Below are 72,089 nucleotides of genomic sequence, written 5' to 3'. Positions count from 1 at the left end.
CCACACGTCAATGCCTGAGGCAAGTGGGAGACCTGGCTCTGAACTCATAAGAGCAGGAGAACCATTCCTGACCCCTACCAGCTGCTACACTTGGGCGAGCAGGCCCCCAGCCTTACTAGGGCAACCCAAGAGAGCCAAGCCTCTTAACGGAGGTGTGGGAGGTTAGCCAGCTCTGAAGTTTTAAGTGTGAGAGAGCTGTACCCACTACTCGACTGTCATGCAGCAGTGTGGGTGAGGGAGAGATGCTCCCCTTTTCCTTCCCCTACTCCTTACTGCCTGCAGCAGACTAGCAAGATGACTCTTACCAACTCAGGAAAGCAGGATTTGCTCCTACTTAGGCAGAACAACAAAGCTGGCCCTGTTCACTGAGGTGTATGCAACCCAGGCCCAATGTTGCAAGCAAGGCAGAAATGTCCCCATTACTCATCTGACATGTGCCAGCATGTGTGTCATCCCCCAACCCTGTTCATCATTGCCCTAGGCAGGCGAAGAAGCTGGCTCTGCCCCCTCAGCAGCTGCAGCACTCAGAAGAGTGGCCCCTGCGTCTCTCCTGGGCAACACGGTAGAATTGGCCCTTACAGCATAGGTGGGAGAGAGGTGACCCTGAGGGAAGGAAAGCAGGAGAACTGATTCCACCCCTTGATCATTGCTAACAGGGTAAATTAGCTGGGGCAGTGCAGAGAGCTCATCCTGGTGGCAGCGAGGACAGGGGAGAAATGGCAGGCAGACCAACCCTGCAGCTGCCCAGGGTCAGAACCAGGGTTGTGAATTGGCCCGCACCAACAACCACCCCATCTATAACCTGCTGCAGCATGTGAAAGGACCTGATCCATAGACACAAAAGTGCAGGATTTCTAAAACACAGAACAACAACAAGGTGTCCAAGACAAGTGCCAATGAGGGCCCAGCAGAAAACAGAGGCCTCAAACTGGACCAGAGAATCTTTACAATGAACACTTACTAGTAAAGACTTACAGACAAAGGGATTTGTGGCATGACTGTGTTGCAGGGCAACTTTTATTATTTTTTTCTTAATTTTTTTATTGGGGGGAGAGGGTTACAGGGATAGAGGGTGGGTATAAAGGGACAGGGAGATGAATGGGATCGAGATGCATGATCTGAAAGACACACTGAGTAAATGAAAAGGAAGAAAAGACAGAGATGGGAAAAAAGAAAAGGAAAACACAAACAAATAGTTTAAGGAAATATATAAAACTGTTAAAGACATGAAACTGGAAATAGAATCAATAACAACAAACGCTAAACTGAGGGAATTCTGGAAATGGAAATTTTAGAAATTTGAATAGGAACTACAGAGGCAAACTTCACCAACAGAATGATGTTGATGAAAGAGAGGATCCCAAGCACTGAAGATACAGTAGAAGAAATAGATTCATAAATCAAAGAAAATGCTAAACCTAAAAACTCCTGATACAAAAACATCCAGGAAATCTGGAACACTAAAAAATACAAACCTTAAGAATTATAGGTATGAGGAAGGAGAAAAAAAAACAGCTCAAATGCCCAGATCATGTTTTAAACAAAAGACCCAAAGACCCAAAACTGCAGCGTTGCCACAACACAGAGCAACAATAAGATATCCAAGAAGAATCCTGATGAGGGACCAGCATTGACAGTGTAATAGAAACCAGAGGCCTTGAACCAAACCGATGGCTCTTTGAAATGAACACTTGCAAGTAAAGATATATAAAGAGAGATGCTCCCCTTTTCCTTCCCCTACTCCTTACTGCCTGCAGCAGACTAGCAAGATGACTCTTACCAACTCAGGAAAGCAGGATTTGCTCCTACTTAGGCAGAACAACAAAGCTGGCCCTGTTCACTGAGGTGTATGCAACCCAGGCCCAATGTTGCAAGCAAGGCAGAAATGGACAAAGCCATTTACTGAATGACTCATTGTGTCACACTGCACCTTTCATGACAAGATTTTAGAAATTTTCCGTTTTCCCCTTTATTAAGTTTTGTTTTATTTGGGGGGGTGGACAGGAACAGAGGGTAGATAGGAAGGAATGGGGAAATGTATGGGATCAAGATATATGACTAAAAGACACATAGAATAAAAAAAGAATTTGTTTCCAAAAATACAATGTATTTTAATAAACTACAGCAGAAAAAAGTGCTCCTAGAGATTTATAGATTACAGTAGGTTATTATTAAGACAGTTCTTAAATAATATATTGTTTATGTATATATTTGCTAGAAAATAATATACACATGATGTTTCCATAAGGAATTCATAGTGGAATATTTTGGTAATCAATCAAATGATTCATAGCATTAAATTAAAAGAATGAAGTGATTCCAGCAACATATAGTAAAAAACATGAATACAGATATCACCATTAAAAACATAAAAATCTAGAAAAAGTAACCTTCAGTAACTACCACAATACAAAAGCCAGAGAGATATGTCAAAACAGCTGATATGGCCTATAATTTTCAGTAATCTTACTAGCACACTTAGGTGAAGTCAAAGTCACCGTTTTGAAGTAGCTGAGGTACATTTTTTAATGACGTCCTTCAGGGCTTCTTTGACTTGTTTGTTTCTTAAGGTATATATGAAAGGATTCAGTAATGGTGCAAGAGAAATTGTGAGTATGGCAATCCCCTTATTTAAAGCTACCCTCTCTTCTGCAGAAGGTTTGATATACATAAAAATGCAGCTGCCATAAGAGATGGAGACAACAATCATGTGGGAGGAACAGGTAGAGAAGGCCTTCTTCTTCTGCTGGGCAGAGGGGAACCTCAGAATTGTACTAATGATTTTCCCATAAGAGAACATTACTAGGGCCAAGGTAAGAAGGAGAATAATGATTGCAAAAATGAAATTGGTCAGTTGCATGAACCTTGTATCACTGCAGGAAAGTTTCAAGATGGGAGAGTAGTCACAGAAAAAGTGTTCAATAATAGTATCACAGAATTCTAAATCCAGACTTACAATGACTCCAGGGCAGATCGCCAACAAAGCAATTAAACAGCAAGTGCCAAACAGCGAAGTGCAGACTCTGGTGCTCATGATGGTTGTATAATGAAGGGGTTTACAAATGGCCACATAGCGGTCATAGGACATGACAGCCAGCAAGAAAAACTGTGCTATTCCGAAGAAAAAGGCAGCAAATAATTGTGTGAAGCAAGCCTTGATGGAAATAGTTTTATCCATGGTGACTATGCTGACCAGGTATCTAGGGACGCAGGTAGATGTCAGTGAGATTTCTAAGAAGGAAAACTTCTGGAGGAAGAAATACATGGGTGTCTTGAGGTGGGGATCCAGCAAGGTCAGAAGGATAATGGTAAGATTTCCCGTGATGCTCAGCAGATACATTATCAATAGGAAAAGGAAGGCTACAATTTGCAACTTTGGGTCGTCTGTCAATCCTAGAAGGATGAATGTTGTCACAAGTGTGTGATTTTTCATGTCTAAGTGTCTTCTAAATCCTTCCAGCCTGGAGAAAAGTAATAAATGTGAATTGATCTCATCTGAAAAGATTTAAAGGTGGCACGAAGAATCCAGCAAGGCAATGAGAAGGCAGTTTCCCATCTTCTGTGTCTCCACATTTATTCAGTGGTTAGAACTACAAGCCTAGCAGCTTACCCAGTCCCACCTCCCACATACTCATTTCTGATTCTTTTCAGCTGTTTTTTTTGTAGTTGGAAAAAAATCCTGTATTATTTTTGTGGCATCTACATATTTCTTCTTCCCCCCCCCATTTTGAAAATACAACTCTCACTCCTACTGTTTCCCAAGTAATATTTTAGACTAGTTTGAGTAAAAGACATTCTATTGAAACATCCTTCTTTGTTTTCACAAGGAAAGCATTTTTGTATGTTAGGATTATAATATATTTTGATCATGTTTCTCCTCCCCTCGTTCCCCGAAATCCTCTCTATCCACCCAACTTTATGCGCTCTCTCTCTCTCTCTCTCTCTCTCTCTCTCTCTCTCTCTCGCTCTCTCTCTCTCTCTCTCAAAAAAAAACTCCACAGAAAAATAAAATCAAAACAAACAAAACAAACGAAATAAAAATGTAACAAATCAAAACAAAATGAAACAAAAAGCTCTCCAAAAAGCCATAAAGTTTGTTTCTTGTTTGCCAACTACTTTTGGGTATCAGGCCTGTCCTGGAGTGTGGTTGATATATTCAAGAGACTCCATTATAGAGAATTGATTTTCACTTTGTCAGTTGGTATCAGCTGGAAATGGTTTCTTGGTTAGGAATGAGACCACATGTTCACCTTTCCTGTCTTCCACCTTTCCTGATTCAGTGGAGGTCTTGTGCTTGTTGCCAACAGTCTTATTGAGTTCATATGTGTGTCAGCCACATATATCTGGAAAAAACTGTTTTTTGGGAACATCCATCCTCTCTGACTCTTAGACTCCTTCAGTCTCCCTTTCTGCATGAGCCTTGAGGGGAGGAATTTGAGTTTTGAGATTGGGTTTCACTATGTATCCCAGGCTAGCCAGAAACTCACTATCCAAGGTGGTAATCCAAGGTGGTCTTTAAAAAAACACAACACAACAAACAAACAAACAAAAACATACATCTTTAATTGTGACTACACAAAAAAGATTAATATTATTTTTCCCTTGGAATTAGACCAGGTAAAATATTATCAGAAAAAATTAAAAAGTCTAATTATAAAAGTATTTAGGAAACATAAAAAGTGAGATAAATGTTTAGTTACTTTGGGTCTTGTCAGTAGAGTTGAACATCAGTATCATGCGGAATTTCTAAAGTCCACATGGATGTTCTCTTTGATAAATTTGGCATATGTTTGATGTGAAAAAGTTTATTATCTTAAGTTATAGTTTAGGTTAAAGTTATCCTGTATAGTCAAAGGTGATCTTACACTTACAGAGGTTCCTCTGCCTCCTGAGTGCTGGAATTTAAGGCATGCATCACTACATCCAGATAAGGAGCAAAATTAATGAAAATTAAATTTGAAATAAATAATTTAAAATGATTATTTTTTTAGTGGTATCTGTTAATTTCAGAGGTTTTTTGGTACTGCTAAATAGAATTAGTTTGGTTAGAAAAATAATTTTATGAATTTTCGATTTAAACTTACTTCAATTTAAAAAATAAGCATTTTACATTAAATTTAAAACATTTCTCCTCAATTGTTTTCCAGTTAAACTTGAGTGCCTTTGTTTAAGAAATAATTTTCATCCAGTACTTCCTCCAAAGTTAGCTATTATATTTCCTAATTTTTAAAGTTTGAATAAAAGTCACTGTGAGTTCCTATGGGCAAAGCTTTTCTAATAAACAAGAGTAACCAGTTTTCATATAGAGAAAGCTTAGCGAGAAAGCTTAGCTATGAGTTATGAGCTCTGAATTTCTCTAGTGCTGGATTTAGATGGAATAATCTATGTTGAAGACAGAACTATCCATAATACAACCTCTTCAGATACAGAATGATAAACACCAAAAATACTTACCTTCCTTGAGTTCAACAGAGGTTTTGTTTATAGATACACTGCGGAATTTTATTGTTGTATAAACATCCAATATGAATAATTCTTCCAAAATGAGCATTTTCCCTAACCCATACTTATCAGTTTTAATGGATAACATGTTCAGATTAAAATTCAGCTCATTTTAAAAGTAATTATATTTCTCACTCTTTAATCAGAATTCATTATGTTACATCCTTTAGTCCATTGTTTTGTTTCCCATACAAGGGGAATAATTAATGTCTTCCAAAACAGTAGTGTGCTCCTGTTTTGTTGTAACTGAGGAATTATAGCCACTGCCTCATCCCTTCAATAAGCATGACTTTGTCTCCAGACCACTGGAAGCTGTCATGTTCTTTAATAAAAAATTATGTTTTCACTCAGACTTGGTATAAAACCTTGGGGATTTTTGTGGAAAGTACACTAATTGACTATTTTCATCATTAAGTCTATAAGCAAAATAACCAAGTTAATAAAGAGTCTTAGTATCTATAGGGAATCTTGTAATGCTGATATTAAATGGCATCTAAGACCTATAGTAAAATTTCAATTTTCTTCAAAATGTGTTAAAATTCTTAAAACTTCTGAGCATGGGGGGCTCCTTAATTATCTTTTTAAAATATGTGAGAAGGGAATAGCTGTTATATCTACCTGTGACAATGTTAGCATAACCTGACAAGAAATACGTCTTCTGTAGGAGTCCACCTTATTTTATTCTTACAGTCTCAAAAAAAAGAAAAAGAAAAAACAAAACAAAACAAAACAAATGAACAACATCACATTGATATCTATTTACTAATAGCCTGGCTAGTAAACAAGACCTAACTAAATTTTCAGAAAGTAACCGAATGCAAATAAGTAGATAAAATCTCACAAGAAAACAATCTGAAACTCAATTAACATATAATCTAGACTAAAGGGAAAATTCATTCTGAAGTTACATGTAAGAACAAATTGCAGAAAATCAGAATATAAAATATTTTTATTAAGAAATCTATTATCAAAAGGAGTCCAAACTGATGGAAGATTAAGTAGTTTGTTACAGATGATGCCAAAGAGCGTTTCATAGATGCTGACATCATTAACTGACTGAGAAAACTACAGCATGGTCAAAAAAAAATTTCTGAGGAAGAAATAACACTTTGGGAAATCTCTAAAATTTAATTCTACCCTGAAAATAAAAAAAGACTCACTTTTTATGTAGTAAATGTTTTGTTGGCTTTGATGCAGTATGGAAATATGAAATAATTAAAAGAGTTGATAAGATAACGAATCTATGATGATTGATGTGACATAAAATAATTTTTAGATAACTAAGAATACTGAACTGAAGAAAGCAAAAATGAAATAGTATTTATTCTTTCTGTGTGGAGCTAAGGGAAGTTTATGATACACATATGATTAGGTGTGCCAGAAGAGGAGAAGTAGACCATAGAGCAGAAATGACATTCAAAGCAGCACCTACAGAATATTTTAGAATGTGCTGAAAGCTGTCATCTCAGTGGCTGAGGAGCCCTGTGACCGTCAAGTGAAAACGGCATTCCCTGGCCTGTTGATTGAGGACAGGAATGCACAGGAGCTAAATCCTATGACTTTAAAAAGCATAGTGGGATGGGTTTTGGGTTGTTGGCTGTTTTATGAAGACCATTTTTTCTTTTTTACTGAAAAAATTCATATAAGATATTTTTAATGCTTTAACTAAATTTTCATCATATATTTTGATCTTATTTCCCCAATATCTCCCATAATCTCCCAACCTCCAATTTTATGTTTTTTCTTTTTCTTTCTTACCAATAAGAAAAAAATGCACAAAGAAAAATGAGGCAAAAAGTTTACAGAAATAACACTGAGTCTGTTTTGTTTTCTTTAACTCTTCCTGTGCATGGGGCCTGCCTGAGATGTACTTAATATACTTAACAGCACTCCACTGGGGAAAACTTGTTCTATCTTGTAAGTGGATGTGAGTTGGAGATAGCGTCTTGGCTCTGGAAGGAACCCAAGTCTATTTTCCACTCTTACTGCTAGGTCCCCATCTGTCTTGAGCCTGTACAGGGACTCTCTGTGCTGCCACAACCTCTGTCAACCCTGATGCATCTAGAAGACATTATTTTCTCTTCTTACTAGATCCTTGAACCATGAGGGGAGGGCATTGATGAATGAACATGATCATGCACCTTCCACTTTTTAAAGTAGTTAAAAATATTGGATTTTATTATAACGTTTCACAGTCAACTTCTTGTTAATATATTTCATTAATTCTTTGATTTTTATACATGATTATAAAGCATTTTGATTGTGTTCACTTCCACTCCTCTTAATTTCTCTCCATTCCCCCATCAAACTTAACTTTGTTTCTCCTTTTTAAAATAATCCCAATTGTTCAATTTGTGATGTCCACATATTCATAAGTCATCCAATAAAGTGTGGTCAACCTACTAAGTGCCACAACTTCAAGGAAAATTGACTATCCTTTGATTATAAGCTATCAATGGTCAATAATGCCACAACAAAAGGCAGTCTTCTGAACCCTTGCCCCACCTCTCTGTAATGGGGATAGTCTTGAGTGTGTGCAGGTTGTGGACAGACACCCACAGCTGCCGTGAGTTCACAGATGCAGCAGTGCTGTCTTGTCCTAAATGCATCATTTTTTTAGTCCTTCCTGATCCATGGCCATTACAATCTTTCTGCCCCTCTTCCATGATGGTCCCCGAGCTTAAGGTGGATGGGGAATTGTATTGATGTCCTATTTGTGGTTGACACTTCAGTAATACTTACTTGCTAAAGTCTAGTCAGTTTTGAGTTTCTGTATTAAAACCATGCATCACATAAAGAAATATCTTTGATCGGATCCCCACACTCCTATGGAGCTCTCTCCCGATCCACTCCTCCTGCTCTGTTCAGAAAGAGACAGGCCTACAATGGACTGGAACAAAGCATGGCTCTTCAAGGTGAGGTTGGACTGAGCTCCTCCCGTAATAAAGGCTGGGAAACATAATGCAGCACGGAGAAAGAATTTCCAAAAAGCCTGCTAAGTGCCAGAGACAGATCCTGATCTCACTACTAGGAGCCTTAAAACAGACCAACCTACAAAACTGTCACACACATGCAAGTGCCAAGGTTGGTACCATGCAGGCTCCCTAACTGTTGGTCCAGAGTCCATGTGCTCCCAGGAACTCAGGTCAGCTGTCTCTTTGGATTCCCCCATCATGACCCCACTGGTTTGTATAATACTCCTCTTTCTTCAGCAGAACAGGACTCTTGGAGCTTGGCCTAGTGCTTGGATGTGGATCTCTGTGTCTACTTCCATCACTTACTGGATAAAGGCTCTCTGATGACCATTATGGTAATCACCAATCTGCTTATAGTAGATGGCCAGTTCAGGTATCCTCTCCACTATTGCTAGGAGTTTTATCTGGGGTCATCCTAGTGGATTCCTGGAAGTTTTTCTGGCACCAGGTATCTTCCTAAAACCCAAATGCAGCTCCCCATAAAGATGTCTCTTTCATAACTCTACACCTCTCTCCTGTCCCCAACCCACCTCTCATACCCAGCTTACCCAACCTGCTCCCTGAAATTGCTCTTCCTCCATTCTCTCCTCCACTTAGTTTACTGGGCATATCTATCCTATTTCCCCTTCCCAGAGAAATCCATGTATCTCTCTTTGGGCCCTCTTTGTTATCTAGCCTCTCTGGGGCTGTGGATTACAGGTCGGGTTTCTATACTTTACTCTTATTATTCACTTATGAGTGAGTACAAACCATGTTTGTCTTTCTGGGTCTGGGTTACCTCACTCAGAATGATTTTTTCCTATTTCCATCTATTTGCCTGTAAATTTCACGAGGTCATTGTTTTGTAGTTGATTAATATTTCATGTGCAAATGTACCACATTTTTCTTATTCATTCTTCAGTTGAAGGGCATCTAGGCTGTTTTCCAAGTTCTGGTTATTATGAATAATGCTGCTGTGAACATAACTGAGCAAGTGTTCTTGTGGTATGATTGAGCATACTTTCAGAATATGCCCAGATTGATAGAGCTAGGTCTTGGGGTAGACTGATTCCCATTTTTCTGAGAAATCACCATATTGATTTTCAAAGTAGCTGTACCAGTTTGCATTCCCACTAGCAGTGGAGGAGTTCCTCTTACTCCATATCCTCTTCAACATAAGCCAACATCTGTGTTTTTGAGCTTAATTATTCTGACAGGTATAAGATAGTATCTCAACATCATTTTGATTCACATTTCTCTGATGATTAAAGATGTTGAACAGTTCTTTAAGAGTATTTTTACCACTTGAGATTTTTCTGATGAAAATATTTTTTAGATCTGTATCCCATTTTTTAATTTGTTATTTTTTAAATATGAATTATTTGGTAATTTGATGTCTAGTTCTTCGAGTTTTTATCATATTTTGGAGATCAGCCCTCTGTCAGATGTGGGGTTGGTAAAGATCTTTTCCCATTTTCTAGGATGCCATTTTTCTTTATTAACAATGTCCTTGGCCTTACAGAAACTTTTCAATTTCAGGAGGTTTCATTTATTAATTGTCAATCTCAATGTCTGCGCTATTGGTGTTATATTCAAGAAGTAGTCTCCTGTGTCAATGCATTCAAGACTATCTTCTACTTTCTCTTCTATTAGGTTCGGTGTAAGTGGATTTATGATGAGGTCTTTGATCCACTTGGATTTGAGTTTCATGCAGGGCAATGGATATGGCTCTATTTGCATTCTTTAACATACCACCGTCCTTATGCCAGCATTATTTGTTAAAGATTGTTCCTTTCTCTTTCTTGACAAAATACCATGACCAAAACCAGAAAAAATAGTTTCTTTCAGCTCATGATTCCAGAGGGAAAGAGTTCACTGTTGCAGGGAAGGAATGGAATGATGGCTGGAGCATAAATTTGCCTTATCACATTTAAAACATAAACAGATATCAAAAGAAAGCAGGAAATGGAATGAGGTCATAAACCTTCAAAACTTTTATTCAGAAAGGAACTTCTCCAATGGATTCTCTCCTTAGGCTCTATAATCCCCCCTCCCAAACAGCACCACAAGTATTTAAATAAGAAGCCAATAGAGGACATTTCTCTTTCAAACTGCACAAATTCAGAGTTCTTGATCAGATTTATACAAAGACAAATATTTTTTGATGGATTCATTTATTTGATATTGGGACTTAACTTTTTTTTCATATTATATCCTTACAAAAAATGGTTTGTTAATAGATCCAAGAATGAGGCACTTTTAGAAATGATACAGTCTCTACAGACTAATAATGAACAGCTAGATGACAAGATTTATATCATCAAAATTCAAAAGTTAGTTGAAAAAATTGATATAATTGAAAAGAAAAATATTAACTTGACAGACAAAACTCAATCCATGTCAAAGGGTGCTGAAAAATGATCTGAAAGAATTCATATTGTTGAAATTGACAGTCAAAATCTGCTAAAAATTTATGATAAGTTAGTAGATAGAATATTTCTCCAGGAAAGCATTCTACACACCATCCAAATAATATCCAAGGATGATAAATTATCATTAATGGAAACGTTTCATACCTTGAAATTATATGTACAGAATGAGTAGATGAGATCATTAGAAATATTTATAGGTCAAGAGATTCAGGTTTTACAAAAGACAGTGGTAAAAAGATTGGAAATGATTGAGGAAATTATAAGAATTGATAAACAGAGGATAGAGATACAAGAACAGAATTTAGCCATTCCAGTATGTATCAGAGTCAGAGATGGCTTACCAAGGGTTCATGTAAGTTAGTCTTGTTCTTGTAAGGGACCCTGTAGCTAGTCTTCTCTGACAAACTATCTAGTACTAAATACCCAAAAGGTTTCAGAGAATGTAAAAGACAAACTATAGCTATGAACAATCTAACAAAAAAATTAAGTAAGCAGTAGTATCTTATGGCTTCTTTTACCATTTGTTAGGCAGATGGTGACAATGTGAGCTATAAGCAACAAGACTATGTCACATGAGTGGCTTGAATTAGTTTCAGAAGTCCTGGAAGAAAGGCCACAACTACTGTGGAAATGATACTAGTGAGAAAACACAAAAATTTTGGAACAACAAGATTTGAGCCTTTCCAAGATCAAATTCTTGGCAAGGGTACTCAAGTTCTTTATAATGAATACATCTTGTCCTAATGTCATACAACAGCCTTAAATCATTGGGACAGGATTCAAGAACTAAGAAAAATAATTGAATCATATACTAGGGTTAAACAAGGCAAAAGAGAATTCTTTAAGTGACTTTTTACAAAGATTAACAAAAGCTATACAAATAGGAGTAACAAACCCAAAAGCTAGATGAGTTTTATTGAATCTCTGGCTTTTGAAAATGCCAACTTAGAATGCGAAAAGATACTTGACCATTAAAGGTTAGATAAGTACCAATGGATGAATGGATCCTACTTCCAAAGAAAGTTGAGACATTTTGCAATAATACTGAGGCTTGGGTAGGAGAAGCAATTTCCAAAAGTATGAGGAGACATGAAAATGTCAAATGTTTTAATTGTGGTATAATAGGATATCTGATAATAAAATGTCAACAAGGAATTCTTAGAAATAATGTCTTCTTCTCTGGGAATGGCAAATATAGAAGATATTAATCTTCTGGGTTATGTAGAAGATGTGGCAAAAGCCAAATTTGGGCCAATGAAAGTAGATCAACAAAAGACAAACAAGGCAACCTGATACCATTTGGAAACTCCTTGTTGAGCCTCATAGGACCCGAAGTTAAACGTGGTCCAGTCATTCTCAGTCAATGTGGAGAACATGTCTGACCAGGAAAATTTTAAAAACCCATTGCCTGCTGTAAAAAACTATACTGTTCTGGGTGATGGAATAAATATGGAGGATGAATCACAAATTCCAGTAGAAAATGGGAAAAGTATGTTTGGCAGACTTCTAAAAATGATAAAAGACCAAAGCTAAGAGTGCATATATATGACATTGTAATTGAGGGATAACTGGACATAGGTGCTAATGTGACTATCATTTTACTCCAGAATCTTGCCATCTGAATTGGCCTCTTCAAGAGGCATATATTCAATTCTTAGGAATTGGAAGCTTATCTCAAATGAAACAAAGTATGATATGGGTTGAATGCATAGGATTAAGAAGGGCATGGAGAAAGACTGAGACCACATGTGGCTTTTATTGCAGCAAATTTATTGGGTTGTGACTTCTTGTAGTAATGAATACCCAGATTAATATTACTGCTGTCCCAGAAGCCTATTCTAAGGTACTATAAACAAAGGTCACCAGCCATTCAAACTGTAAAAGAAAACAAAGAAACTAGCAAACTTTTAGAGGTACCAATGGCCTTACCTTTAATGTGGTTATCTGAGAAACAAATGTGGGTTAAACAATGGTCTTTAACAGAAGAGAAATAGCTGGTACAGGAGCAGCTAGATGCTCAATCTATTGAAGTACCAACCAGCCCTTGTAATACTTTTAGATTTATTGTTAAAAAGAAATCTGGAAAATGAAGAATGGTGACAGATCTAAGAGCTGTCAACAAAGTAATTCAACTTATGGGCCCTCTAAAATCTGAAATTCCTTTGCCTTCCCTATTACCTAAATTATGGCCTCTTATAGTTATTGATTTAAAAGATTTTTTCACTATACCTTTACTAGAAAAGGACAAAGAAAATTTACCTTCGCAGTACTGTACCTGCTTCTAATAATTATCAACCTACTAGGAAATATCAATGGACCATCCACCTACAGGGAATGCTCAATAGCCCCATCCTGTGCCAATACTTGGTAAATCAGTCATAGAAAGTAATTCATAAATAATTTCCCAAATCTATAATTTATCATTATATTGATCACCTTTTGCTATCTGATTCAAACATAAAAAGTTTAGAAAGAATGTTTGAAGAAGTAAAGAAAGATTTTCCTAAATGGGGATTACAATTTGCTCCTGAGAAAAATACAAAGAGTAGATTCTGTCATTTACCTAGGTTATAAAATAGGTTTACAGAAAATTAGAACATAAAAGATGCAAATTAGGAGAGACCAATTCTGGACTCCTAATGACTTTTAAAGATTGTTAGGAGACATTTCCAGTCTATAACCAGCTGTTGAGGTAAATCCGGGTCTAATAACTCATTTAAACAAAACCTTAGATCATGACAAAGACTTAAATAGTCCCAGGGAATTGGCAGCTGAAGCTGAGAAAGAATTAAGTGTGCTTGAAGAGAAATCACAGGAGACACATGTGGATAGGGTGGATCCAAATCTTAATTGCATTCTAGTCCTGTTGCCTTCCAGAATTTCCCACCCAGCAATTTCAATGCAAAGGGAAGATATTATCTTAGAATAGATCTAGGCAAGTAGCCTTCCCAGATACCAGGCATTAGTTTTGGTTCACTGGAACTGACTGAAGCTGAGGAGGCAGTTCTTTTCAAAACCACAACTCAGGTGCAAGCAACTTGCAGGCACCCCACAGCCTTCTGCTAGCTCAACAGACAACCATATCCTCCTACTAGCTAAAGATAACTTTCCCTACCCTGCTGCTAGAAATCCCCTAACCACTAGAGACTCCCACCAATCAGCACCCAGACTAAACCCTCCTCCCTGAAATTCCCCTAACCTGGCTTAAAAATGAGGTATGTGAGCCTCTCTGGCCATTGCCATTTACCACATTACCAAATGGTTAGAACCCATTATGTTGGCCATATTAATAATGCTTTTGCTGATTACATACATGACTTGTGATCTTTCATGGAACTTCTTGTGGAGTCTAACATTTGCCAATATTTTATTGCATATTTTTGCAATAAGTCTCATGAGGGAAATAGGTCTGTAATTCTCTTTTTTTGCATCTTTGTGTGATTTGGGTATCTGTATAACTGTCACCTCAAAAAAAATTATCAATTTTCTGTTTCTATTGTGTGGAACAATTTGAGAAGTATTGGTATTAACTTTTTTGTTAAATTGTGTTAGAATTCTGCACTGAAACATCTGACCCTGAGCTTTTTTGATTAGGAAATTTTAAAGACTGTTTCTTTTTTTTAAAAAAAATTTATTTATTTATTTTGTATATAATATTCTGCCTGTGTGTATGCCTGAAGGCCAGAAGAGGGCACCAGACCTCATTATACATGGTTGTGAGCCACCATGTGGTTGCTGGGAATTGAACTCAGGACCTTTGGAAGAGTTGGAAATGCTCTTAACCTTTGAGCCATCTCTCCAGCCCCTTAAAGACCATTTCTACTTCTTTAAGGGTTATAAGTACATTTAAAGTGTTTATTTGGTCTTGAGTTAATTTTCATATATGGTACCTACCCAGAAAAAATGTCCCTTCTATTAGATTTCTCAGTTTTGTGACATGCAGGTTTTTTGAAGTATGACCTAATGATTCTCTGGATTTCCTCAGTGTCTGTTGTATATCTTCTTTTTCATTTCTGCTTTTGTTAATTCAGATATTCTTGCTGCCTTTGGTTAGTTTGGATAAAGGTTTGATTTTCTACAAGAACCAACTCTTTGTTTTATTGATTTTTTGCTCTATTTTTTCAGTTTTATTCATTTCAGTCCTCAGTTACTTTATTTCCTGTTATCTGCACATCCTGGGTGAGTTTGCTTATTTTTGTTCTAGAGCTTTTGGTTGTTTTGTTAAGGTGCTAGTGTGAGATTCTTTCATATTCTTTATGTAGGCTCTTAGTGCTATGAATTTTCCTCTTAACACTGCTTTTATAGTGTCACATAAGTTTAGGCATGTCAGACATTTATATTAAATTTTAGGATGTCTTTAATTCTTTATTTTTTCCTTGACTCAGTGGTAATTTAGTTGAGAGTTGTTTAGTTTCCATGAGTTTGCAGTCTTTCTTAGTTTGTGTTGTCTCTGAATTCTAACTTTAACCCATAAGATACAGGGTATATTCCAATTTTTGTACCTGTTGAGATTCACTTTGTGATTGAATATGTTGTCAATTTTAGAGAAACTTCCAGGAGGTGCTGAGAAGAAGGTGTATTCTTTTGTGTTTGGGTAAAATGTTCTGTAGATATCTGTTAAGTCCATTTGAGTCATAACATCTGTTAGTTCCATTAATTCTCTGTTAATTTTCCGTCTGAAATACCTGTCCAGTAGTGAAAGTGGGGTGTTGAAGTCTCCAACTATTAGTGTGTGGGGTTTGATGTGTGGTTTAAGCTTTCTTAATGTTTCTTTTACAAATGTGGGTGCCCTTGCATTTGGGGCATAGATGTTCAGAAATAAGACTTCATCTTGCTGAACTTCTCCTGTGATAAATATGAAATGTCCTTCTCCATTTCTTCTGATAGATTTTTAGTCTGAAGTCTATTTTGTTAGATATTAGGATAGCTATACCAGCTTGCTTCTTAGGTCCATTTGATTGGAAAATCTTTCCCTAACCCTTTACTCTGAGGTAATGCCTATCTTTGAAGCTGACGATGTGTTTCTAATACTGAGCAGACAGATGGACCCCGTTTTCATATCCATTCTGTTAGCCCATGTCTTTCTATAGGTAAATTGAGTCCATTGATATTAAAGATATTAATGGCTAGTGATTGCTAATTGCTGTTACTTTTTGATTTTTGTGGTGTTGGTCATAGTGTATGCTTATTTCCTTTCTTTGGGTTTTGCTGGTATGAGATTATTTGTCTGTGTTTCTCTGGGTGTGACTAACTTCCTTGGATTGGAATTTTTCTTCTAGTACTTTCTGTATGGATGGATTTGTAGATAGGTATTGTTTAAGTCTGATTTTGTCATGGAATATCTTGTTTTCCCCATATACAGCAATTGAAAATTTTGTTGGGTATAGTAGTAGTCTGGAACTGCCTCTGTGGTCTCATAGTTTCTACATAATGCCTGTCCAGGACCTTCTGAATTTTATTGTTTCTATTGAGAAGTCAGGTGTTATTCTGATGGGTCTGCATTACTATGCTGCTTGGCCTTTTTCCTTTATAGATCTTAATATTCTTTCTTTATTCTGTATATTTAGTGGTTTAATTATTATATGGCAAGGGGTCTTTTTTTTTCTCTTGTCCAGTCTATTTGGTGTTTTATAACCTTCTTATACTTTTAGAGGCATGTCTTCTTTAGGTTGGGAAATTTTTCTTCTATAATTTTGTTGACTATATTCTCTGTGCCTTTGAGCTGGAATTCTTCTTCTTCTTCTTCTCCTCCTCCTCCTCCTCCTCCTCCTCCTCCTCCTCCTCCTTCTTCTATTCTTACTATTCTTACGTTTGGTCTTTTTAGGGTGTCATGAATTACCTGGATGCTTTATGTTAAGTATGGTTTAGATATAACATTTTCTTTGACTGATGAATCTATTTCCTTTATTGTACCTTCAACACCTGAGATTCTCTATTCTATCTCTTGTATTCTGCTGGAAATGCTTGCACCTTTAGTTTCTGTTTGCTTACCCAGATTTTCCATTTGCTGAATTCCCTTGATTTGTGCTTTCTTTATTGCATCTCTTTCAATTTTCAGGTCTTGAACTGTTTCTTTCACCTGTTTTTTTTTATTGGCATTCTTGGTTTTCTTTAAGGGACTTTTTGTTTTCTTCTAATTTTTTTGTTTGTCTTTTCCTCAGTTTCTTTAAGGGAACTGTCCATTTCATCTTTAAGGGCCTCTATCATATTCATAAAGTTGTTTTTAAGCTCATTTTCTTTTGCTTTATTGATTTGGAAGGTTCAGGTATTGCTTGTTGTTCAGGACCACAGGTTTATGGTTCTTCCATACTGCCCTTTATGTTTTTAAATATATTTTTACACTAGTGTTTACACATCTGTTCTTCCAAGTGGTGTAGGTGGTGTTTGAGCCTACAGGGGCTACTGATGTTGCAGGGAAAGTTTGCTAAGGGCAGGATGATGAGGTAGGTAGGGGTGGGTGTCTGAGTGGGTCTTTTGGAAACAGAGACCTGTGGGTGGCAACAGTGTTGGTACCTCCTGCCCACCTCCCTCTCAAAGTTCTTCAGAATTTGGAGTGTAGAAGGAGCTGCAGGCCACTTCCCACTGCCCAGTTCCTGGCCAGCTTTACCCAAAATAATACATGAAAACTGTATTCTTTTAAACACTGCTGGCCCATTAGCTCTAGCCTCTTACTGGCTAACTCCCACATCTTGATTAACCCATTTATATTAATGTATGTAGCACCACGAGGTGGTGGCTTACTGGGAAAGATCCTAACCTGCATCTGTCTCGGAGAGGAGAATCATGGTATCTAACTCATTGCCTTTTTCCCAGCATTCTGTTCTGTCTTCCCCGCCTACCTATGTTCTGACCTATCAGGCCAAGCAGTTTTCTTTATTAATTAACCAATGAAAGCAACAGATAGATAGAAGACCTGCCTACATCATTGGAGTGAGAAAAAACAAAAACAGCAACAAAAAAAACCTAAATTGGCAAGAATTTCTCAGGAATTTACCAAATAAATTTGAACCTCAAAAAATATTCATATCTTTCAAATGAGTCTCAAAGTTCTTTCCTTTACCAGTGAGGTACATTCATAAGCAGGTACGGCTACTCTTATAATGATATATGCTGTATTTGTAATAGCTGCCTGAAATTTTCAATATTCCAACCGTAAGGACAGTTCAGGTCTTTCTCCTAAGTCTCCTGTACCCATATCCAGAATCTCAGGCTCACGTCCATCTATTTACCCTAACACTGGACTTCTCTAACACTCATTAGAGAAAACAGTTAGTCTGGGCCAGAATTAGGGAGAGCAAGAAAAGGGTTCTAGTTTCTCTCCTTTCTTTTTTGTTCTTTCTTTCTATCTTTCTTTCTCTCTCTCTCTCTCTCCCTCCCCTCTCTTTCTTTCTTTCTTTCTTTCTTTCTTTCTTTCTTTCTTTCTTTCTTTCTTTCTTTCTTATTCTTTTCAATTTTCTAAGACAGAGTTTCTCTGTAGTTCTGGAGCTTGTCCTGAAATTAACTCTGTAGACTAGGCTAGCTGTGAACTCACTGAGATCTGCCTGCTTCTGCCTCCCAAGTGATTGGATTCAAGGTGTGCTCCACCATGGCTTGACCCATTCCTTTCTTATAAGAAAGGTCACAGTAAAACAGGTTACTTGTGGAATAAGTTATTAGAGTCCTGAGACTCTTTTTACTGGGAAATATCTGGTCTCAATTTAGAAATTCAGGCAGAAACGGTGATTTTTTAAGGCCTGTGTTGCACTGTTATAACATAATAGTCATCTGTTTCAAACATGCCAATCACTCAGAGACTGTGATATATACCTGTAAAATGGGTTTTGCTATTATCTCTAAAAGGTGTAACATGAGGGCCTGCTTGTTGGGGTTTCTGTCCTGCCCAATTCTCGCAGCAAGTAAGGCCCAAAGAAAATCACACAGAGGTCTACATAAGTTATAAACTGATTGGCCCATTAGCTCAGGTTTCTTATTAACTCTTGTAACTTATATTAACCCATTATTCTAGTATATGTTAGCCACATGGCTCAGTACCTTTATCAGGGGTCAGGTCACATCCTGCTTCTTCGGTGTCTGGACAGGACTGTGGAGAACTCTTCCTTCTTCCCAGAATACTCCTGTTCTCATTGCCCTGCCTCTACTTCCTGTCTGGTTGTCCTGCTCCACCTATACTTCCTGCCTGTCTACTGGCCAATCAGCACTTATTTAAAATGTAATTGACAGAATACAGAATTGTCCCCCACGGAGCCTAGTCTGTTTGGATGCTCACCTTCCTAGACCTGGATGGAGTGGCGAGGACTTTGGACTTCCCACAGGGCAGGGAATCCTGACTGCTCTTTGGACTGGAGAGAGAGGGGGAGAGGGATGGGGGGGAGGGGGAGGGAAATGGGAGGAGGTGGAAATTTTTTTAAAAGAATTGTCCCCCACCAAAAAGGGGCTAGAGAAATGGCTCAGTGGACAGAAAAGCCATTGTTGTCTTCTGGAGGACTCACATTTGATTCCCAGCACCCACAGTGGTGGTGGGGGACTAAAAACCTTCTGTATCTCTAGTTTTAGAGTATCCAATGTCCCTTCTGGCCCATATTAGAACTGCATTCACAGAATTAGGGCATATAAAACACTCATATAGATAAAATTAAAATAAATAAATCTAAAAGAACAAAAGATGCAACTGTAAGATCTATAAGACACATTCAAACAATTTTTGGAATCGAGTGATCCTAAAAATCTTCACAACAACATAATTACAAAGCTTTAAAAACTGTTATTTTAATAGATTTTATAAAGGTTTTTCAAGGAAAGAACATTTCACAGATATATCAGGGCAGAAGCACAGAGGCTATAGCAGCATACACAACACCCATCTCCAAAAACTCCAGCCAGACACAGTCTTAGACTTGAGTAGGGTAAGTGGCACAAAGTGTCATACCTACGTAAGAATTTATTCACAATTAGTAGCTACTGGAATAGTGTGTTTGTTAGGGTTTCCGTATGAAGAGACATCATGAACATGGAAACATTTATAAAGAAAAATATTTAATTGGCTTACAGATTCAGAGGTCCATTATCATCACGGTGAGACATGGCATTATGTAGGCAGACATGATGCTGGAGAAGGAGCTTAGAATTTTACATCTTGATCTACAGGCAACAAGAAGTGAAAATTTTACCACACTGAGTGTAGGTTAAACAAAGGAGACTTCAAAGTCCACTCCCTAGTGACACTCTTCTTCAACATGGCCACACCTATTCCAACAAAGCCACACCTCTTCCAAAAAAGCCACCTCCCAATAGTGCCACTTCCTTTGCGGGTTATTTTTTTTTTTTCCAGAAAACCACATTCCCAAAGACTTATAGTCCCTTTGTGAACTATTTTCTTTCACATCACCACAGAGAGGGGAAGTCAGTTTTCTTCAATAGAATGGCACTTACTCTTCTGGGCATTTGTTACCAACAGGATTTGTACTCTATTGTTCTTCTTATTGTGTGTGGTTTTGTTTTGTTTTTAAGAGATAAAAGTAAGATGGAATTGGTTGGGTAGAAAGAGGAATGGTCTGAGTTGGGGAAAACTAAAGAATATGAAATATATATATATATATATATATATATATATATATATATATATATATATATATATATCATCTGGTAGTCCCAATGTAGAAAAGAAAGCATAAAATAAAATTGGCTCAGTTTCTACATTATAAATATTATCTTTTCTTTAGAATGGGGTAGTCAGAATGTACATTAGGAAAAATAGCTTTAAATCACTGATTTTCTATGCAAATGGGACACTTTTTAAAGATCTGTTTTATTATGTGTCTGTGTGTGAGTGTATGCACATGTATGCAAGTGCCTGGGGCGTTCAGAGGCATCAGAACTGGAGTCACAAGCAGCTGTGAGCTGCATGTCATGGGTGCTGAGGACGTAACTCTGCTCTTATCTATGTATCCATGGTAAATAAAGAGATTGTAAGAGGTTGACACATCAAGTCGGGAGATTGCCTCTTGAAATAAAGCACACAGCAAACTTGCTAGGAATAATCTAGTGCCAATTATGTTTTTACATACAATTTCAGCATCAAGTAAATGAGAGATTGGGAAGAAGTAGTTCAGGAAGTCACTGAAAGCTAATTCAAGTTTCATGGAAATCCATTTAACAAAGGAGTAAATAACCAAGAATCCAGCTGCTGGTGCCTAGACAACCAGGTCAAACATACATTGTTCACTTTTCAGGTTTTCAAAAACGCTGGGACCCACTGACCAGTAAACATACCTGAGTCGAGTTAGTGAGCTCTGGCTTCAGAGAGAGGCACTGAGCACAAAAAAATGTCTTTACTACAACATAAAAGGCAGTGATGGCTCAACGTATAAAGACACTTTCCATTAAGCCTGACAATTTGAGTTCAATTCTCAGAAGTCTTATGTGGAGGAGAGAGCTGACTCCTAGAGTTGTGCTTGTTTTTCCACATTCTGAGAGTGTGCACAGTGGAGCACACTCACACTTATACACACTAAGAGAAAATAAAAAAAACTGCATAATAAAATTTTGTGTTTATGAGATAGGACCATATCAATGATAGTAATATATAAAAGTATAGAAAATTATTTTCAGGGCAGAGCAAATGGTCAATGAACAGATAATCATAATGTAACTGATAACCTGAGTATGTGTTTTAACTATGGAATAAAATGTTCAAATGGATTTCTCAGTACTTCTCAGTGTAGGCAGGTTATTTATAGGGTTTAAATGTGTGATTTTAAACATTAGATACATAATCCATTCACATATATGTAAATGGTTGCAAAAATGATTCACATAGCAATATTCTGCAGTCTCCATAAAATACACAGAGGTGCTTATTTAAAACACAACTCCATTATCTTGACTTAATAGTATAAAAAGGAAAGTAGTTCAAAATAAGAAACACAACGATACCTGATATTTGATTGGTGGGGAGCAACTTGGTGATAGAATGTATCATGGTCTCCTTTAAAAATATCAGATCAGAAAAATACTTAAAGGATTTCAAAATATATTATTTAGCACAAAACCTCAATTAAAAACAGAACTCACTCACTTCCAGTTAATACATATGTAACTATGACAAACTGTGTAAAGATACATTGAACAATGCATAGTGGTCCTGCCTGTGATCCTGCCCCTGGGTATTTGAGGGTAGATGTGGAGGCCCAAAAGTGTGAGCCTATTTTTATCCCTACAGTTGGTCATAATTTGCAAACGTATTTTTGTTCCTTCCTTTGTATTATGAGGTTACCTGAGTAGTAGCTGCTTCAGGATACTTGGTCTAGTGTGGCTTCACCGCCCAAACACCAGAATGCCAGAGACTTGATGCCTCAAAGTGCTAAGGCAATGAACTGTTGAGTTGTCTTTTGTATTGTGTTAAGGAAGTCTTTTGCTGCCTTTTGTACTGGGGTATAAAAGTGTACGGAAAATTAAACACAGACTATTTCAGTATTCACTGGAATGCCCTCCCGGTCCTGTTCTGTGGTTTCTGTTTTATTATTTTCACACACATCTTCATATTCGATACTACTATTTCCCTACCCTGATAAGAGGTATTTTTGTTGAGACTGGTCCCTGACAGGTTGGAAGACATGTTTAATCCTTGCTACACAGTAGGATGAAGGCCTACTGTGCTTTCTCAGTACAGCTTTACTTTCATGTTTTAAATTTATTTATCCTCATGTTGAGGATGACACATGTTTTGTGTCACTCTGCCACAATCATCCTCCACCCTCAGAATAAAGTTAAAAGACTGCTTATGAAATGGAGTCTCTCGGGGAAAGGCACAGCCTCAACTATTCCACTACTGCTTTATATAATATGGAGTAACTGAGTAGGATGAAGCCGCGTCTGAACACTGTCCTATGAAGATTATTGTAAGAAGATAACTAGTTTTGTTGTTAGATCTCAGCCTTTCCACAAATGCCTAGCTAACTCCTTGCAGGTAACTTCTGCAATCTCCTGGGATGTAGGTTACACTATCAACCAATTAAATATGATTGCTGGAAATAATCTTCTACTTATACACATCAGTGCCCTATTATTATGTATCCCACAAGTCATTATGCATTTCCACATTTTGTAGAATATTTTTGAAGTGATGTGTTGCAAAAATAGTATAAGTGATGCTTTTTCATGGAGAAACATTGGCAATATACCTGTGAGAAATATTGGAATGATCTGAATAATTTTATAGCAAAAAAATGCCCATCTGGAGATGTGTTGTTAAGATATTGTAAGGAATATGTCAGTATCCTATATGTTGGGTGATATTAGAAAACACATGAAAAAGATGTTTCACTACCTATTTTGAGAATTAAACATCAGGCATTCTGTGAGGAGACAGCTTTGTGAGAGGAGAACCACAAACAGTGATTTCTCTTTGTGCTACAGGACCAGCTATAGATTTTAGTTTAAGGGAACTAAGCATATTACTCTGTGTTTGATATTTCACCTTAACTATTGATACTTTAAGTTGATATTTTCAAGTATTTCTGTAAAATGTTTCAGCTTTATTTACTGTCTTCTCATGCAATTGTATTTATAGCTGTTTCATATGTATACATAACTAATATATACATACCAGTTAACTTTAAAATTTTACAACTTAAATATATTGAAAATAAAACATTTTAGCCGTTAAGTGTGGAGAACGTAGCACATTTCCTTCCTATTTGAGCATCTAACCATTATTTAGTCTGAACAAGTTCTTGTCACCGATATAGTTGCTTTAGATAATTCTAACCAGCATATTAAAATGTCTGCATATTTCAATGTTTTCAGATATGAATTATTAGTATATGACATAAAATATATTCTGTTCTTGCTGTTTGATGCTTAAGAAAATTTCAAAAAATATTTTTAGCAATTCAACTAAAAATGCTACATTACTTGAATTTAATAAGAAGAGTCTCTATATTTCTAAGATCAAGAATGAAGATTGAAAATTTAAGGCCTCCAATAATACAAAGAGACAAATTTGTGGTTTGGATTATTTTTAAAAAGAGGAATATTATTTAATTGTTCAAAATACAGAAATATAATGACACTGTTGATTTTTTTATTTTGTTGAGAAAATAGGTTAAAAATATTAACAGAAGTTATATTATTTACTTTTTTAGTTTGTTGCCTATACTATTTCTGTAGGTAATTGAGTAAGCTGATCACTGATTTCCACAATGGTCAGTAAGCATATGATGCTAATAATGAAATTAGTGTATTGTATAAAATAGGAAAAGTAATGGATGGTGGCAGAGTACAATCATAGAATAGGCTGGCTTTAAACATGGAAAATGGATCTTCAAAGATAAGATCAAAATTTAGACAGTATTACACAAATGCACAGAGAGATGGAGAGAGGGAGGGAGAGAGAGAAAGGGAGAGAGAGCGAGAGAGAGAGAGACAGAGAGAGAGAAAGATAGAGAGAGAGAGAGACAGAGAGAGAGACAGAGAGAGAGAGACAGACAGACAGACAGAGAGAGAGAGAGAGAGAGAGAGAGAGAGAGAGAGAGAGAGAGAGAACGCACTGTGCTTGTCTTGTGGCTTACGTTCTTGTTTCCTTGTTTTATTTGTTGATTTGATCAGATTTGTTGTAGACAAACTGTCAGGGATGAGGAACAGAACATCAGTGACATACTTCATCCTCCTGGGTCTGACAGACGATCCTGCGCTTCAGACTGTGATTTTCTTATTTCTGTTTCTCACGTATGTGCTCAGCATAATTGGAAATTTAACCATCATCACACTCACGCTGCTGGATTCCCACCTGAAGACCCCCATGTATTTCTTCCTCAGGAATTTCTCCTTCTTGGAAATTTCATTTACTTCTGTCTGTAACCCTAGGTTTTTGGTCAGCATCCTAACTGGAGACAAATCAATCTCCTATAATGCTTGCGCTGCCCAACTATTTTTCTTTATTTTCCTTGGTTCAACAGAGTTTTTCCTTCTGGCATCCATGTCCTATGATCGCTATGTGGCTATCTGCAAGCCCCTCCACTATACAACCATCATCAGCAATAAGATCTGTCATCAGCTCATCATCAGCTCCTGGCTGGCTGGTTTCTTGATAATTTTTCCACCACTGGCCATGGGCTTAGAGCTAGATTTCTGTGACTCCAACATTATTGACCACTTCACATGTGACTCCGCTCCTTTGCTCCAAATCTCCTGCACAGACACAAGTACCCTAGAACTTATGAGCTTTATATTGGCTTTGATCACACTTATGACTACGCTTATGCTGATAATTCTCTCTTACATCTATATCCTCAGAACTATTCTGAAATTTCCCTCAACCCAACAAAGGAAAAAAGCCTTCTCAACCTGCTCCTCACACATGATTGTTGTCTCCATTTCCTATGGAAGCTGCATCTTCATGTATGTGAAAACATCTGCCAAGGCTGGAGTTACCTTGACAAAGGGGGTGGCTATGCTCAACACCTCTGTTGCCCCCATGCTGAATCCTTTTATCTACACTTTAAGGAACCAGCAGGTGAAACAAGCATTTAAGGATCTAGTGAGAAAGGTACTTGCTTCAAAAACATTTATCTGATAGAGATGACAAATGAAACATGGGACAATTTCAACTAATTGAATTCAGCTAATGAACATATCTTTATTTTGGTTCATCTGAGAAACGCTACCCTTAATGCATTTGCTATATTCATGTTACAGTTCACTTAATCAATTCATAAGCAAGATCATTATGGGATGGTTGCTAACATTATATGATAATTATAAATGAAGTAATTTTGAATTATAGCTTATGTATTTCAAGTAATACATGTATCTATTACATCATGCATATTTTTGGAAATATGCTATAATAAATATTCATATAATAAATAAGACAGGGGACTTTGTTAATTCATGTATGTGTTATGCAAATATATACACAAATATTCTTGCATGTATGTTTATGTGACTATATTTGTGTGTATACACACACACACACACACATATATACATATATATGCATACCTGACTTTTTACTTTGGTGGCGTTAGATAATAAATATATTGTATTTTTTATAGTTGTTATCATTTCTTAAATGATCATAGAGGAAATTTAATGATATGATATCATTTATCAATTTATAAGCCATTGATTGAAAGTATGAAGTTCTCAAAATAGGAAAAAAGTGAAAATTAAAAACAAAATAAAATGCTAAAAGGAAAATGGAGACATTCATTTTTATACCAAACATAAAACTTAATTTGCAACTTAATGTTTGAAAATGGGATTCTATTTCTGGTAATCATGGTGAATCATCAGAAAAAAATGTATTTTTTCAGGTTATTGTTTGTAGATTATTTTTACATTTGTTGTGTTTCTCATTATTATAGTGGTAAAAAAACAAAAAGTAAAGTATAGCTTTAAGAATAATTTAACTGATTATTATTCTCACAGCGAGGAAAGAGAGGAGTGACATTGATATGATTGTACTTTATTTAAATATATTTTAAAATTTTCCTGCTTTTCAAATTTTTACAATTATAGTTGTTACCCTAATAAATGGGCTTTTCTGATGTCTTCCTATTTATCTACATTGCTTGATTGTTGATTCTGTGAACCCTTATGAACTCAGGTTAGTTGATTCTGAGGGTTTTCTTGTGGTGCCCTTGACCCCTATGTCTCCTACAATATTTCCTCTTCATCTTCTGCAGGATTCCTGGAGGTTTGCTTAAAGCTTGTCTGTGGGTCTCTGCATCTGTTTCCAACAGTTGCTGCGTGAAGGTCTCTAATAATTAGGCTAGGCACAATCAATGAGTATAACAGAATACTATTTAGAATAATTTCTCATGTAGTCTTTCTTAACAGTAAATCGAAACATCTCATACAGATTGTGGCAACATCTTATGGGGCGAAAAAGTCATTTTTCTAGCTGCTTCTGGGTTTCTACTATTTTCTCACTTCTTTGGTGAGCACAAACGAGACCATGTAGCTACAGTGTTCTTGAAAACTCTGCTTTGTTTGCAGTTCAGAACCCGACCCCCTCATTGTCCTTCTCAAAAAAAAAAAAAAAAAATTAAACCCTGAAGCTCACAGGGACAGATTTATTTGGGCTTAGACCATCACGATCACCATTCCTCATTGAACTAGAGCACTATTTCTCTTCTAGTGATTGCACAGAGTGTTGTGGTTATCAGTCTTTGGCTCAGTCCAGCATAGCATTAGCCTTGGCGGCCAGGAGACTATGCAACCTCTCCTCTAGCCTTGGACAGCACAGCAATTTTCGTGTCAGTGAGGAAAACCTTACCCTCTAGAGCTGCCCGCACCACACTGAGACAAGGTGTGGCAAGCAGCTATACCAGTCTGAATCATGACCAGCTGTATCAGGAGCCTGAACAGATTCTGAGACTGTTGATCATCATGATTGTGAGATTCATGAGATTCATTTGTAAACCAGGTTAACATCCATCTTCATTGCCAAAGGACTGCTTTCCACAATGATACCAAACCTAAAAGAGACCATGTGAGTCAATTCTCTATCTTCTAAATAATATTTTATTTTCTATGCAAATTTAAACTTTATATAATACAAATAATAAAATACTAAATAATAAAATACTACATGATTCAGTTAACAGGAAATAGTGCTTTTTGTTTAAAAACATCACCTCATCAACTAACCCATAAAATGATTTTTAAGGAATAGGCTTTCTTAGATCAATTTTAGCATGTACAATAATTATAAAATTACAATTATCAAAGGCTTTTATAGGATGAAACTGTTAAGTGAGATAAAGTCCATTTATTTAAGTAACAGTCATTTAATTATTTGTGTTTATTGAATTATAAATCAAAGCAATTTTGGATTTTATACTTTTAGCATAAAAAGACTTTCATAGTTCATAAAAGAGAACTACAGTAAAAAGGCACATAATGGATTAATTTCTAACCTTGGACAAGTTAAAACTGCACAAATAATTACGTTCTAGGTATTAATTATTAAAATAAAAACAAATTTGTTTTCTGCTTCAAGTTCCTTTTCTGCTTTAGGTTAATCATTTAATTAAATGTTATTACTTTCCTGAAGCAGAAAATATTCTTCTAAGTACTGCTGCAAAGGCTTGTTTAACTTGCTTATTCCTCAGAGTATAGATGAATGGGTTCAACAAAGGGGCAACTGAAGTGTTGAGTACAGCTATTCCTTTGCTCAAAGCAACTCTTTCATTTGCGGATGGCTTTATGTAGATAAATATGCAGCTCCCATAAGTGAGGGAAACAACAAGCATGTGAGAAGAACAAGTGGAAAAAGCCTTTTTCTTTTGCTGAGCTGAAGGGAATTTGATAATCGTCTTGACAATGTGAGCATAAGAAAGGATTACTACTGCTAGTGTGACAATGAGCGTCATGAGAGCTAAGATGAAGGAAGTTAGTTCTAGAACATGTGTGTCTGAGCAAGAAAGTTGTAGGACAGGAGAAACATCACAAAGGAAATGGTCAATGACATTTGATGCACAAAAATCCAAGTCAAGGCCAATAATCAGGGGTGGGAAAATCACTAAGAATCCAGTTATCCAGGAACCCAGGACAAACTGATGGCAAACTTTGCTGCTCATGATGGATGTATAGTGCAAAGGCTTGCAGATGGCAATATAGCGGTCATAGGACATGGTGGCCAAGAGGAAGAACTCTGTGGCCCCCAAGAATATGTAAAAGAACAACTGACATATACAACCATTATAGGAAATTGTCTTTTCCTTGGTTATAATGGCGATTAAGAATCTGGGAATGCAGGTAGTTGTGAAGAAAACTTCCAATAAAGAAAAATTACGGAGGAAAAAATACATTGGTGTCTTGAGGTGGGGATCTATCAGAGTGAGGGCAATGATAGTTAAGTTTCCTAGCATACTCAGTAAATAATTTAGCAAAAGACACAAAAAAATTACAATCTGTAACTGAGAATTATTTGTTAGTCCAAGAAGGGTAAACTCTGTCTGTCTTGTATGGTTCTTCATTTTTCTTTGTGATCTCACTCAAGTTCTAGAAAAAAAAAGATATAAAATCCATGTGAAAAGGTATGTATCCAATAAACAATAAATTGCAGGATCTATATTTCTGAACACAGCCCTTTCAAATGTAATATTCCTGGATATTGGAGATATGACAGTAACTACATGCCAATGATTCTCCTGTAAGTGTTTAAAGGAAATAGAGATTTCAACTCACTAATTGAAATTAATCTGAGCAATGTATAAATGCTTAATTTCTCTACTCTTTCAATATAAACTTTTAAGTTAACTGTAACTAGTTATGGATGATCTTTTAAATTAGTGAAAAGCTTTGTGCTGGGAATCAATGGCAATTCATATTAAGTATAAGATTACTTATTTTACCTATGTGTAATTATGAGAGTGTGAAAATATAAATCTATAGTTTAATTAGTAAATTTTAAATTTCATGCTAAAGTGTAAGTCTTGTTACCTCTCATAACATTTCTGTGAATTACAAACAAAATCATAGAGAAATATAATCAAGATATTTAAGTTTAAATGACAAAAAAAATTTATATTGAACTATTATTCAATAAATTTCAATAAATTGAAAGAGCTGATTAAATAATTATAACCCAATTTATCTAATATGCAAAACATAAAATAATTGTTTTAAGCATCAGAATTTTGTCATTTACAATCAAAATCATAAAAATAAAACAGGACACAGAAAATGCATTGCCTCTTCTTGTGAAGAGGTCCTTGGTTTGAAAACTATTTTCATCATGTAACATTGTAAGACTGAAAAACAGATTGGTAATATCTCATTATACCCTTTATATCCTGGTATCTTCAGCAACTACTTATCATCCAATAAGTGACTATTAACCAAAGATGAGTTGGTATAAAAAGTATGTACTACTTGAAAGAGACTACAACATAGATAGTATTTTGTATTTGCAGCTCCATGTTCTCAGTGTGTCCCACTGCTAATAGTGAAAAAGCAACAGCAAATAAATTTAGTCTGAATACTACAAAAGAAAAAATAGAACATAATAAGCAATCTACTGTTAATATAACCTGCTTATTAGAATTTTAAAATTGATATCAGAGATCTCTTGGAATCTTAATTCTATCATTAATTGTTCTATAATCTGGGAAAATTAACTTATCTCGGTTTTCATCTTATAAAGTATGTAAAGCAGTTTTAAGTTCATCTACAAAGGTCAAATGAAATGAGCAAAGAGAGCTACAGCGTCTAGTTACAATTAAAAAAAACAAAAAACTGGTAAGACACAGGTGTGGTGGGGGTTCTTAACAGCTGTAATTTGAAAGGGGACAGAAATGCCACATTTTTATTATTAAGTAAATGTCACATTTTACAGACTTGTAGCATTCAGAATGTAGAGAGTTCTGAAAATATGCACGTTTCAGTCAGTATGCTAAGTGCATTTTAAGATCCAATAAAAAGAAACTAAAATTATGTCTGTAGCATCTTTGTTTAAAAACACACTATTGTTAATAGATACTACTAAAACAGTGTTATAGTTTACTCTTCAGTAACATGTAGTTTAATGTTCATGGAATTAATTTCAATTTTTAAATTTAGACATAATATTATCAAATTAAGTGATTTTTATGTTATTAAGTTAACACAAGTCAGCTTTGAAATCCTATAGACTCTGTAGTTACTCTAGCATATAAACACATCTGCTGAATTTGATTTAAAACAATAGCAATATATTCTTTAGCCAATGCAATAATAATAATAATAATAATAATAATAATAATATATAATGCAACGAAATTTAATTGCTAATACTTTTAAAGCATGTATTATTTGAGAAAAACAATGAAAATGTCAAACTTCTGATAATGTTGAGAAAAATATTGTTAAAAAGATTATCTTAGAAATAAGAGACTGTGAAGGTCTTTATTTAAAAAATTAAAATCATAAGGATTTCGTGTGTGTGTGTGTGTGTGTGTGTGTACTAAAACTATTCTGTTATTCTCCTAATAATATCTCACTGTGTTTGACATTATTTGTTCCCATCTGCTGTAGGAAAAATTTTCTTTGATGATGTCTAAGGAAGGCACTGACCTATGAGTATAGTAGGATGTTATTAGGAATCATTTTATTGTTAACGTTCTTTGAGTGGAACAATAGTACTTGACTTTACCAATGGTCCCTGGGCATCTAGTCTCAGGTTCTTGTTCAAACATGTAGTGTTGCATAAGGGTTTTATCTTGTAAAGTCAACTTTAAGTTAAATCAGATCTTGGCTGGTTACACCCACCAGTTTGTGCCACCATTGCACCAGCACAGCTTACAGGCAGGACACCACTATAAATAAAGGATTGTGGCTGAGTTCGTGTTTTTCCTTTAGTGGTATGCAAAGTTCCTTCCTTTACCATAGCATAGCACATATGGGTGAAGACTTTATGTAGGCGCCAGCTCAACTTCCCACATTCAATGGATTGTGCAGGTGTTGTCTTCAGCAGTGGGATCTTGCCATCAGTTTGTGGAGAATAATCTATAGTTTGGCAACAGCCTGGGTTGTTAAGGGGTTCCCATGGGCCAACATATCAATTAGATGTATACAGTCCTGGTGCTTGAAGCTTCCTTTGGTAACAAGAAATGGCCAAATGGGGCTCTGTCTCCCTCATTATTTGGTGATATCATTATTTTGCCATCATATATGTATAGATTTTAGGAAACTTCTACTGTATTAAGTTTTCATACAACCTTCAAATGACCCTTAATTTTAGTTGCATTTCCTTTAATCCCTTCCTCTTCTCCTTCTTTCCTCCCCCTCTCCACTTGATAATTCTGTTTAACCCTTCCCAATCCATCCATAACAACCTATTTTATTTCCCTTTTCTAGTAAGAGTTCTCTCTGCGTACCTTCTGATCCCTTACTCTATACTTAACTTCTGTGGTTCTAAAGATTGTAGTCTGGTTATCATTAACTTAAGACCTAATATCCACACATAAATGAATACATAACATATTTGTCTTTCTGGGTTACCTGACTCAGGATAATTTTTCTATTTCTATCCCTTTACCTGTAAATTTAATTTTTTAACAGCTGGGTGTTATTCCACTGTGTAAATATACCATATTTTCTTTATTTATTCATCTGTGAGGGGAATCTAGATTATTTCTCGCTATCATTACTAAAGCAGGAATGGCTATGGTTGATCAATTTTCTCTGTAGGAGGGTGAATTTCCCGAGTGGTATAGCTGACTCTTGGTGTAGATCTATTCTCAGCTTTATGAGGAAATGCCACACTGATTTTCATAGTGATTGTAAAATTTTACACTCCTACCAGCAATGGATGAGTTTTCCCCCTATTCCACATTCTTGCCAGCATGAACTGTTATCTATTTCATTGGTCTCGAACATTCTGAAGGATATAAGATGTTTTGTTTTGCATTTTTCCTGATGGCTAAGGATGTTGAACATTTTCTTCTAGTGTTTCTCAAGAATTTGAACCCTTTTCAGAATTCTCTTGTTATAGCTGTACCCCATTTTTAAAATTGGGTTGTTTTCAAGACATGTATTTTCAGAGTTCTTTATGTATTTGGATATATCCTTCTATCAGATATATAGTTTGTAAAAATCTTTTTTTCATTCTGTAGGTTGGCCTACAAATGACATTGTCCTTACATATACTGAAGTTTCATGGAATTCCATATATCAGTTGTTGAGTTTAGTGCCTGTTCTAGCAGTGTTCTGTTCAGAGAGTCTTTTCCTGTGCCAATGAGTTCAAGGTTATCTGATTTAATTTTGAGTTCTTTGATCCATTTGGAGCTGTGCTTTGTGTAGGGTGATATACATAAAATTATTGGCATTCTTCTACATGAAGAAATTCAGTTTGTCCAGCACCATTTGTTGAAGGTGCTGTAATTTTTCCAGTGTGTATTTCTGACTTCTTTATTAAAAGGAAAAAAATTAACAGCTGTCTATAGGTATGTTTACTTTTGTCTGTATTTTAAAGTTGATTTCATTGATATGTGTTTCTGGGTTTTTTTTTGCCAGTCTGATTTTATTACTATAGCTCTCTAGTACAACTTGAAATCAAGGATGGAGAGACCTCAAGCAGTTCTTTCTTTATTCAGGAATGTTTTAACTATCTATTTTTGTATGTGTGTTTGTATGACATATGTATATTTATTAAAACTTAAGTTGCCAGTTTGAATTCAATATTACTGGGTCCTGTTTGATGGTTTGAGGAAGAGTATAAAATGCTGGTGCCACAATCTGCTGACCCCGAGTTGAACCAGGGACCCAGAGATAGATGTAGAAAATTGAATCTCCAGTCTTTCTCTGACCATACACACATGGGTCATGGTATTTGTGCTCCCTCACTTGCACTCCATGTCAGACACATACCTTCTCCACCACAGGTAGAAATAATAAAATTTTTTTGAAGGAATAAACAACAAAATTAGTAATAAAGTAAATACAATGAAAATTAAGAGTTGTTTAAAATGTACTTTCTAACTCCAATAATTGGACTCAAAGGACTCATTAATCATAATAAGGTGCTCTTTAAGAATACATAATTTTGACAGTCTCATTCTGAAATTCCTAGAGGCAGTATTGCTATTTCAGACTGAGTTTGAGCCCCTAGGCAGTCTTTGTAAAAATTACACAAGAATTGAGGTACTGGAGAGATGGAATTATTTCCTCTGGTACCATAGGCAACTCAGCTGCCTGTTGTAGGTAATCATAACCCAACCCAGGTCTTCTGGGGAGTAACTGCTGAGCGAGTGAGCCAGAGCCAGAGACAGCTGTTGAACCAGACATGAATCTGGGACCTTCAAGGGAGTAGACCTAAGCCAGGACCCCTGAGGGTCTGGGCATGAGTCTATGACCCCCAAGGAACTAGGCCTGAACCAGGACATCTGTGGGTCCATGAATTGGTCTGGGACATCAAAAAATAGGCAGGACCCTGAAACCTCTGAAGATCTGAGTGTGTCTGTGACCTCTGAGGGAGTAAGCCTGAGCCAGGTCCTCTGCGGTTCTGTGTGAACCCAAGTCTGGGAACTCCAAGGTAGTAGACTGGAACAAGAGACCTTTACAGGACCAACTCTAAGTCAGGGAATTCTGCAGGAGGGGATTTAGACCAGGATTTACAGAAACAAGTAAAAGTCAGTAACCTTGGCCAAAGTAGGCCTGAGACAGCAAACTTCAAGGGAGCACAGCAAGGCATAGGAGTGCTGAACTATCTCCAGGAACATGGTGTAACCAATAGGGTAACTAGAACTATGGTACTGACTATACCACGAGGAACAGCCATCTGAGGTTTGGATTCACTGGCACCTAGAAGATTATTCATAGAATCTCAGACAGCCCCAACCACACCTATTAGAGGAAAAGATAAGTAGAAAAGGTAAGATCACAAGCTGCACCACAAAGAGCAACACAACACCAGTAAACCTAAAGACCCTACAACAGCAAGACCTGAGCAACAAAATATAGAAGAAACATAAGAAATTGACCTAAAAATAACTTTAGGAGAATGTTTGAAACTCTTAAAGAAGAAATGAGAAATTCCCTCAAAGAAATGGAGGAAACAACAAACAAAAAACTGGAAGACATCAACAAATCCCTTAAAGAAAACCAAGAAAAAGCAATCAAACATATGAAAGAAACCATTAAGGACTTGAAAACTAAAATAGAGACAATAAGAAAACACAAGCTGAGGGAATTATAGAAATAGAAATCATGAGAAAATAATCAGGAGCCACAAACACAAGCATGAACAGCAGAATACAAGAGATGGAAGAAAGAATCTCAAGTGCTGAAGATACAATAAGGAAATAGACTCATCAGTTAAAGAAAATATTAAATCTAACAAAAGCTTAACCTAAAATATCCAGAAAAAGGAACACCATGTAAAGCCCAAATCTAAGAATAATAGGGATAGAAGGAGATCAACTCAAAAGCACAGATAGTTTATTTAACAAAATCATAGAAGAAAACTTTCCCAACCAAAAGAAAGATATGCCTATGAAGATATAAGAAGCTTACAGAACACCAAATAGACTGGATCCAGAAAAAAAAGACCCCTCACCACATAATAATCAAAACACTAAACATATGGTGTGGGACAATTGTCTATATTCTGTCAATTATGTTTTAAATAAATGCTGATTGGCCAGTAAACAGGCAGGAAGTATAGGCGGGACAACCAGACAAGAAATAGAGGTGGGTCAATGGGAACAGGAGTATTCTGGGAAGAAGGAAGCTTTTTTCTGTAGTTGTGAGCCCACCACAGAAGAAGCAAGATGTGACAACTCTGCTGGAAAGGTACTGAGCCATGTGGCTAACATACACTAGAATATTGGGCTAAAATAAGTTATAAGAGTTAATAAAAATCTTGAGATACTGGGCCAATCAGTTTATAACTAATGTAGAACTCTGTGTGATTTCTGTGGGACTTAACGACTGCAGGAACCCAGCAGGACAGAAACCCCAACAACAAACATACAAGTAAAGAAAGAATATTAAGAACTGCAAAGAAAAAAGGCCAAGTAACATATAAAGGTAGACCTATCACAATAACACCTGACTTCTCATTGGAAACAATAAAAGCCAGAAGGTCATGTTCAAGCATTATGCAGACATTAAGAGACATGGATGCCAGCCCAGACTACTATACGCAGCAAAACTTTCAATCGCCACAGAAAAACAAAACATGATATTCTGTGACAAAACTAGATTTAACCAATATGTAGCCACAATCCCAGCCCTACACAAAATAATAGAAGGAAAACTCCAACCCAAGGAAGTTAGCTACACCAACATAAACACTGACAATTGATGGTTTCATATTAGCAAATCCCAAGAAGAAAAAAACATACAAATTAAGATCACCAACAATGACAATTAAATTAATAGGAGATAGCAATCACTGGTCATTAACACCCCTTAATATAAATGGACTCAACTCACCTATAAAAAGATATAGGCTAACCAATTGGATATGAAAACAGAATTCATCCTTCTGCTGCATACAAGAAAAACACCTCAACCTCAAAGGCAGATGTTGCCTCAGAGTAAAGGGTTGGGAAAAATATTCCAATCAAATGGACCCAAGAAACAAGTGGGAATAGCTATCCTAATATCTAACAAAACAGATTATAAGCTAAAATCAATCAAAAGGGACAAAGAAGGACATTACATATTAGTCACAGGAAAAATCCATCAAGAGGAAATCTCAATACTGAACATCTATGCCCCAAATACAAGGTCACCCTCATATGTAAAAGAAACACTTCTAAAGCTTAAGTCATACATTAAACCCCACACACTAATAGTGGGGGACTTCAACACTCCCCTCCCACCACAGGACAGGTTAGTCAGACAAAATATTAACAGGGAAATAAGGGAAGTAACAAAAGTTATGGCTCAAATGGACTTAACAGACATCTATAGAATATTCCATCCAAAAAGAAAAGAATATACCTTTCCACAGAAAAGAATATACCTTCTTCTCAGCACCTCATGAAACTTCTAAAAATTGACCATATACTCAGTAACAAAGTAAACCTCAACAAATATAAAAAAAAAATTGAAATAACCATTTGTACCTTATCAGATCACTCTGGTTTAAAACTAGAAATTAACATCCAGCTAATTCCAGAAAACTCACAAACACATGGAAATTAAACAATGCTTACTTAAATCATCAATGGGTCAAGGAAGAAATAAAGGGAGAAATTAAAGACTCCCTAAAATTCAATGAAAATGACCACTCAAGATACCCAAATTTATGAGACACAATGAAAGCAGAGTTAAGAGGAAAGTTCATAGCACTAAATGCCTAGGGAAGTATATATCTCAATTAAGGGAGCCAATTTAGGGATGGCAAGAGACTTGACTCTAGAGGAGTTCCCAGATGTCCAGGGAGAAGCCCCCAGCTAGTTCCTTGGGCAACTGAGGAGAGGAAGCCGGAAATGGCCAGATCCTATAGCCATACTGATGAATATCTTGCATATCACCAAAGAACCTTCATGTGGCAATGGATGGAGATAGAGACAGAGCCCCACATTGGAGCACCGGACTGAGCTTCCAAGGTCCAAATGAGGAGCAGAAGGAGGGAGAACAAGAGCAAGGAAGTCAAGACCGCGAGGGGTGCACCCACCCACTGAGATGGTGGGGCTGATCTAATCGGAGCTCACCAAGGCTAGCTGGACTGGGACTGAAAAAGCACGGGATAAAACCAGACTCCCTGAACATGGTGGACAATGAGGGCTGCTGAGAAGCCAAGGACAATGGCACAGTATTTTGATCCTACTACATATACTGGCTTTTGGGGGGCCTTACCTGTTGGATGCTCACCTTCCTAGACCTGGACTTCCCACAGGGCAGGGAACCCTTACTGCTCTTTGGACTGGAGAGGTGGGGGGAGGGGATTGGGGAAGAGGGAGGGAAGTGGGAGGCGGGGAGGAGGCTGAGAGGAGGCAGAAATTTTTAACAAAAAAATTTAAAAAATGAAAAAATAACTGGAAAAATTCCACACTAGTGAATTAACAGAACATTTGAAAACTTTAGAGCAAAAAGAAGCAAACTCACCTAAGAGAAATAGGTGGCAGAAAATAATCAAATTGAGAGCTGAAATCAACAAAATAGAAAAAAGAAAACAATACAAGAATCAATGAGACAGAGAGTTGGTTCATTGAAAAAAATCAACAAAAATGACAAATCTTTATCCAAACTAACCAAAAGATATATGTAGAGAGAATATCTAAATTAACAAAATTAGAAATGAAAAGGGGGATATAACCACATATATGGAAGAAATACAGAGAATCATCAGGTCATATTTCAAAAACCTGTACTCCATAAATTAGAAAACATAAAGGAAATGGACAAAAATCACTCTGCAAAATTAAATCAAGAAGAGATAATCAATTAAACAGACCTACAACTGCTGAAGAAATAGAAACAGTCATCAAAAGTCTCCCAACCAAAATAAGGCCCAGGACCAGATAGTTTCAGCTCAGAATTCTACAAGACTTTCAAAGAAGAACTAATACCAATACTCCTCAAATTATTCCACACAATAGAAAGAGAAGGAACATTGCCAAACTCTTTTTAAGAGGCTACAATTACCCTGATACCCAAACCTCAGAAAGACATTACTAAGAAAAACAATTACAGACCAATCTCATTCATGAACATTGATGCAAAAATGCTAAATAAAATACTGGCAAATTAAATACAAGAACACATCAGAATCATCATCCACCATGATCAAGTAGGCGTCAACCCAGAGATGCAGGGATGGTTCAACATATGAAAATATTTAAATGTAATCAACCATATAAACAAACTGAAAAATTAAAACCGCATGATCATCTCATTAGATGCTGAAAAAGCTTTTATCAAAATACAACATCCTTTCATGATAAGGTCTTGGAAAGAGCAGAGATACAAGGAACGTACCTAAGCATAATAAAGGCAATATAGAGCAAGACAACAGCCAACATCAAACTAAATGGAGAGAAACTCCAAGCAAGCGATTCCACTGAATTCAGGAAAAAGACAAGGTTGTCCACTCTCTACATATCTATTCAATATAGTTCTTGAGGTCCTAGCTAGAGCAGTAAGACACCAAAAGGAGATCAAGGGAATACAAATTCAGAAAGAAGAAGACAAACTCTGTTTGCTGATGATATGATAGTTTACATAAGTGATCCCAAAAATTCTACCAAGGAACTTCTACAACTCATAAAAACTTTCAGTAATGTAGCAGGATACAAGATTAACTCAAAATAAAAAAATCAGTAGCCCTCCTGTCTACAGATGATAAAAGGGCTGGGGAATAAATTAGAGAAACAGCACCCTTCACAATAGCCACAAATAGCATAAAGAGTAACTCTAACCAAACAAGTGGAAGAATTGTGTGACAAGAACTTCAAATCTTTAAGAAAGAAATTGAAACAGACACCAGAGAGTGGAAAGATCTCCCATACTCTTGGGTAGGCAGAATTAACATGGTAAAAATGGCAGTCTTACCAATAGCAATGTACAGATTCAACGCAATGCCGAACAAAATTCTTCACAGACCTAGAAAGAATAGTACTCAACTTCATATGGAAAAGCAAAAAACCCAGGCTAGCCAAAACAATTCTGTACAATAAGAGAACGTCTGGAGATATCACAATCCCTGACTTCAAACTCTACTACAGAGCTACAATACTGAAAACAGCCTGTTATTGGCATAAGAACAGACAGGAGGACCAATGCAACCAAACTGAAAACCCACACAACTTCGAACACCTGATTTTTGACAAAGAAGCAAAAATATCAAATAAAAAAGAAAGCATATTTAACAAATGCTGCTGGCATAACTGGATATCAACATGTAGAAGAATGAAAATAGAATCATATCTATCACCATGCACAAAAATCAAGTCCAAATGGATCAAAGACCACAATATAAAGCCAGACACACTGAATCTTATAGAAGAGAAAGTGGGAAGGATACTTGAACACATTGACACTGGAAACCACTTCCCAAATATAACCCCAGCAGCACAGACACTGAGAGAAACAATTAATAAATGGGACCCTCTGAAACTGAAAAGCTTCTGTAAAGCAAAAGACACAATCAACAGAATAAAATGACAGCCTACAGAATGAGAAAAGATCTTCACTAACTCCACATCAGACAGAGGGCCGATCTCCAAAATATACAAAGAACTCAAGAAATTGGTCATCAAAAGAACAAATAATCCAATTTAAAAAAAATGAGTACAGAACTAAACAGAGAATTCTCAAAAGAGTAATCTAAAATGGCTGAAAGACACTTAAGGAAGTGCTCAATGTCCTTAGTCATCAGAGAAATGCAAATCAACACAACTCTGAGATTTCATCTTATACCTGTAAGAATTGCCAAGATCAAAAACACTGATGACAACTTATACTTGAGAGGTTGTGGGGTGAAGGGAACACTCCTGCATTGCTGGTGGGAATGCAAGCTGGTACAGCTCCTTTGGATGTTAGTGTGGTGATTTCTCAGAAAATTAGGAAACAACCTTCCTCAAGATCCAGTAATACCACTTTTGATCTATATCCAAAAGAGGCTTAATCATGCCACAAGGACATGTGCTCAACTATGTTCATAACAGCATTGTTTGTCATAGCCAGAACCTGGAAACAACCTAAATTCCCCTCAACTGAAGAATGGGTAAGGAAAATGTGGTACATTTACACAATGGAGTACTACACAGTGGAAAAAAATAACGACATCTTGAATTTTGCAGGAAAATAGACGGAACTAGAAAACATTATTTTGAGTGAGGTAACACAGACACAGAAAGACAATTGTCATATGTACTCACTCATAAGTGGTTTTAAAACATAAAACAAAGAAAGCCAGCCTACAAATCACAACCCCAAAGAAATTAGACAACAATGAGGACCCTAAGAGAGAGACATACATAGATCTAATCGACATGGGAAGTAGGAAAAGACAAGCTCTCTTTAGTAAATTGGGATTATGGGTTCCTTGAGGGAGACTTAAAGTGGGGAGGGTAGAGGCAGGGAGGGGAGCAGAGAAAAATCTAGAGCTTAATAAAAATCAACAAAAACAGTTTTAATATAAAAAGAATAAATAATTATTATTTTAAAATTACTTATTTTGGATAACTGGTAGACAAAAATTTATTACTTTTTGCAGGGTTGGTTTAGTCTTCAGGACGTGCTGCCATATATAAGAGGAAACAAAACAGGACAGTTAAGAAGTCTGACTACATACTTTGATAGAAAATATTTTCTCAATTGAATGTATAAAATTATCTGTTTCAGAAAACAAAAACAAACACCTGAACGTTATGTATAGATTAAATGTCTTGACCTTAAGTAAAACATAAAATACAGTCACAGTATTTAATGCTAAGCAATTCTTTAAATTATTTAAAAATAATTTTATTACTTAGGCAATATAGTTTAAGGCAAGACATCAAGAAATACACAACTAATGAAAAATATCCAATAGTATTTCAGGTGCAGTTTTCCAAAGGACTTAATGTAAATTGTAAAATCTTTTCTAAATGTCTGAAAATTTCATGTGCTTACGATACCTGCAAATGTCTACAAAATGGTAACACTTACTGATATTACGCACAGTGGAATTTAATCCACACTCTGGTTATACTACTGATGTAAGTCCAGTCAACCTTAGAAATATTTTACCCAAGAACAGATGAAATAATTTTGTTTGATTGCCCTCATATTTTCATACTAGAAAGAAACAGCTGTGAGTTTACTGACGATTTATCCAGCTATGCCTTCAGCAAAAAAAAGTCTGTCTAATTTTTAGCTTATCCCTATTTAAGCCTTTAAGTTATTAATTTGTATAATTGCTAAATTATTTACTTGTAAACTTAAACAGAACCCAAATAAGGGAAATTAAAAATATAATACTTTGACTTCTGTAAATTGAAATACTTAGTTAAATTACTGATCTTTCATTATGTTTTGTCAAGCAAATCTTTTTATGTTTTTGGAATTATTTTGTTGCTGCATTGCAGAATCAGAACATTTTTCTTATGTTTTAAAGTTTTTAATTAAAATATAATTACATTATTGCCTTCTTCAACTTCTTCTCTCAACCCTTTCCATTTACGTCCCTTACTTCTCTATAATTCATGGTTCCCTTTCCTTTGATTATGTTTGAAAACTGCCAAGTCGGGGCGAAAGCAAGCAGTCGTCCTACCCTTTGAGGCCTATGAACCACAACAATGACGAGTCCTGTAATATAATACTAAAGAGATAATAGTGGCTTTCTTATCTTAGGGGTAACCAGCAGCTCTGTAATTGGTCTTAAAGTCCACTTAATAGGAAGGAAATCATGCCTGGGACTGGAAACCTAGCCAGTTACCCAGGAATAATGTGAGGTTATGGACCTTTGAGGAGAGCCTACCCTAGTCACTTTACTAGACCTGCATCATCACTAACTGCATTGTAAATGTTGTTCTTATACCCACAGGTAAGTGTAACTTCCACACATCATCAAAGAAACTTCTATTTGTAGCGCATAGAGACCAGCACAGAAAACTGCTACAGGTCAAAATAGAGAGAACAACTAATCATGGGGTGTCCAGACCCCAGTAGATACATCTACAACAATGGATACATTTACAGCATAGCTGGTGGAGTTTTTTTTTTTTTTTTTTTTTTTTTTTGTATTTGTTTTTCAAGACGGAGTTTCTCTATGTAGCTTTGGAGCCTGTCCTGTGACTTGCTCTGTAGACAAGGCTGGTCTCGAAGACAGAGACAGAGATCCACCTGACTCTGTCTCCCGAGTTCTGGGATTAAAGGGGTGCACCACCACTGCTGGACTTCAGCATAACTCTTACACCTAAGGCTCAGGGAAATTCCCAGAATAAGGTCAAATAAATTACAAGAGTGAGAGACCAGGAAGCCTGCTTGTGACTTATAGAAATTACAGGGAAGATACATCCAAAATAGAGTTTTAAAGAATGATTGAGTTCATTACCTCATTCCTTGACTTGATACTTTTCTCTTTGCGAATATTCTTTCTCCATAAAACGCATTTAGCATTTCTGTAATCAAATGTGGGCACCCAGTTATTTTCAAATCTAAAAAGCAGATATTTGCTTTTCAACAATTGAATTTGGCAGTTAGAAATTATCAGTCAGTTATGCTTGCTCAAAATACATTGATCACAACCAGCATTTCCAAAGGACTATCCCCTCCTAGTTTAGCAATGTAATTAAGACATGTATATTTGATAATCTTGGAAAAAAAATAACTTCTAACCTTTCATGTTTGAATGACTTCTAACACTGTCAAGATTTTCTCTAATTAGCCAACGGGAGTACCACAATTTTCTCTGCAGTTCTCTAGTGCTGTTTCTGGCTTAAAATGCAAAACTAGAAATTCAGATACGAGCCCACGAAACAGACTTAAAACCCTTCGTTTCATGAGCTGTAACATAGGTGAGAAGTTATTGGTGTTTTATGACATGAAAAAGAAAAAACAAGGTTTATGGCTGGATCATTTCTATTTTGTGTAAGTTTCATTTTGTATATGAGTATTCTTTAAAATTTTAAATAGTATGTTCTCGTCTCTGGGTATTTCGTGCATTTACAATGTGTACTGAATATAAATGCTCACCACTGCTCCTGTCTCCCTTCAGTATCGCGTTCTCCCTCCAAGGCTCATGTTGTCTTTTTACTTCTTTGTTATGAGTAAATTATTCTTAAATATATTAAAGGAAACTAAGTTTACTATTTCACTCACCATTAAGGAACATGTTAGCGTCCATCATCTTTTCTTGAGGATATGAACAACCATACTCAGTAAAAATTATATTTAATTTGTGAACAGGAAAATTAACCCAAAGGAATCTTTCAGGTTAATTAAAAGCAGCCTATTAAGATGTAGATTTTTTTCCAATCAAAGTGATATTTATTTGCAGTCACATCTCTGAGCATCTCAGCTCATGCCTTAGATAAGAAAAAATTTAATAACAATTTTTAAAACACCAGAGTAATCATGCGATTATGCACATATGTCCACCTAATCCAATCTCACACAACTTCATAAAAATTGTTATCGCTGAAATTATCTGCTGGAAGCTAGCTAATACCAATCTCCAATTATTTAAACAGTACCAAGGCCTCTCTCAAGGAAATCTAAGGGGATGTCATCCCCAAGGAAAAGAAAGAATAATTTAAAAACATGGAAAGCAACTTAAAAACACCAGTAAGCTTTTCATATTTGTCACTGAATTAAAACAAGTTTAGATGGAGGTTGTGACTTAAATGAGAGATGAGTTAGGAAGATGATAAGTTCAATTCAGATTCTTTACATAGTGAGACCTTATCTCAAAAGTACCCACTTAACGAAAACAGAAAAAGCACCCCTTGGAGACTTAACAGCACACCTGAAAGCTCTAGAGAAAAAAAGAAGCAGACTCACCTAGTAGAAGACTGGAAATAATCAAACTGAGGGCAGAAATCAACAAAATAGAAACACAGAAAACAATCCAAAGAATCAATGAAACAAGAAGCTGGTTCTTGGAGAAAATCAACAAGATTGACAAACCCTTAGCCAAACTAATCAAACGGCAGAGGGAGACCACACAAATTAATAAGATCAGAAATGAGAAAGGGGACATAACCACAGACACAGAGGAAATTCAGAGAATCATTAGATCTTACTACAAAAGCCTGTATGCCACAAAATTGGAAAATGTAAAAGAAATGGACAGTTTTTTAGATAAATACCATATACCAAAGTTAAACCAGGACCAGGTAAATGCTCTAAATTGTCCTGTTAGTCGCGAAGAATTAGAAACTGTTATCAGAAACCTCCCTACCAAAAAGAGCCCAGGACCAGATGGTTTCAATGTGGAATTCTACCAGAACTTCCAAGAAGACCTAATACCTATTCTCCTTAAGGTATTTCATAATATAGAAACACAAGAGTCACTGCCAAATTCCTTCTATGAAGCTACAGTTACCCTGATACCTAACCCACACAAAGACTCAACCAAGAAAGAGAATTACAGGCCAATCTCACTCATGAATATTGACGCAAAAATTCTCAATAAAATACTGGCAAACCGAATCCAAGAACACATTAGAAAAATTATCCATTACGATCAAGTAGGCTTCATCCCAGAGATGCAGGGCTGGTTCAACATACGAAAATCTATCAATGTAATCCATCATATAAATAAACTGAAGGAAAAAAATCATATGGTCATCTCATTAGATGCTGAAAAAGCATTTGACAAAATTCAGCACCCTTTTATGATAAAGGTCTTGGAAAGATTAGGGATACAAGGGTCATTCCTAAATATAATAAAAGCTATTTACAGCAATCCGACAGCTAACATCAAATTAAACGGAGAGAAACTCAAAGCTATCCCACTAAATTAAGGAGATAGCTTTAAAGCGATTGTTTTTCAGGCTATAGATGGCTCAGTGAATGCAGGTACTTGCTACCAAGCCTGACAACCAGAGTTTGACCCTTAAGAACCTTGTAGTAGAAAGAGAAAACCAACTGCCATAGGTCATACTCTGGTCTTCATTGTTGGACACTGTTGAACACACACACACACACACACACACACACACACACACACACACATGCGCGCACATGCACGCGCGCGCCACAAATAGAATATAAAATTTAATATATTGTAGAGTTATTATTTTATATAGCAAAATATTAAAGCTCTATTTCCATTGAAATGTTTACAGATAAAATTTTATACCAAGAAAAATCTTATCTTACCTTTTAATTCTAAAAGAAAGAATTGTTTTATTTACAGATAGGGTCTTCCTATAGAGCCAAGATTCACCTCAGCCTTGTGAGGTAAATGTGCCTTAGCATCTCAAGTGCAGGGATTGCAGTTAAATGTCAGCATTCTACCCAAGTGATATATCTCTAGAAAAATATAAGTATTACGACATTGTATTTTTATAACAGAGCATAACCCCTTCAAACCTAGATACCTTAGTTCTGGAAGATCAATATGATGAGTGAACAAAACAGATGTGTTTTACATAATTAGACTGGGAATTATCTACTAGAATTCATTTTTGCAAAAAAAAAAACCACATTCAAAATTATTAATTTTGTGAGCTAACCTGTAAATTCAGCATGGCTATTCTGAGATGGTGGCATGGTGGCGAAATGTAAAGCTTTGAGGGTAAAATAATATAAAAGGTTGGCTGACTGGTTTGGAAAGACAACACTCTCAAGAAAAGTGGTATTTGAACTCTGTGTCAAGGGGCATAGTAAAGGCTTAGCTGCCAAAACCTATTTCAGTTGACTAACTCTGTAATAGCTAACAAAGCTGTTTAGTTGGAAGAATATATGTTAACTAAATGGATCATCGCTAATACATGACAATGAAACATTCTCTTGAGAGATTTGGTGTTATTTTTAAGATGTTGGTGCTTTGATTGCTACAAATCTGGATATATATAATGTGTGTGTATATAAATATTTCACGTTTTCTCAAATTGAAAATGTTTTACTGCATAAAAGAGTCACAGATTTAAAAAGAACACATAGAAAAATGTCCAGAAGTCAAATATATTTCTAAAAGAGTTAATAAAATGAAATAGCTTTGAAAATACTGCTTATAATTCTTAACTTTAAAACATTCTGATTAGGATACAGAATTGAATTTCAAGTCTTCAATAGCATTTTACCTACAACTTAAATTCTTGGTAAAAAGCAAATTTAATTCTTAAAATGTTTTTGTTTCACCGGAGGAGTGTTTATCAACCTACATGGATGTTTAAACGTGCCATTCTGTAAATGTACATTACACATAGGTCTGATAATGTAATTTCAGCAGGTTGTTGTTATGTACTTGTTCACATATCATATATCTATTTATGTAACAATAATAATAAAATAAAAAGATACTATGAACTTGAGAGTGGGAGGATAAATGGGAGGATTTGGAGGGAAGAAAAGGAAAGGCGTGAATGTTACAATTCTATTTTAATTATAGTGTAGAGGACTAATAAATACGTTGAGTTAACATTTGTAGAGAGCTGCTTTGAGAGTATACAGCAGGTGAAAATTAGTGTTCAGTAGGTAGACCCATCAGATGCAAGATTCCCAGGTGGGGAGCCCCATCTAGTATAGCCTTGGGGCCACTGACCGTGGACCCTAGTTGCTCCTGTCTGTAATTTCTCTCATGAGTCTCTTCATTTCTCCCCTAAGAACTTCATTTCATCCCTAATAACAGCTTTGCTTATATTCCCACTGCTTATGTGTTACCACATGTATATATTCTATCTATTGGGCACACGTATAACTGTGGATGATCTACAGGGATGATTCTGCTTAAGTTATGTAATATTGATTAACAGAAATACTAGGATATCCTTCATAACTCAGACTGACCATAGGAGATTTCCCAGCTACTAAAACAGTCTTTTAGCCAAGACCTCAGCAGATTCAAAGCAGGCTGGTTGGACCCAGAAATAAAATAGAAGGTCGTTCTCCAGATGTAGTTTTGTTGATTCAATGCCAAACTTGAAACAACTTTAGTCTGCATGTAGTCCCAGTCTCGGATTCAAGGTCCAGCTAACTAATTGTTATTATTAAGTCTTGATTTCCAATGTTATTTTCTATCTGAGTACCCTCACCAACTTAGAGCTACGTGCATGGATCATTGCGACATTCCTAGCCCAAGAGAAACTATGTTGCTTAACTTATGTTTAGAGTTTGGGTAGTGCCCTGAAAAACAACCTATAATTGTCCAGAGTTTGACTGTGACAAGGGAGAAGCAGCAGAGAGAAGCAGCAGTGTTGAGAGAAGGCTGCTGTGGGAGAGAGAAATGGGAGTAGAAGGAGAAGCATGAGAGAATATGAGAGGAAGAATGAGTGAGGTGAGTAGAGGAAGAATGAGTGAGGTGATTTGAGAATGAATGAGTGATGGAGAAGTACGTGTCTGTGAGTTTGTGTGTGAGAGAGCGAGCTGTGTGTGTAGGAGCCACTGCTACATAGAGGAGCTGCGTCTAGGACCTGTCTCAAGTGCTGCAGGCTGAGAATCGGATATGTAAATGAGAGGCAGAGCTGTGGCTGTGTGGAGATTTGTAACTGTGGAGTCAAAGAAAATGAAGCTGTGTAGATGAGAGATGTGGAGGAGAAATGTGTGTAAAGGGAAGATGTGTAGTCATGGGAAATTGAGTATCAAAATATGTATCTTGGTGGGACAGAAGTGTTTGTATGTGAAGAGAGACTTCAAGACACTAAGTTAAAGTAAAGGAGAATATTACCATCGGGAAAGTGAGTGCTTATTTCTTTTTTCTTACATTACCAGCAGATACAGTGTGTCTCCTTATTTACCCCTCAGATAGGAAAGTCTAGTCCTCACGGCATTCGTGGATTTTCTCACATACCCTGGTGCTGACTTCTGGGAGCTGGCCTCCAAAAGTGAGCATTAAGCATCTTTTGATTTTACATTTAATTAAAAAAAACTATATCATCATTTCCTCTTTCCATATCTTCCCATATACCTTCCTTCCAATCTTTCAAAGTTATGGCCTCTAGTTATTTATATATTCATATACATATGTACAAATACATATAGATACATACATATCATATACACATACATATATTCCTATAAAGGAATAAATATAATCTTCTCATTTCAATATATATATATATATATACATACAAAATATATTTTTTCAGTGTTGTTCACTTGGGATTTGTTAACCAATTGGTGTGCTTTTTCTTATGAAAGATTATTTCTACAGATCTCAGCATTTCTTAGTTGCCTGTAGCTCTTTGTTCAGTGTTGAAGCATCCTGCACTTTCCCCTTTAGACCTGAGCATGCATACTGGTCTTTCTCTTATCCAGGTCATGCCCAGTTAGTCATGTTGAGAAGACGTCTAAATATCTGTCTTTATAACCACAAGTAAGTGTAGTCTCATCCTTTATTAAGGAAATTTATCTTTTCAATAAGGAAAGACCATGATAGTGGGTGAAAGTATGGAGCTGTGGAGCCCAGAGCCAGTGGTTACATCTATAGCAGAACTAATGCACCAGAGGTTCAAGATTTGTTACAGAATGAGGGCAACAAAGATTTTAAGAACAATAGGAATAGGGAGTTTACTGTGAGATTGTGCATTCCAGAAATATAAGCTGCACCCTTGACAAACCAATAGCTGCCTAAGCATTGTTTGTAGTCAGTAATCATTCCAAAATACTTTCCAGTTAACTTAAAGAATATCCTACATCAAACAAAGAAACTTTAGAAGGTTTCAGAATACAAACAATATATTTCATTTCATTGCTGTTTCAAGATAAACAAGTTGAATTAACATATTTCCTCTGAAAACGAAAACCTCTTACTTGTAAAAGATAAATGCAACTCCAACTATGAAGAAAATAAATGATTATTTTCCATGAAAAGTTTTAGATATTCTGAATCCTTTTGTCTATGCCCTGAGCATCAAGGTGATGGATAAAAACTGGTATAATGTTCTCTTAGTTTTTCTAAGTAAAACACCGTATTACAAATTGGTAAGGCCGGGCAGTGGTGGCGCACACCTTTAATTCCAGCACTTGGGAGGCAGAGGCAGGCGGATCTCTGTGAGTTCGAGTTTAGACTGTTCTACAAGAGCTAGTTCCAGGAAAGGCTCCAAAGCCACAGAGAAACCCTGTCTCTAAAAACCAAAAAAAAAATGGTAAAAATGCATTCATTTTCCTTCATATAATGAAATAGAATAGTGCTGGTGGCTGTGTCAGAACAGCAGCAGGTAGGAATTGAAGTTCATTTGTCTGGCAGGGATTTTTCTCCTGGATGACCTCAGGTTAGACTGAAATGTTTTGACAATAGCTTTCAGGTAAAGAATCAAAAAACAAAGCAGCACAATTGTTACTAGCTGACATACTTTCCTTGCGAAGACTGATTGTTGATCAAGGATGATGATTAATTCCTTATACCCATTTCTTCCCTCAATACCCTGATATATATATATATATATATATATATATATATATATATATATATATATATATTGGTGAGCAGGTGTGCACCCTAAAGATTTAAAATAGAGCATACTGGTTGCTTTTCGTATACAAAAGTTTAGATTTGTGACTCCTTTAACAATCCTTATAAGATTATCTTTCAAGATAAGTAATAATGTGATTTGTCTTGCTTTGTAACTGCAAAATTCAGTCTACCAGTAAAAGAATACCTTGCTTGCTTATACTGTTCATCTGTAACAAGTTGCTTGGGTACAAATGTATGTGGGTTTGTGGGATTATTTATTTTTCACCTGCTCATACATAAAATGTTTAATCATGTGAAGGTATACGGAAAACATGATGGTTTTACTTGTATTGATTGTAATCATTCACTTGAAAGATAGGCAACGACCATATTGTTGTTTTTATATTGCCTGAAAGATGTAGCTGGGGTATATAAGCTGTAAGAAAAAGAATAAAGAAAGAGTTAGAAAGAGTTAAAAAGAAAACATCAACAGTGAGAGAGTTAGGAGAAAAACATCAAGAGAGACAGAAAAGACATTTCTGGATAGAGATAAGAGAAGAGAATAGAGAATAGAGAACACAGAATCCGAACACACTAGAAGAATAAAGAAGGAAGGATCAAGAGAGTGTGGAAGTATCCTTTTCACTTAACCCCCTCAAATAAAAAAATAATAATAATATGTGCCAACTCTGTACATGCATTTCAGCCCTGTGCTGCTGGGGGCTGGTCCCCCAGGCAACAACTGAATAATCATTTCTTTGAGAAAGATGCAATCCTGTGTATTGTATTAACGAATGCCGTTTTCACTTGCTGATTCCTCAAGGTGTAGATAAAAGGATTCAGAAGTGGAGCCACTGAGGTGTTGAGCACGGAAATTCCCTTGGAAATAGATATTCTCTGCTTGACTGATGGTTTAACATACATGAAGATGCAGCTGCCATACGAGAGGGAGATCACAATCATGTGAGAAGAGCATGTAGAGAAAGCCTTCTTCCTCTGGCTGGTTGAAGGGAATTTTAGAATCGTCGTGGCAATGTAGGTGTAGGAAATTATCACCATTACCAATGTGAGTAAGAGTGTCACCAAAGCTGAGACAAAGCCCATCGTCTCTAGGAACTGTGTGTCTGTGCAGGAAATCTGCATGAGTGGGGTAGTGTCACAGTAGAAATGATCAACGATGTTGGAAGCACAGAAGTCGAGATTCAAGCCTAACAGGAGTGGTGGAAAGATCACAAAGAAGCCAGCAAGCCAACAACTGAGGACCAACAGCATGCAGACTTTATTGTTCATGATGGTCATGTAGTGCAGGGGCTTGCAGATGGCCACGTAGCGGTCATAGGACATGGCTGCCAGCAAGAAAAATTCTGATGCTCCAAATAGGATAGCAAAAAACAGTTGAGTTAAACAATCACCATAAGAAATGGTTTTGTTCCCAGTTGCCATAGTAGCAAGCAATTTGGGGATGCATGTGGTAGTGTAGGAAATCTCTAAGAAGGAAAAGTTCCGAAGGAAAAAATACATGGGGGTCTTCAGGTGAGCATCCACCAAGGTGAGTGTGATAATGATCAGATTGCCAGTGATGCTGAGCAGATAGGTAAGAAGCAGGAAGATGAATAAGACAACTTTCCACAGTGGATCATCAGTCAAACCTGCTAGGATGAAAAATGTCACCTTTGTGTGGTTCTTCATTGTGGTCCTCTGGTTGTTAGCTGGTCTGAGTGGACAAGAGAGAGGGTGGAGGGAGGTTACCATTACAGAGGGATGCTAGTGATAAGTAATGCTGAAGTACCCTTGTCGTTGAGAAGACAAAGGTTCAGACAGCAACACAGTACTCATCAATGATCTAAAGAGAGCAGTGCCAGGAAAATAGTAGCTTATAACTTCATGACATCTGGACAGAAAACAAAGATATTAACTTATAATTCTACTTGTGAATAACTTATATAATGGTGCTATTCAATCATCTCTTTTATATGAATGCATAAGGAGAAATTAAAGAAACTGAAAATGCTTTTTTCTTACTTTCTTATATCTCTTAAATTTGATATGGTATTACCTTTCTCTCAATTAAAGAGGTTTGCTTGAGCAAAATCTTAAAAAGTTTGCATACAAATCCAAATTACCCTGAAGCACAGCTGTGTGTATTTTTATCTTCTCCCTCTATCCCTGTCCCACTCCCCCCCACATGCATGCAGACACACACACACACACACACACACATGCATACATGTAAACACACACACACACACATGCATGCAAACACACACACACACACACACACACACACACACACGTATGCCAACACAGGAACAAACACATTCACATGCCATCTTCAGTATCTCATATAAGACTATCATTAATTACCTCACCTAATCAAGTTTAAGGATTTCAACTCTATCACTGCTTTCATGACTGTGTTCTTATATCATAAGTTTAAATGAAGTCTAGGCAATGCTTTCCTTTCCAGTCTTATTAATATTTCAACTGCTTTAATGTTTGTTGTTATCCTATATTCTGTGTACTCTCTGCTCCAATACCAAGTCAGTGGGAACAGCCTTGTAAAACCAATATTAATAGTAAACTACAGTGGTTGTTTTCTGGGGTGATAATATTGACAATGCAACAAAAATAAATTAATATTAGTATAGCAAAACACCAAAAATACAAACATAGAAATGCGGTTTTAGAGGTAGGGGGATCAAGACATAGCAATCTGGAAATCTAGTGAGATAAAGATCTTTAGAGACGGATTGTGGGCTTGAAAAAGAAAAAGATTAGTGAATCTAAATTGTTAGGTGAGAGGAACTGTTCTGCATGAAAATTTTCTTTACCTATTATTAGTGCTTTTTTGAAAAAAAAAAGTATTTATTTTACATCCAGGCCACAGTGACCCTTCCCCTTTAATTCTCAATCTCTTCTGCACCTGCCTCTGTTCCCAACTCCCAGCCCACTCCTCATCCTTTCCTGTTGAGGAAAAGGCATGTCTCCCCTGGATATCAATAAAATATAGCATAACAAGTTGCAGTAAGACTAAGCACTTCCCCATGTATTAAGGGTGGACAAGGTGACCCAGTATGAGGAGTAGGGTCCCAAAAGCCAGAAAAAGAGTCAGAGACTGCCACTGCTCCCACTGTTAGGAATCCCCAAGGATGGCCAAGCCACAGAACTTTAACAGACATGCGGAGTGCCTAGGCTAGAGTGTTAATTCCATGCGGGCTCCCTGATTATTGGTTAAGTCTCTGTGACCCCCCCCCCATCAGCTCGTGTCAGTTGAGTGTGTGGATTTTTTAGGTGTCCTTGACCCCTCTGTCTCCTACCATTTTTTCTCCCTCTCTTCTGCAGGATTCCCTGAACACAGCCTAATTTTTGGCTGTGGATCTGCATCATTTTCCATCAGTGGCTGGATGACACTTTGGTGACAGTTGATATAGGCACCAATCTGGTTATAACAGATGGCAAATTAAAGCTATTAAATGTTATTGCCAGAAGTCTTAGCTAGGGTTATTCTAGTGGCTTCCCGGGAGGTTCCCTTGCACCAAGTTTTTACATGTCCCTGAAACGTCGCCCCTTTCCAGGTGTCCCCGCTCCACCTTATCACTCATGTTCCCATATCCACCCATCCTCATTCCATTCATAAAAGTCTCTTTCCAGGGAGGTGCAAGCATCCCTCCATGAACCTTCCCTATTACCTGGTCTCTCTGTGTCTGTGAATTGTAGCAAAGTTATCCTTTCCTTTAAGCTAGTATCCCCTTAAGAGTGAGTAGATGCTATATTTGCCTTTCAAAGATTGAAAACCTCAGTCTTTTGGATCTGTGTTGTCTGAAAAGCAGGAGCTGAGTTTCAAAACTATAATATATCATGAGTACCTTAACACAAGTTTTAGGAAACATGTAATTCCCTAAAATAAGATATAAAATTCCTGGCTATGCTGTAGGTAAAGAGATGGAGGAACTAAGAACATTCTGTGTGTTGCAGTAAGTCCTTCAGAGTATGTATAAGGCTCTGAGTCTGGTGGATCACAGGGAGAGAGTGTATTATTAGCAATATTACTATGTATATTTAGACAGGGCATTAAGTAACAAAATTGTGGCAAATGCCAGGGAAGCAGATCAGTATCTTGTTCAACCATCATCAGGGAAGACTCTTCATGCTGCAGATGGGAACAAACACAGAGACTCACAGCCAGACATTTTGCAATGAGATACCTTGGGACACTTAGCCCTAAATGTGATATCTCCATCAAATCACCCCTGACAGAGCTAACAGAACCTCGAAGAAGAGGTGACAGAAAGATTGTAAGAGCCAGAGGGGATGGAGTACACTAGGAGAACAAGGTCTTCTAAATCAACACGAACAAATCTCATATGAACTCAGAGACTAAAGTAGCTAGAACATGGCCTGCATGGGTCTGCATACATATATATTATGGCTTCCACTTTGGTGTTTTGACGATATTTCTGAGTATTCAAACAAGTGGGTCTCTGTTTCTTGTGTCTTCTCTTGTGCTTTTTTCTTTCTGTTTGTTTTGTTCAATTCTAGTGTGTTAGTTTTTTCATATTTAATTTAACTCTTCCCAAATAGAAACAAATTTGCTTGGTTTTGGCACAGCTAGCATACTGAACATAAGAATTAAAAGTAATGATATCTCTAAAGAAAACTAGAGGCTCTTCACCGTCAAACACATAAAAAAGTTAAATTTTCATGATTGTCAGGACATTATCTGACAACACTTTTTGTCTTAAGCTATCAAAATGATCATTCATCATGTTCAAAGTGTGCATTAATATTAACTAATTAAATATTTTAATATTAATATAAATACTAATGATACATATTCAAGGACAAATTAAGCTACTTTCCAATAATATCAAAGTTGTTTCAAAGAAAATTAATCTAGATTTTGTGATAGGTGTAAGCTTAAGTAGAAACTCCAAGAAGAGGAAGGAGCCTGAGGAGGGGCATGGTGGGGGCTCACTCACATCATCCTTTGTAATAAGGGGCAGAGTCTGCTGTTGTTCTGTACCTATGATGCCAATAAAAATGAAAGAAAGGAAATGTTATTTTTGTAGGATATTTCTTTCACATTCAGATAACTGTGATGATATCTCTTACAATGTTCTTGAATTTACACAAATCATCTCATGACAGTAATGATAAGAATCCATGAAGCTAAGACACAAACATTAGAAATTCAACACTTAAGATCATACTTTTGTCTAACTTCAACAATTACATGCACTAATCAATCCTCGACACACAAAAAGTTTACAGTAGAAGTTGAACCCATGAATGAAATTTCATTTAATTCTATTAGCAATTTTGGGTGTCAAATTAATATAAAAATAAAAAGAATTTTCAATTGTCAAGTTATTCCATGGTCTGCTTCATCTTCTCCTCAAGTAAAAAATATAAAAAGATAAATAAAAATATGTTGAAGCTTAAAAAAAGAAATAAATTACAATAGACATAGCAGACATTGTTATATTTAAATTTAGTCATTATCAATTACTTTCATTTATTTGAATCCAATATCAGTTTGTCAAAAAATCTTTAAAATACAGACATTTACGTGAAATATAAGAATACCTTAAAAGAATACAGGCACAGTTGTACTTGGACAAAGAGATCTGAGTGTTCATATGTAACTGTCCTCTCATAACGCTGATCTGAACAAAGGCGCTATTGTGCTCTCTGAATGCATCTGACTCTAAACCAGAATTCATGGCTTCTTTTTCTCACTGTGAAGGACCTCTTATAAATGATTTCATTATCTAATTTATTTCAGATTCACTGGAGTGTAGGATCCCATTATCTTATTGTAGTTACTTATGTATTAAATAATTTCCTACTTATTGACCACATAGCTGCAAAATGAATCGTATAATTTGGGGGTTTTCCTGATCTTATTGCCTCAATGAAAGTGTCAACAGAGGATGAAAATTCTCATGAGATTTTGAGATTCACATCAACATTTCCCAAGGTTATTCCACTTTTTATGCTATCCAAATGTGTTCCCCAGACCCCCTCCCCCATATGTGTTTAAAAAGTTATTCTTTCAAAGACTGCTATGAACTATGTCTCTAGAGATCCCAATGCACATTACACTAATAACCGATTAGGCATTTAAGAAAACAACCAAACAGAAAGCATTTTTATTATGAAACTTCAGTAAAGTTGGACTCCCTTAGGTAGCTTTATTCAAGATAGAGTAATTTATTTTATTTATTTATTTTACATCCAAGCCATAGTTTTCCCTCCCTCCTTTCTGCTCAGTTTCTCCTCTAACCCCCTCTGTTCTCAATCTCCAATCCACTCCTCTTCCATTGTGTTCAGGAAAGGGCAGGTCTCTCCTGGATATCAATAAAATGTAGCATATCAAGTTGCAGTAAGACTAAGCACCCATGTATTAAGGTTGGGCAAGATGACCCAGCATCCGGTGTAGAATCCCCAAAGCCAGTAAAAGAGTCAGAAACAGCTCCTACTGCCATTGTTAGGAGTCCTACAACGTTTGTTGATTACTCTGTGTGTGTGCGTGTCAGAAGGCAGAGGTGGAAATTGTCTTTGGCTGGACAGCCTTTATAATTAGCATTGTTAAGCTTCAGATATTTGGGGAATGGAATTTCTAATAGCACAATTGTATAAAATCTTCCAGCAAAATACAGGCAATGACAGACCTGATAATTTTCTCTGTATTTATTTGCTTTTTCCAAAATTTTATATAAATGGAACCTTGCGGTATATAGACTATAGCCTTTTAGTTTTTTTTTTAGTTAACAATAGTGTTTAAATTCATTTGTAACTTCTATAATTGGAGGTTTTTCTCCCACTGCCAGTCCTGAATAACCACTCTGAAGCTTAAAATTAAATACAAACTATTTAGCTGCCGTGGGACAAGAGTTTTTTTTTTTCTTTTTTGTTTTTTTTTTTGTTTTGTTTTGTTTTTGTTTTTTTTTGTTTTTCGAGACAGGGTTTCTCTGTAGCTTTTTTAAAGCCTGTCCTGGAACTAGGTCTTGTAGACCAGGCTGGCCTCGAACTCACAGAGATCCGCCTGCCTCTGCCTCCTGAGTGCTGGGATTAAAGGCGTGCGCCACCACCACCCGGCTGGACAAGAGTTTTTACCCTGTAAACATTTGTTTCTCGTACTTGTTTAATAAAATGCTGATTGACTGGGAGCCAGTCAGGAAGTAGAGGTGGGATAATGAGAACAGGAGGATTCTGGGAAGAGTGTTCTGTAGTCTGCAGTCGTGACCCAGACACAGAGATCTTTTTGCCCAAGTACAACTGTGCCTGTATTCTTTTAAGGTATTGTTCTTATATTTCAAGTAAATGTCTGTATTTTAAAGATTTTTGACAAACTGATATTGGATTCAAATAGTTGAAAGTAATTAATATTGGCTAAATTTAAATATAACATTGTCAGCTATGTCTATTGTAATTTATTTTGTTTCTTTTTTTAAGCATCAACATTTTTTATTATTCATCTTTTTGTATTTTTATTTAAGGAAAAGAAAATGAAGCAGACCATTGGAATAAATTGAAAATTGAAAATTCTTTTTATTTTTATATTAATTTGAGGTTCAAAATAGCTAATACATTTAAATGAAGTTTCATTCATGGTTCAGTTTCTACTGTAAACTTTGTTTTGGGTGTCGAGGATTAATTAATACACGTAATTTTGAAGTTAGACAAAAGTATGATCTTAAGTGTTGAATTTCTAATGTTTGTGGCTTGCCTGCATGGATGCTTATCGTTGCTGTCATGAGATGATTTGTGTAAATTCAAGAACATTGTAAGAGATATCATCACAGTTATCTGAATGTGAAAGAAATATCCTACAAAAATAACATGTCCTTTCTCTCATTTTTATTGGCATCATAGGTACAGAACAACAGCAGACTCTGCCCCTTATTACAAAGGATGATGTGAGTGAGCCCCCACCATGCCCCTCCTCAGGCTTCTTCCTCTTCTTGGAGTTTCTACTTAAGCTTACACCTATCAAAAATCTAGATTAATTTTCTTTGAAACAACTTTGATATTATTGGAAAGTAGCTTAATTTGTCTTTGAATATGTATCTTTAGAATTTATATTAATAGTAAAATATTTTATTTGAATATTAATGCATATTTTGAAGACAGTGAATGATCATTTTCATAGCTTAAGACAGAAAGTATTGTCAGATAATGTCCTGACAATCATGAAAATTTAACTTTTTTATGTGTTTGACGATGAAGAGACCCTAGTTTTCTCCAGATATATCATTACTTTTAATTCTTATGTTCAGTATGCTAGCTGTGCCAAAACCAAGCAAATTTGTTTCTATTTGGGGGGAATTAAATTTTTTTAAAATAAAATATAAAAATATGAAAAAAACTAACACACTGGAATTGAACAAAACAAACAGAAAGAAAAGAGCCCAAGAGGAGACCCAAGAAACCGAGACCCACTTGTTCGAATACTCAGGAAAACTGTCAAAACACCAAAGTGGCAGCCATAATGTGTGTGTTCAGACCCATGCAGGCCATGTTCTAGCTGCTTTAGTCTCTGAATGTGGCTTGCAATGGGGGCTGACTGAGAAGCCAATGATAATGGTACTGGGATTTGATTCTACTGCATGTGCTGGCTTTTTGTGATCCTAGTCTGTTTGGATTCACACCTTCCTAGGCCTGGATGTAGGGGGAAGAGCCACAGACTTCCCACAAGGCAGGGTACCCTGCTCTCTCTTAGGACTGCAGGGGGAGGGGAGAGGGAGTAGAGGAGCAGGAGGGAAATGGGAGGAGGCGAGGGGGTGGAAAATTTGAATGGTATTATTTATAAAGCAATAAAAACTAAAAAAAAACAAAAAATACATTTTGTATATACATATACATATATTAAAGTGAAAAGGTTATATTTATGCCTTTAGGAATATATGTATATGTATATGATATGTATGTATCTATATGTATTTGTACATATGTGTATGAATATATAAAGAACTAGAGACCATAGTTTTGAAAGAGAGCAAGGGAGGTATAAGGGAAGGTATGGAAAAAGGAAATGATGATATATTTTTTTTCTCGTTTTTTTATTCAAGATTTCCATCTCCTCCCCCTCCCCTCCCCTCCCTTCCACCCATACCCCCACTCCACCCCTCTCCAAAGACAAAGAGCCATCAGGGTTCCCTTCACTATGTTAAGTCCAAGGTCCTCCCAGCTCCCCCTAAGTCCAGGAAGGTGAGCAACCAAACTGACAAGGCTCACAGTGAGCCCGTCCATGCCGTAGAGTTCATGTTCATTGCCATTGTCCTTGGTTTCTCAGTCCCCCTCCACCGTCAGCCACACTCAGAGAGTCCGGTTTGGTCCCCTGTTCCATCAGTCCCATTCCGACTGGACTTGGTGGTCTCCCGTTAGATCTGTTCCACCATCTCAATGGGTAAAAGCACTCCTCGCGGTCCTGGCTTCCTTGCTCATGATCTCCCTCCTTTTACTCCTCATCAGGACCTTGAGAGCTCAGTCTGGTGCTCCTATGTGGGGCTCTGTCATTTTCTCCATCCAATGCCAGGTGAAGGTTCTATGGTGATATGCAAGATATTCATGAGTATGACAATAGGATCTGGACATTTCTGGCACCCTCTCCTCAGCTGCCCTAGGAACTAGCTGGGGTCGTCTTCCTGGACACCTGGGAACCCCTCTAGAGTCAAGTCTCTGCCAACCCTAGAATGGCTCCCTTAACTAAGATATATAATTCCTTATTCCCATATCCACCCTTCCTATACCCCAACCATCCTATTCCCCCAAGCTGTTCCCATCCTCCACTTCACCCTTTTCTCTCCCCATCCCCCCATCCCCCCATCCCACCCCACCCCCATGTTCCCATTTTTTGTCCGGCAATCTTGTCTACTTCCAATAACCAGGAGGATAACTATATGTTTTTCTTTGGGTTCACCTTCTTATATAGCTTCTCTAGGATTTTTTGCGAATTATAGGCTTGATGTTCTTTATTTGTGGCTAGAAACCAATTATGAGTGAGTACATCCCATGTTCCTCTTTTCCCAGTCAGTAGGCTGCCTTTGTGTCTTAGTGACAGTGTTCTTTGCTTTACAGAAGCTGCTCAGCTTCAGGAGGTCCCATTTATTCAATGCTGCCCTTAATGTCTGTGCTGCTGGGGCTATACATAGGAAGCAGTCTCCTGTGCCCAAATGTTGTAGAGTACTTCCCACTTTCTCCTCTAACAGGTTCAGTGTGTTCAGATTGATATTGAGGTCTTTAATCCATTTGGACTTGAGTTTTGTGCATGGTGATAGACACGGATCTACTTTCATTCTTCTACAGGTTGACATCCAGTTATGCCAGCACCATTTGTTGAAGATGCTTTCTTTCTTCCATTGTGTGCTTTTAGCTCCTTTATTGAAAATCAGGTGTTCATAGGTTTGGAGATCATGAGCAAGGAAGTCAGGACCGTGAGGGGTGCGTTCACCCATTGAGACGGTGGGACAGATCTAACGGGAGACCATTCCAAGTCCAGTTGGAATGGGACTGATGGAACAGGGGACCAAACCGGACTCTCTGAATGTGGCTGACGTGGAGGAGGACTGAGAAACCAAGGACAATGGCGATGAGCTTGGACTCTACAGCATGGACGGGCTCACTGTGAGCCTTGTCAGTTAGGTTGCTCACCTTCCTGGACTTAGGGGGAGTTGGGAGGACCTTGGACTTAACATAGTGAAGGGAACCCTGATGGCTCTTTGGCTTGGAGAGGGAGTAAGTGGTGGTATGGGTGGAAGGGAGGGGAGAGAAGGGGGAGGAGGAGGGGAGGAGATGGAAATCTTTAATAAAAAAAAATGAGAAAATAAATAAATAAATAATAAAATAAAAAATAAAAATGTAATGTTTAATTAGGAGTTATAGGTTTTAATGGATAATCATTGATAATAGTCAAGCTTGTAGTCATGTTAGTTAGGTTTTCTAGATATATAGAGATAAATTTCAGTTAGATAGGCATTCTTCATCTTTTTCAAAGATTACAGAATTGGCATTTAAATGTTTTAATAACTTAGGGCTTTTTATGACAAAGAGACACGTCTGTTCCTGGCAACACCAATCTACTTCAAGAGAGAGATGGGCATCAAAGAAGCACCTTATGGAGTTGGTTAGACATTTGGGCAAGAAACTGCTCTTGCCTGGACAATTGCATAAACTGGACATGAAGAATCCGCAGAGAGGACTGCTGAACTTGCTTAAAGGTGAGATGGTCCTTCAGGGTTCCTGATTCATGAAAGAGTCTGCGAGACATTCTGTGGGACACAAAAGAAAATGAATGAACTGTCTAAAATTTCCTGTTTCATGGAAATGTCTGATGGATACTATGTGCCTGAAGGCAAAAGATGGATGCCCCAACAGTACAGAAAAGCTTTGAGTGACTGTATAGGCAGCGAGATAATCTCTGTCATTTCTAGAGTTTGGGAAGTTGCTTACTTCTTGTTTACTTAGGTAATATTATATCTTTCTGGAGTCTTTGATGGAGTTGAGGAATAGATTGATAGTTACAGTTATAGTTTTCCATTGTTATGATAAAAGATAACATAGATCTAAATATCGTAACTGTAATTCTTGCCTGATACCATTTGCCTATGTGAAAGCCTTTCTTTTTGTTTAAACAGAAAAGGGGAAATGGCCACAAACTCAATCACAAAGCAAATCTCAACAGATACAAAAAAAATTGGAATATACCCTGTATTTTATGGGATTATCATGGGTTAAAGTTAGAATTCAACAACAACACAAACTAAGAAAGAATACAAACTCATGGAAACTAAACAACATTCAACTAAATTACCACTGAGTCAAGGAAATAAAGAAAGAATTGAAGACATCCTAAGTCAATGAATATAAATGTCCAACATACCCAAACTTATGGGACACTATAAAAGCAGTGCTAGGAGGAAAGTTCATAGCATTAAGGCCCACATAAAGAATATGAAAAATATCTCACATTAGCAATTTAACAACACACCTGAAAGCTCTAGAACAAAAAGAAGCAAACTCACCCAGGGTGAGTAGATGACAGGAAATAAACATACCGAGGACAGAAATGAATAAAACAGAAACAAGAGAGCAAAAAAAAAAAATCAATGAAACAAAGAGTTGGCTCTCTGAGACAATCAAACCTTTATCCAAACTAACCAAAGGCACCAAGAATATCTGAATTAATGAAACCAGAAATGAAAAGGGAGATGTAACAGCAGACACTGAGGAAATCCAAAGAATCATTAGGTCATACTTCAAAAACCTGTATGCCACAAAACTGGAAAATCTAATAGAAATGGACATTTTTTTCTGGATAGCTACCATATATGAAAATTAAATCAAGACCAGATAAACACTTCAAATATACCGATAACCCCTAAGGCAGTAGAAACGGTCTTTAAAATCTTCTAATCAGGGGGGTCAGGAAGCCATTTTAGGGTTGTTAAGAGACTTCACTCTAGAGGGACTCCCAGGTATCCAGGGAGATGCTCCCAGCTAGTTCCATGGGCAGCTGAGGAGAGGGAGCCGGAACAGGACAGATACTATAGCCATACTGATGAATATATCTTGCATATCACCATAGAACCTTCACCTGGCGATGGATGGAGATAGAGACAGAGCCCCACATTGGAGCACCGGACTGAGCTTCCAAGGTCCTGACAAGGAGCAGAAGGAGGGAAAACATGAGAAAGAAAGTCAGGACTGTGAGGGAACCTTCATCTGGCGATGGATGAAGATAGAGACAGAGCCACACATTGGAGCACCAGACTGAGCTCCCAAGGTCCAAATGAGGAGCAGAAGGAGGGAGAACATGAACAAGGAAGTCTGGACTGCGAGGGGTGCTCCCATCCACTGAGATGGTGGGGCTGGTCTATTTGGAGCTTACCAAGGCCAGCTGGACTGGGACTGAAAAAGCATGGGATAAAACCGGACTCCCTGAACATGGTGGAGAATGAGGGCTGCTGAGAAGCCAAGGACAATGACACTGGATTTGGATCCTACTACTCATACTGGCTTTGGGGGGGCCTAGCCTGTTTGGATGCTCACCTTACTGGACCTGGGTGGAGGGGGGGAGGAACTTGGACTTCCCACAGGGCAGGGAACCCTTACTGTTCTTTGGACAGGAGAGGGAGGGGGAATGGAGGGGGGAGGGGGGTAAATGGGAGGTGGGGAGGAGGTGGAAATTTTTAATAAAAAATAAAATAAAATAAAATCTCCTAATAAAAAAAAGCTCAGAGTCAGATGGTTTCAGTGCAGAATTCTACCAGAATTTCATAGAAAAGTTAATACCAATACTTCTCAAATTGTTCCACACAATAGAAACAGAAGAACATTGATAAATTTATTTTATGAGGTGACAGTTACACTGATACCCAAATCACACAAAGATGCAAAAAAAAAAAAAAGAAGGAGAATTACAGACCTATTTCCCTCATGAGCATTATTGCAAAAATACTCAATAAAACATTGGCAAATGTTAGGGTCCACAAGAAGTCACATGAAAGACCACCAGTCATGTATGCAATGAGCAAGGGCATTATTAATATGACCAACACGATGGGTTCTAACCATTTGGCAATTTGGCAAATGGCAATGGCCAGAGAGGCTCAATGCTTCATTTTTTTAAGCCAGGTTAGGGAAACTCCAGGGAGGAGAGTTTAGTCTGGGTGCTGATTGATAGATGTCTCTAGCGGTTAGGGAATTTCTAGCAGCAGGGTAGGGAAAGTTATCTTTAGCTAGCAGGAGGATATGGTTGTCTGCTGAGCTAGCAGAAGGCTGTGGGGTGCCTGCTGATTGCTTGCACCTGAGTTGTGGTTTTGACAAGAACTGCCTGCTCAGCTTCACCCAGTTCCAGTGAACCAAAACTAATGCCTGGTCTCTGGGAAGGCTACTAGCAGGGCCTTGCATGGCCTTCGTCTGGCTCTCCTAACCCTCTCAGCAAAACAAATCCAAGTTCACATAAAAAAATTCAACTGCCAAGATCAAGTAGGCTTCATTCCTGAGACACAGGGATGGTTCAACATATGGAAATCTGTCAATGCAATCCACCATATAAACAAACTAAAAGAAAAAAAAAAACCACATGATCATCTCAACAGAGTCTGAAAAAGCTTTGACAAAAATCCAACATCCCCTCATGATAAAGGTTTTGGAGAGATCATGGATACAAGGAATATACCTAAACATAATAAAAGCAATATACAGCAAACCAACAGCCAACGTCAAAAAAAAATTGAGAGAAACTCAAAGTGATTCCACTAGAAACCGGAACAAGATAAGGTTGTTCACTCTCTCCATAGCCATTCAATATAGTACTTACAGTTCTAGCTAGAGCAATAAGACAACAAAAGGAGATCAAGAGGATACAAATTGGAAAACGTCAAACTTTTGCTATTTGCAGATGATATGATTGTATATGTAAGTAACCCCAAAGATTTTACCAGGGAACTTGTACACTTACCAGGGATCATTTTCAGAAATGTGTCAAGATACAAGATTAACTAAAAAAAATCTTTAGCCCTCCTATATACAAATGATAAGTGGGCTAAGAAAAGAATCAGAGAAACAACACCCTTTACAATAACAACAAATAACATAATGTATCTTGGGGTAACTAACCAAACAAGTGGAAGACCTGTATGACAAGAACTTCAAGTCTATGAAGAAAGAAATTGGAGAATATATCAGAAAATGGAAAAATCTCTTGTTGGAACCCACAATCCTATACAGTAAATATATAGTTGATGGTTTCATAAAGGCAGACTCACAAGTGTAAAACTTATGGGGCACCTATTTTGCAGAGCTGTGGGAACACTTGTCTTTTGGGAAAGTTACTGTCATATCTGAAAAACATTGTGAAGTCAGGATTCTTTCCTTCAAAATGGGATTTATTCAAAAAACACCTCAGCAAAGTAACTGCTCCATGGGCAACAGAATGACCTTGCTCCATTTCCCCATACCAGGAGACTTTAGAGCTATATCATTCACTCTTTGCTCTAATAGCCAAATTTACATAGAGTCAGTCCGACAAAATTGCCTGATAATAGACTACATAGAAATTTCTATAGAAGATGGGCACTGAGCAGGAAGGCAACATACCCCACCTTTGCTGACAACCAAATCTGGGTATCCCCAAAGCTGATTATCACAAAAGAGATTAAATGAGGAGAATGGGTGAATCCATGATTCAGGGATGTTTAGTAACTTTATCTAACGGTTTGGAATGTCAAGTACTTCCCCTTGAATGCCTCCTTTTCCTGAGTCATGTCACCTCTTTTAAAGTACAGCATTGTCAGGTTCTACCTGTCCCCTTTGTGATTTTGATATGCATATTTTCATTGTTCCTGCCTATGGAATTTTTCAACTATTTCTGTAAAAACTAGAAACCTCATGGAGATCACCCCTTATTCTTCTCTTTAGTCCTTTTCTTTCTTCTCACTACATCTTCTACCTATTTCACTTACTCTCCTTCTTTCTTCTCCTTATTCTTCCCCTTCTTCTCTTCCTCCTGCTCCTCTTCCTTCTTCTTCTCTGTGCCCCTTCACTTTACATTTTCCCCCTCACACGACAAATAAAGAACAAGCAGAGGTAACATATTTGAATTAATTTTTTACTCTCGTATCCTCGCCTGCCATAGACTGATTTCTGTGTACTTGAGGGGAGACTGAGGCTGGTACTCATGGACCCCAATAATCTTCCATGTTCACGAATAGGTAAGATTAGCATAGTGAAAATGGTAATCTTAGCAAAAAGCATTTTAAAACTGCATGGCATTTCTTCTGATACCACTGAACCAGGAAAACTTCTCATAAGGAAGATGATACATGCCACCAACTAAAAAAAATGTGACTAAACTTTGTTTTTCAGTATCTAAAATTCCTTTCCAAGTCCTCTCAGGCTTTATGTGGATTTAGTCTACTATTTTGGCATACCAATTTGTTGTAATGAGGCTGCTTTTTTGCTTCCTGGCTTCCCGGCAGCTCAGACCAGAAATAATCACACAGAAACTATATTATTTAAAACACTCCTTGGCCCATTAGCTCAATTTTTTATTGGCTAACACTGCTATCTTAATTTAATCCATTTCCATTAATCTGTGTATAGCCACATGGTTGTGGCTTACCAGCTAAAGTTCTGACATCTGTCCTGGTGGGGCTATGTGGCTTCTCCTGATTCTTCCTCCTTTCTTCCAGCATTCAGTTTAATTTTCCTCACCTATGTATGTTCTGCCTTATAAACAGGCCAAGTGAGATTCTTTATTCACCAATAATATTCACTACATACAGAACAGAATCCCACATCAACTATCTATTCTTTGACTCCATCAAAGACTCCAGAAGGATATAATATTACAATATAATAAAAATTAACAGGAACTGCATTGTAAGCAACTTCCAAAACTCTAGAAATGACAGAGACATTCTGTTACCTGGACAGTCACACAAAGTTCTTCTATAATATTGGGCTACCCATCTTCAGCCTACAGGCCCATAGTATCCAGAAGACTTTTCAATGAAGCAGGAAATTTCAAAGACAGTTTCACATATATTATAAGTTTGTCAGTCACTTTCTTCCTGATATTGTAAAATGTCTGGCAGACTCTTTAATGAAGCAGTAATCATGTAGGACTGCCTCACCTTCTTTAGGTAAGTTTAGCAGTCAATTTTCTGTGTTTCGTGCATGTCCAGTTAATGTAGCATAATATCATGCAGTCCAAGCTAGAGCAATTTCTTGCCTAAATGGCTAGCAAACTTCATAAGGATACTCTTTGATGCTGATCATCCTCTTGAAGTACATTAGTGCTGCCAGTAGCATATGTATCTCATTGTCATGAAAAGTCTGAAGTTGTTAAAACAATTTAAATGTCATATTCTGTTAGTATTTTAAATGTTTGAAATATATCTCTATATATCTGATATATCTATATATCTGATATATCTGAAATATATCTCTATACATCTAAAAAACCTAACTAGCATGACTATAAGCTTGACCCTTATAGATGACTATGTATTAACCTGCATTTTTAGTTATACATTACATTTTAAAATGAGCTGAAAAACCCTAATACCTTATCAAGAACAGAAATACACATATAACAAAATTAACCTTAAAATTGTATCAATAAACTGAGATCCATACCAAAGTAAAGTATTCATTTCTATAGCATCTTTAAGTGTAAACAAATAATTATATACAGTATTTTGGAATTAGCTGCAGTTATCTCCAAATTGCTTCTTTTTTTGTTAGGCAAAGTAATTTTTGGGTCCACAGAGACCTTGCAAGGGGTCTTAGTCCATCGAGTCACATTAGTCTGGAAGGAATCCTTAGGTTCTCATCATCTGTGGAAACAAAATCAGAACCTCTTTTCCAAAGCAATATATTCTTAGACCCAAATTTTGAAGTCAAGATACCTTTACAATATATATGTTGGTTTAGTTAGGCAGCACATACAATGAAATGTCTCTCTGTACTTAGCACATTCACAGTCAAAAATTTCAAAGATAACACAATAATATACATAATCCAGACTCTCTGTGTATTTTTCATCTTTAAGCAGCTTATTTTTCTTTACTCCTTTAATTGATGACTGTCTGTACTCTCTCCTTAAAGACTTTACTTTTTTATAACTGTTTATACTATTTTTCCTCTCTTTCTCAAGCCTATGTACATTTATCCAACACCATGACCCAATTAGAAGTCTTTTTCACCTAAATTTGTCTTTATTGCATTTATCTGTAATTCTTATCTGACCAAAACAGTGTCTTAAAATGCTAAGGTTCATGGCTAAGACTAAGGCTGCTTTGCCTTTTGGCTCCAGCCAGTCCAACATGTGGAGGTCCATAGGCAGAGGCATGTTTACCACTTATGCAATTCGTGCACACCACCTCAGTTCCAGACGTGCAACATGTCTATGTTGAGTCATTAAGCAGTTTGTAACACACTTGTCACAAACACTATTCAAGTGCTTGACCTCCTGAAAGAGCCAGAGTTCATGCTTGTAGGATGAACCAGGAAGCTGGCATTACTTTTTGTTTTTTTTATTTTAACTTTTTTTCCAAATCCCCACTCCCTCCTCTCCTCCCACTCCCCTCTCTCTCCCTCCACAGACGCCCCCACCTACCCCCTCCAATCCTAAGAGAGGGCCATGCAGCCCACCTTGTATAAAGTTCCAGGCCCACCCTACTACATCTAGGTTGAGCAAGGTTTACATTCATAGGGAATAGGATCCCGAGAAGACAGTACATGCAGTAGAGACAAATCCCAGTGTCAATATCAGTGGCCCTTCATTCTGCCCCAACAGTCAACCCTCTTTAAAGGGTTTTAGTTGTTCCCATGCTCATTCACTCCCAGTCCAGTTGGAGTTGGTGAGCTACCATTCGCCCAAGCAACCTTGCTCTCATATCTGTATTTCCTCCATCCATACTATCCCATTCCTTCAAGTTCTCCTCAACACCTCCTTCTCCCCTTATCTCTATCTCTCCACCTCTCTGCTCTCAAATTTTTGTCTGATTTCAATTTCCAGGTGGGTCTATATATGTTTTTCTTTAGGTTCACCTTATTACTTAGTCTCTCTAGGATCATGAACATTTGTCAAATGCTTTTTCCGCATCTAATAAAATGATAATATGGTTTTTCCTTTCAATTTATTTATATGATGAATTACATTGATAAATTTTCATATGTTGAACCAACCCTGCATCTCTGGGATGAAGCCTACTTGCTTATGGTGGATGATTTTTTTGATGTGTTCTTGGATTTGGTTTGCTGGAATTTTATTGAGCATTTTTCCATCGATGTTCATGAGTGAGATTGGTCTGTAATTCTCTCTCTTGGTTGAGTCTTTGTGCGGTTTTGGTATCAGGGTGACTGTAGATTCATGAAAAGAGTTTGGCAGTGAGCCTTATGTTTCTAATATGTGAAACATTTTGAGGAGTATAGGTATTAGCTCTTCTTGGAAGTTCTGGTAGAATTCTGTACTAAAAGCATCCGGCCTTGGGCTTTACTTGTTTGGGAGGGCTTTGATGGTAGCTTCTATCTCCTTGTGGCTTATAGGTCCATTTAATTGCTCTCCTGGTCTTGATTTAATTTGGGTATATGGTATCTATCTAAAAATTGTCCATTTCTTTTATATTTTCCAAATTTGTAGAGTACAGATTTTCAAAATAAGACCTAATGATTCGCTGGATCTTAGTTCTTGAATCCTGTCCCAATCACTTAAGGATGTTGTATGGTATAGGGACAAGGTGTGTTTATCATAAAGAGCTTGATCCTGTTGAACAGCATGAGTGCCCTCACCAAGAATTTGAATTTGGGAAGCCTCAAATCCTTTTGCTCTTCCTTGTTGTTCCAAAATTTTTGTGTCCCCTCACTAGTATCATTACCACAGTAGTTGTGGCCTGTCTTCCAGGCCTGCTGAAACTAATTGAAGCCACTCATGTGGCATAATAGTCTTATTGCTTAAAACCCACATTGTCACCATATCCCAAATAAATGGTGAAAGAAAGTCATAAGATACTACTGCTTACTTAATTTCCATTAGATTGTTCATAGCTATAGTTTGACTTTTACATTCTCTGAATCCTTTTACGTATTTAGTACCAGATAATTTGTCAGAGGAGATTACAGGGTAGGTAGCTAGAACCCTTGGTAAGTCATCTCTGACTCTGACACATACTGGCAAGGCTAAATTCTGTCCTTGTACCTCCACCCCCTGCTTATCAATTCTATTAATTCCTCAATCATTTCCAATCTTTTTACTACTGTCTTTTGTAAAGCCTGAGTCTCTTGACCTGTGAATATTTCTAATGATTTCATCTACTCACATAGCCTCTGGTCCTCCTTCTGCACATATAGATTCAAGGTATGAAATTTTTCCATTAATGATAACTTCTAATCCTTGGATATTATTTGGATGGTCTGTAGAATGCTTTCCTGGACAAATATTCTATCTACTAACTTATCATAACATTTTAGCAGATTTTGACTGTCAATTTCAATAGTATGAGTTCTTTCAGATAATTTTTCAGTACCCTTTGACATGAACTGAATTTTGTCTGTCAAATTAATATTATCCTTTTCAAGGATATCAATTTTTTCAACTAACTTTTGAATCTTGATAATACAAATCTTGTCTTCTATCTTTTCGTTATTAGTCTGTAAAGACTGTATTATTTCTAAAAGTGCTTCATTCTTGGCTCTGTTAGCAATCCACCATTTTATAAGGATATAATATGAAAAACAAAGTTAAGTCCCAATATAAAATAAATTGATGCATCAAAAAATATTTGTCTATGTATAAACCTGATCAAGAACTCTGAATTTGTGCTGTTTGAGGGAGAAATGTCCTCTATAGGCTTCTGCATTTAAATACTTGTGTTTACATATTGTGTTTAAGCTGTTTGTGAGGAGTGGATTATGGAGCCTATAAGAGAAGCAAACTCATTGGAAAAGTACCTTGCTGAATGCAAGGTTTGAAGGTTTATGCTTTCTTTTGATTTCTATTTATGTTTTAAATGAAATAAGGCAATTTCATTCTCCAGCCATCATTCCCTTTCTTCCTTGTAACAGTGAACTCTTTCCCTCTGGAATGATGAGCTTATTTTTCTGTTTTTCATTATGGTATTTTATCATGTTTTTCATTGTGGTATTTTATCAAGAAAGAGAAAGAAACCATCTTCAACAAATGATGCTGGCATAAGGATGGTGGCATGCTAAAGAATGCAAATAGATTCATATACATTGCCCTGCACAAAACTCAAATCCAAATGATTCAAAGGCCTCAACATAAATTCAGTTACACTGAACCTGATAAAAAAAGAAAGTGGGAACTAGTCTTGAATGCATTGACACAGGAGACTACTTCCTGAACATAACACCAATAGCACAGACATTGAGACTGACAATTAATAAATGAAACCTCCTGAAATTGAAAAGCTTCTGTAAGGCCAAGGACATTGTTAATAAGGAAAAATGGCAGCCTAAAGAATGGGAAAAGATCTTCATGAACCCCACATGTGACAGAGGGCCGATCTCCAAAATATAATAAAAACCCAAGGAACTAGAAATCAAATTACCAAATAATCCAAATTAAAAAATAACAAATTAAAAATGAGATACAGATCTAAAAGAAGTATTCTCAGCAGAAAAATTTCAAATGGTAAAAATACTTTTAAAGAACTTTTCAACATCCTTAATCATCAGAGAAATGCAAATCAAAATGACCCTGAGATCCCATCATCTTATACCTCTCAGAATAATTAAGATCAGAAACACTGATGACAGCTTATGTTGGAGAGGATGTGGAGTAAGAGGAACACTCCTCCACTGCTAGTGGGAATGCAAACTGGTACAGCTACTTTGAAAATCAATATGGTGATTTCTCAGAAAAATAGGAATCAGTCTACCCCAAGACCTAGCTCTATCAATCTGGGCATATTCTGAAAGTATGCTCAATCATACCACAAGAACACTTGCTCAATTATGTTCACAGAAGCATTATTTGTAATAGCCAGAACCTGGGAAACAACCTAGATGCCCTTCAATTGAAGAATGAATAAGAAAAATGTGGTACATTTGCACATGAAATATTAATCAACTACAAAAACAATGACCTCATGAAATTTGCAGGCAAATAGATGGAAATATAAAAAATTATTCTGAGTGAGGTAACCCAGACCCAGAAAGACAAACATGGTTTGTACTCACTCATAAGTGGATATTAGGAGTAAAGTATAGAAACCCGACCTGTAATCCACAGCCCCAGAGAGGCTAGATAACAAAGAGGGCCCAAAGAGGGATACATGGATTTCCCTGGAAAGGGGAAATAGAAGAAATATTCCTAGTAAACTAATTGGAGGAGAGGATGGAGGGACAGGAATTTTAGGGAGTGGGTTGGGTGGGTTGGATTGGGAGGTGGGTTGGGGCAGTACAGGGGGAGAGAGTTTTGAAAGAGATGTCTCAATGGGGGGCTGCATTTGGGTTTTAGGGAGAAACCTGGTGCCAGGAAAACTCCCAAGAATCCACTAAGATGACCCCAGATAAAACTCCTAGCAATAGTGGAGAGGATACCTGCTACTCTAAGCAGATTTTTCATTACCATAATTGTCATTAGAGAGCCTTTATCCAGTAAGTGATGGAAGTAGACACAGAGATCCACATCCAAGCACTGGGCCAAGCTCCAGGAGTCCTGCTGAAGAAAGAGAGAAGGATTATACAAGCTAGTGGGATCATGATGGGGGAACCCACAAAGACAGCTGACCTGAGTTCCTGGGAGCACATAGACTCTGAACCAACACTTAGGGATCTTGCATGGTACCAACCTTGGCACTTGCATATGTGTGACAGTTGTGTAAGTTGGTCTGTTTTAAGGCTCCTAGTAGAGAGATCAGGATCTGTCGCTGGCACTTAGCAGGCTTTTTGGGGAACTCTTTCTCCATGCTGGATTACTTTCCCCAGCCTTCATTAGGGGGAGGAGCTCAGTCCTACCTCACCTTGAAGAACCATGCTTTGTTAAAGCCCATGGGACTCGTGTCCCTTTCTGAATGGAGCAGGAGTGGTTTGGCATGAGGCTCCATGGAATGGGAGGATCTTATCAAAGAAATTTCTTTATGTGATGCATGGTTGTTAATAAGGAAACTCAAAACTGACCAGAGTTTAGCAAATAAGTTTTATTGGAGAGCTCAACCACAAAAAGGGCATCAATAT

General features: G+C 36.9%; 4 protein-coding genes across 5 annotated transcripts; 1 reads left to right on the top strand and 3 right to left on the bottom strand.

Moving 5' to 3' along the window:
- Positions 1 to 2,494: 2,494 nt before the first annotated feature.
- Positions 2,495 to 3,433, bottom strand: LOC119803634 (olfactory receptor 6C74-like). The gene has a single exon (XM_038315049.1). The coding sequence runs from the start codon at positions 3,431 to 3,433 to the stop codon at positions 2,495 to 2,497; it is 939 nt and encodes a 312-aa protein (XP_038170977.1).
- Positions 3,434 to 24,479: 21,046 nt separating this feature from the next.
- Positions 24,480 to 34,723, top strand: LOC119803510 (olfactory receptor 6C76). 2 transcript variants are annotated; one of them, XM_038314875.1, is made up of 2 exons: positions 24,519 to 25,424; positions 34,691 to 34,723. In XM_038314875.1, the coding sequence occupies exons 1-2, from the start codon at positions 24,519 to 24,521 to the stop codon at positions 34,721 to 34,723; spliced, it is 939 nt and encodes a 312-aa protein (XP_038170803.1). The 2 variants fall into 2 exon arrangements, with proteins under 2 accessions (XP_038170804.1, XP_038170803.1); XM_038314876.1 differs by lacking the exon at positions 34,691 to 34,723 and having other exon boundaries at positions 24,480 to 25,460.
- On the bottom strand, positions 27,934 to 28,884 carry LOC119803511 (olfactory receptor 6C70-like). Its single transcript, XM_038314877.1, has one exon. It carries the CDS (start codon positions 28,870 to 28,872, stop codon positions 27,934 to 27,936), a length of 939 nt encoding a protein of 312 aa, XP_038170805.1. The 5' UTR covers positions 28,873 to 28,884.
- Positions 34,724 to 50,126: 15,403 nt separating the features above from the next.
- Positions 50,127 to 51,074, bottom strand: LOC119803358 (olfactory receptor 6C74-like). Its single transcript, XM_038314616.1, has one exon. It carries the CDS (start codon positions 51,063 to 51,065, stop codon positions 50,127 to 50,129), a length of 939 nt encoding a protein of 312 aa, XP_038170544.1. The 5' UTR covers positions 51,066 to 51,074.
- Positions 51,075 to 72,089: the final 21,015 nt, after the last annotated feature.

This window comes from Arvicola amphibius, chromosome 17 (genome assembly GCF_903992535.2).
Source record: "Arvicola amphibius chromosome 17, mArvAmp1.2, whole genome shotgun sequence".
Lineage (NCBI taxonomy): Eukaryota > Metazoa > Chordata > Mammalia > Rodentia > Cricetidae > Arvicola > Arvicola amphibius.
The sequence above is the reverse complement of the archived record's forward strand: the minus strand, read 5'-3'. Positions and strand labels throughout refer to the sequence as shown.

Coding starts and splice junctions, on each gene's coding strand:
- LOC119803634 (XM_038315049.1), bottom strand. CDS start 3,433: ATGAAAAATCACACACTTGTGACAACATTCATCCTTCTAGGATTGACA.
- LOC119803510 (XM_038314876.1), top strand. CDS start 24,519: ATGAGGAACAGAACATCAGTGACATACTTCATCCTCCTGGGTCTGACA.
- LOC119803511 (XM_038314877.1), bottom strand. CDS start 28,872: ATGAAGAACCATACAAGACAGACAGAGTTTACCCTTCTTGGACTAACA.
- LOC119803358 (XM_038314616.1), bottom strand. CDS start 51,065: ATGAAGAACCACACAAAGGTGACATTTTTCATCCTAGCAGGTTTGACT.